The sequence below is a fragment of the Gossypium hirsutum genome, chromosome A13 (genome assembly GCF_007990345.1).
Source record: "Gossypium hirsutum isolate 1008001.06 chromosome A13, Gossypium_hirsutum_v2.1, whole genome shotgun sequence".
NCBI lineage: Eukaryota > Viridiplantae > Streptophyta > Magnoliopsida > Malvales > Malvaceae > Gossypium > Gossypium hirsutum.
In genome coordinates this window covers 99,154,644-99,226,732 of record NC_053436.1, presented here as the reverse complement: position 1 = coordinate 99,226,732, position 72,089 = coordinate 99,154,644, and the positions used below count along the sequence as shown (strand labels likewise).

The 72,089-nt window shown below is 32.9% G+C and overlaps 5 protein-coding genes across 17 annotated transcripts; 4 read left to right on the top strand and 1 right to left on the bottom strand.

The window, feature by feature from the left end:
- Positions 1-33,265: 33,265 nt before the first annotated feature.
- Positions 33,266-35,518, top strand: LOC107912944 (codeine O-demethylase). The gene is made up of 4 exons (XM_016841339.2): positions 33,266-33,595; positions 33,690-33,931; positions 34,014-34,338; positions 35,100-35,518. Exons 1-4 carry the CDS (start codon positions 33,323-33,325, stop codon positions 35,361-35,363), a joined length of 1,104 nt encoding a protein of 367 aa, XP_016696828.2. The 5' UTR covers positions 33,266-33,322; the 3' UTR covers positions 35,364-35,518.
- A 965-nt stretch (positions 35,519-36,483) lies between these two features.
- Positions 36,484-47,429, bottom strand: LOC107912943 (uncharacterized). Of its 8 annotated transcripts, XM_016841338.2 has the most exons (10): positions 46,843-47,429; positions 46,376-46,738; positions 45,286-45,415; positions 41,722-42,206; positions 41,240-41,320; positions 40,979-41,083; positions 40,331-40,447; positions 39,676-39,759; positions 38,625-38,696; positions 36,484-37,223 (listed from the first exon to the last, which is right to left on the bottom strand). In XM_016841338.2, the coding sequence occupies exons 2-10, from the start codon at positions 46,694-46,696 to the stop codon at positions 36,957-36,959; spliced, it is 1,662 nt and encodes a 553-aa protein (XP_016696827.2). In that variant the 5' UTR covers positions 46,697-46,738; positions 46,843-47,429; the 3' UTR covers positions 36,484-36,956. The 8 variants fall into 8 exon arrangements, 6 of the variants coding, with proteins under 6 accessions (XP_016696827.2, XP_040941330.1, XP_040941327.1 ...); XM_041085396.1 differs by having other exon boundaries at positions 38,625-38,716; positions 46,376-47,252; XM_041085393.1 differs by having other exon boundaries at positions 40,331-40,444; positions 46,376-47,249.
- Positions 47,430-59,567: 12,138 nt separating this feature from the next.
- On the top strand, positions 59,568-61,146 carry LOC107912942 (delta(3,5)-Delta(2,4)-dienoyl-CoA isomerase, peroxisomal). Of its 3 annotated transcripts, none has more exons than XM_016841337.2 (3): positions 59,652-59,779; positions 60,025-60,739; positions 60,821-61,146. In XM_016841337.2, the coding sequence occupies exons 2-3, from the start codon at positions 60,103-60,105 to the stop codon at positions 61,009-61,011; spliced, it is 828 nt and encodes a 275-aa protein (XP_016696826.2). In that variant the 5' UTR covers positions 59,652-59,779; positions 60,025-60,102; the 3' UTR covers positions 61,012-61,146. The 3 variants fall into 3 exon arrangements, with proteins under 3 accessions (XP_040941325.1, XP_016696826.2, XP_040941326.1); XM_041085392.1 differs by lacking the exon at positions 59,652-59,779 and adding an exon at positions 59,786-59,944; XM_041085391.1 differs by having other exon boundaries at positions 59,568-60,739.
- A 2,994-nt stretch (positions 61,147-64,140) lies between these two features.
- Positions 64,141-67,758, top strand: LOC107912941 (renalase). 4 transcript variants are annotated; one of them, XM_016841335.2, is made up of 10 exons: positions 64,141-64,356; positions 64,502-64,601; positions 64,786-64,969; positions 65,842-65,914; positions 66,008-66,187; positions 66,304-66,378; positions 66,668-66,762; positions 66,855-66,943; positions 67,059-67,232; positions 67,311-67,758. In XM_016841335.2, exons 1-10 carry the CDS (start codon positions 64,314-64,316, stop codon positions 67,480-67,482), a joined length of 1,185 nt encoding a protein of 394 aa, XP_016696824.2. In that variant the 5' UTR covers positions 64,141-64,313; the 3' UTR covers positions 67,483-67,758. The 4 variants fall into 4 exon arrangements, with proteins under 4 accessions (XP_016696824.2, XP_040941323.1, XP_016696825.2 ...); XM_041085389.1 differs by having other exon boundaries at positions 67,304-67,758; XM_041085390.1 differs by having other exon boundaries at positions 64,220-64,343.
- Positions 67,759-70,046: 2,288 nt separating this feature from the next.
- Positions 70,047-71,838, top strand: LOC107912940 (uncharacterized). The gene has a single exon (XM_016841333.2). It carries the CDS (start codon positions 70,446-70,448, stop codon positions 71,538-71,540), a length of 1,095 nt encoding a protein of 364 aa, XP_016696822.1. The 5' UTR covers positions 70,047-70,445; the 3' UTR covers positions 71,541-71,838.
- Positions 71,839-72,089: the final 251 nt, after the last annotated feature.

Sequence of the window (72,089 nt, the reverse complement as noted above, 5' to 3'; positions counted from 1 at the left end):
AGATCACTCTAGGTAGTCTTGTATCCTATAAGTACCACAACATAAGAACCATTTCACTTGCTTCTTCTTATTCTCTTTTCCTCGCTTGGCATCGACAGGACTCAAAATTGAACTAAACTTCATCAATGCTTTGTTTAGCTCATCGTCCCCTTTGATGGAAAAAAGCACGGATCATTTCGGATAGTTCTTTACCATATGTGGATTGTCACAAAGGAAGCATTTCATTAGCCTCTTTGGTTTGTAGTTAGGCTTCCACTTCTTGTTATCTGGTTTCTTATTACCACTATTATCGTTACGATTCTCAACTTGTCCTTCATCTCCCCTACCATTTCCCTTCTCTTTAGCCTTGGAAGACTCAAAGTTATCTTTCCTCGGAACAAGCTCGTTTACCACTACGGTCATAGCTTTATGACCTTTGGGAAGTTCTTTAACCCTTTAGTATTGCAAATTTTGCTTTTCCCACAACTTTAGCCTATCCATAAAGGAGAAAAATGCCTTCTTCTCACCCAAATCGAAATTTGGAGCATCAGCTTACTAAACTTCTTTACATATTCCCTATTGTATGTTGTTGCATAAGCCGACGCAACTTAACCCAAGCCTCATCCTCAACATATATACTCTAGGTAAAATTTCCCATTGAATTTACTCTGGAATTCCTCTCAAGTCCCAATGGTAGCTCCACCTCATTTCTCATCTCTAGACCTCCGATGCCATTATAACAAAGCGACATTAGTAGAATACATGGCAACAATATTTACCTTAGTAACATCATCCATGATGCCTTTGGTACGGAAGTATTTGTAACACCCCTCAATTGACCCAATCGTCGAATCCGAGTTACGAGATGTCACATCCGTTACCGAAGCAACTTCTGATAAAATACAGTAAATATAACAACCAAACAAATATTTATGACTTAACCACATTCATAATATGATTCCCAACTAAATCCGAGCCTTAATGGAGCTCATAAAAGCTCTTTTGTTGACCCGGGCAAGAATTAGTACCAAATTGTAATGTTTTAAAAATGATGCTGGCCTCCTCCATGTCGTGACATTGCCAAACAGTTTGTCATGTTGCGATGTTTGACCATTCGATGTTGAGAAGTCACAAACTGCCAGCCAGCGTTGCGACGAGGCAAGTTGATCATCTCGATGTGGACTCTGTTTTTTGTACATTTTAAGCCATTTGATACATATTTCATGCCAAGCCAAACCATTAACACAATTGATGCATAATGCACACTTATATCCTGCATAAACTATTTCAAAACATAACTAAACATTTCATTTTAACTAATTTACATCATTCAAATCAATTAGCCATAAATTTACACTAAGGCAAATCAAATTCATTTATACATTCCTTTAAGCCAATTAAAATATAATATATACGTATTCCATTGAACTTTAAAGCTATAAAATAAATGTTTTTAATTTTTTTAAAGCTGATCAATTATCTTATTTAAATATGTAATTTTATTAAATTATTTAAATATAAAATTAATTAAAATTTCTTCATTTAAGTATGTAACTTTATTAATTTAATTAAATTTAATAAATTACATATATAAAAAATATTCATTATTTTCAATTAAAATATAACTGGTTAACTAACAATTAAGTCACTACCATAGAAAAAAAAATTTGAAGTCACTAAATTTTCAGTTTTAGATTGATTTTTTAAATAAAAAATATTAAAAGATTTCTGGATCTTCAATAATTTGTATAAATGATAGTAACTAAATACATGATAAAATAATTATATATAATTTAGGTAAACTATATTAACAGTCCCTAAATTTTATATAAAATTACGTTTCAATCATTCAATTTTACATAATAATCGCTAATATTATTAATTTAAAATTGTTTATACTAAAAAAAACACTTTTCAAGAATAAAATGAGTTTTTTTATTCAAAAACTTTACTGACTAGTTTTTATCAAGGTATCACTGAAAATAAATTGATTTTAGAAGAAAAAGTAATTTTCCGATATAAAATTTAAATACACTCATTCAAAATGAAAGATAAGACATAATTAAATTAATACTGTTTTCATATGTTAGAGCTAAATTTTCACTTCATAGATAAAAAAGTTGTTTTCTTATAAATTTTAATTTAATTTTAAAAATTTTATTAAAAAAAATACAGTTTTAAGTAAGTATGATATAAGTGTTTCTCCTCGAAAATCGTTACCACAACTTTGATTTATTTACAACACTTACTTTCGAAGAATCCATTTGCTTAATGATTAAAACTATTTTATAAAATATTATCTCATATTGAACAGTCATAAGTTGAATGGGCATGTGACCAAAGAGACTACTCTAATCACAATCTTTAATATGATAAATGAATGGTCACAATTGAAAAACTAAAATAAAAAAAAAAGTTAATACTGTCAAATCAAATGTAACGACTTTTGAATAAGCACGTTTAAATTGAAGCATAAATAAATAATTAAATAAAATACATACCTTGAATAAGACGCAATGAAATGATATATTTTAGGTTTATGTTACTCTATGATTTTGATCAATCCAACCGCATGTGGCTATTGATTTTCTTGGCATAATAAACGATAATTAATCATAAAATTATAACATCATGTAGTCATATCATTACAAGTCAATTTTTTATTAATAGATTTAGTCTGGGAATTAATTCGATTAGTATTGTAACTTTTTCAATTCGGTTTAGATATTAAACCTAAATTTTAGAGATTACATCGGCCATTGAAATAGCCTGACAAAGTTATTGAAGTTTTAAAAACAATTAATTATAAACGTTTGATTATTTTAGAAGTTTTTGGTCTCTTTTCAGAAAAACCCAGGAGATTTAAAAAAATGATTAAGTTTAATATTTTTATTACAACGGTGTTAATGTTGAGTTGAAAATCCAAGGTACTTTCTTAACAAAACACATTTGCAATTTAGTAGGGGAAAAGTGATATTAACATAATTTTAATAAAAGTTATGTTTCATGTATAATTAGATAAAATTCATATTTTAAAAACTTAAATGATTTAAATGTCATGCATGCATAAGTAAAAATTGTAAACTAAGTCTCATGCCACAATAATATTAATATAGTTTCAAATAACCAGAATTATAAAATAATCAGTCTAAAATACTTTTATATAGAAATCAATATTCCGAGTTGAGCCCTCCGAATGCCGAGTCCGCGTTCTAACCTTATGGGTTATCTGAAAAGAAAGAAAATAAAAGGGTGAGCTATGAAAGCTCTATGTGAGTTTCATCACAAAACAACCAATTGGTAAGCATATTAATTCTAATTACATAGTTTAAATCACATTTGGCAAATTCATTATATTAGAATAATATAAGAGTTTTCCCAATGTATAAGCAAAAGCTCTTACTAAGTCATTTTTGGTTAATGTATGCAATATGCTTATGCCAGTGTCATGAGCCGCAGTTCAAAGCCCGTGACCATCGCACCATATGCATCATTTGGAGATCTATTGTGTAGATAGGGATCATTTGGCCCGTAAGAACTGACCCGATTCGGTAACCTGTTGGAAAAGCCTTTCAGATTGAAGCCTGGTTGGCCCGATAATGAAGATATGGTAATTTAGGCTATTTTGGTAACTAATCTTAGAAGATTTATAGAATCATATTTTGTAAAGATTAAATTAGATTTGATATGGCATATCTTGTAAATCCCATGATTTAAGGGATATAGTTAATCTCATTCGTCGATGTATTGTAATCTTGACGGTCGATTTTGGAAGATCTCACCTATAAATGGAGAGCATCCCCCTCATTTGTACTCACTCCATTCATTGTTTCATTATTCTTTGTAAATAAGAGAATATTGAGAGCATTTACTTAAACACCTTGTGTGCGCTCTTTCTGTTGTTTTTTGTAAGCTTCTTTTAACATAAATCGTTTCTGCTCTACAGATTGGTGCTTTGGAGGACTTCTAAAGGAATCCTCACTTGAGTAAAGACTGACTTAGGCAAGTTTGAATGAACGAATTGCCTAAGGCTGCACAGATCACGAGACGAAACATCTAGCCCCGTGACAAGTGGTATCCGAGCTATTAGTTCGAAAGCACTGTTGGGATATCAAAAGAAGAGTTCGAACAAAGGTGGGCCAGAAAGTCTTTGAGGAAGATGCTGTTTGTTGTTGAGAAACACGTGGGTAAACTTGAGGAGCCCATGGAGGACGCAAAAAAGTCAGACAATGCGCTTAGGGAAAACATTGATGACTTGAGAAAGCAGCCCAGGGACTTTGTGACCATGTGTCTCACTTCCAATAGGGATAGCATGCAAGAGTTGCAAGATTCCCAAAGGAAGAAGCTGACAGAGAGGAACAATACTCTCGAGGCCATGGTGACGGCTTTGAAGGAGGAAACAATGGCCACTACGATGGCTTTGAGCACAATACTGGAGAAGCTCGAGGGAGAGTTGGCCTTGTGCTGAGCAGCCATGGGGAAAGGAGTGTCAAGTGCAACACTCAGTTATGAGGATGTCCCAAAGCTGAAAGAGTTTATGGGGACAAGGTCTGCATGCGATGTGGACAATTTCTTGTGAAGGATGGAAAACTACTTATGTGCCAAAGGTATCGTGGATTATGTAGTTAAGGTAAACACTGCTTCAATGTTTCTTATTGATATTACGCTTTTATGGTGGCGAAGCAGGACCACAGATAAAAGACAAGATGAGATTGGGACATGGCAAGAGTTTCAATGTGAGTTGAAGGGACAATTTTACCCAGAATTTACCGAGAAAAAAGCTCGGGCAAAGTTGCAAGGGTTAAGATAATGGGGCACAAGTGAGGGAGTATGTTCGAGAGTTCAAAGAACCCATGCTCCAAGTTTCAGATGTGACCAAGAAAGAAGCATTGCTTGCTTTTCAGAATGGATTGAAGCTGTGGGCCAGACAGGAAGTGGAACAAAGAGGTGTCCAAAAGCTGTCGAAAGCTATGACGGTAGTAGAGTTTGTGGTCAAGCTTGGTCTAGGGAAAGACAAGCTTGGGTCTTCCAAGTTCAAGGAAAGGGGCGTATGTGAAAAAGATCACAAGGAAGATGTTGTTAATGGCAATGGCAACGGCGACAATAGTGGTAAAGGGAAACCACAAGTTGGGAAGAAGAAACCCAATAGGAAAAGAGACAAGTTAAAATGTTTTCTCTGCGACAGCCCACACATGTTAAAAAAAATGTTCGAAGAAATCTGCGCTTAAGGAGAAGCCGGTGGGTAAAGCCTTGGGACTTGGTTCGAGCGCAAGGGGTGTTGAAGCCAAGAAGGCCGAAAGCGAGAAGAAGCCAATAAAGTGCTTCTTATGTTATGGTCTGCATAGGTTGAGGAAGTGTCCAAAGAAATCTGTCATCGAAGGAGACGATGAAGCAGACAAGGAGCCCAAGAAGCTTGGTTCGAGCAAGGGAAAATTTGAAGCCAAGAGGGAAAAGGGGAGCAAAAAGAAACGAGTAAAGTGCTTCTTGTGTAGTGGTCCGCATGAGTTGCGAAACTGTCCAAAGCAAGCCATAGTCAAAGGAAAGGCAACGCCTGAGCTAGGTGAGTCATCGGAAGGGCTTTCACCCAAGGAAGAGGTAAGTTTGTCATCGAACTTAGAGGAAAAAGTTGTGATAAAAATAGTGAAGCTGGGGCCAGTGAGGCTCAATTCGAGAAAAGCATCAAAGTTGGTTAAGTCATCGACAAGTCTTCCTCCTATAAGAGAGGTGGGTAGTGCATCAGACTTCAAAGAAAAAAAAGTGATACAAGTTGGACAAATGACCAGAGTAAATGCAATGAGTAGGACAGCTTGAGTTAAGAAGTGACATAAGCCGAGGCAGAAATCCCGAAGGAAGGGAAAAGCTAATGCGTCGAGACGAGATCGAGATGAGTCAAATCAGTGCCATTCATAAGTTACAACAAGGGCGCTGCGAGAATGGGTGGGGAAGAATGTCACGGTCAGCAGTTTGAAGCCCATGACCATCGCACCAAATGTATCCGATGAAGGTCTATTATGTAGATGATGATTATTTGGCCCGTAAGAACTGGCCCGATTCAATAACCTGTTGGAGAGGCCTATCAGATTGAAGCCTGATTGGCTGGATAATAAAGATATGGCAACTTAGGCTATTTTGGTAGCTAATCTTAAAATATTGATAGAATCATATCTTGTAAATATTATAATAGATTTGATATAACATATCTTTAAATCTCATGATTTAAGGGATATAGTTAATCTCGTCCTTCGATGTATTGTAATATTGACCGTTAGTTTTGGGGGAGCTCAACTATAAATAGAGATCCTCCCCCTTATTTGTACTCACTCCATTCATTGTTTCATTATTTTTTATGAGTAAGAGAATATTGAGAGCATTTACTCAAACACCTTGTATGCGCTCTTTCTATTGTCCTTTGTAAGCTTCTTTTGACATAAATCACTTCTGCTCTACAAATTGGTACCTTGGAGGACTGCTAAAGGAATCCTCACTTGAGTAAAAGTTGAATTAGGCGAGTTTGGACGAACGGATCGCCTAAGGCCGCACGGATCGCGAGACAAAAGATCTAGCCCCGTGACACTAGCATGTCCTAATTTCTTATGCTACACAAAAGAATTATTTTCATTTTTAGCAATAAGGAATATGTTTAATTCATGCATTTCATCTAAATGCACCATGTATATATTTCCTATTTTATGTCATACAAGCACAATCTTATTAGATACAATGTCAATTACTTTACAACCATTATTTTCAAAAATGGCATTGCGAACTTTATCGCACAATGGACTAATACTTAATAGATTATCCTTAAGACAGTTAACATAAAAGACATTTTCAATAAATGTTGAAGAGTTTTTACCAATAAAGTCAATTCCTTAAATAATTCCTTTGGAGTTGTCACCAAATGTAACTTCTCCATTTTTTGGCTTCAATTTAATAAAATGACTCTGGCCACAGGTTGTGTCCTAGGCATTCACTATCAAGGTACCATGAGTTTATCTTGAATTTTCCACCTTAAAGCAATGATCCTTTCCTTACAAACATAGAATTAAACTTTAATTTTTAGTACCCAAATTCTTTTGAGTCGATAAGAATTAGTTCCTAAAATCTTACTCTCTTTAGGTATCCATTTTGAAAGAGTTTCCTTGTCTTGAGTAGCACTAATTTATGGACCCATACACTTTTAACAAGTTTTACCTTGTAGAATCTTAAGGGAACTCTATGTTTATAAAAATTAAAACTAGTTTAACAAACTTTTGTTTTAAAATTTATCCTTTCTCAAATCTTTTTGGTAAAACTTTTTTAGAGTGAGTTTTTTCAATCTTTAACAACTCAAGTTGCTTTTTGTGATCATCATGAACTTTGGAAAACAAATTATACAAGTCAATTCTTTTTCAAAAATCATTTATAATAGCTTGCAAGTCATTTGTTTTATTTTCAAGTTCATGATTAGCCTTGGAAAGTGAACTCTTTTCATCTTTTAATTTTGAAATGTTTTTCTTATATTTTGAAATTATAATTTTAAACTCCAAGCCTAGTTCATCATAGGCAGCTTGTAACTCATCAAATGAATAAAAAATTGAAACAGATGAGTTAGAATTTACCTTTGGTTCATTTATGACCATAAGGAAAAGTTTGGCTACTTCATACTCATCTTCATTGGAAGAATCTTCGTCACTCTAAGTTGCAATGTTAACCTTGAGCTTTGGTTTGCTTGATCCCTTCTACTTCCATTATGGACAATCAAATTTGGTGTGTCCTGGCTTTTTGCACTCATAGCCAATAATAGGATCTCTTTCTTTAGTGGACTCAAGTTTTAATCCCTCATTTTGGAATCTTCTTCATTTATTAGACTTCATGAACCTCTTGAATCTCCTAGCAAACATGACTATCTCTTTCTCCTTATCCATGTTGTCACTTGAATCACTCTCTTCGATTGTTGTAGATTTGAGGGCTATATCGACCTTCTTATTTTCAACCTTTTTTTTAACCCCTTCTTTGAGCCCCATCTCATAAATAAGCAAAGAACTGATAAGCTCATTTAGAATAAGTGTTTCTAAATTCTTTGCCTCTTCAATAGCAGTTATTTTAGTTTCCTAAGATTTAGGCAAGTTTCAATGCATTTTTCTTACTACCTCTTCATTAAGATAAGGCTTCCGATATGACTTTAATCCATTGATAATTATAGTAAATCGATTGGACATTACCTTGATGTCCTCCTCGGGCTTCATTTTGAAGGTTTTGTAGTTGAGAGTAAAAATTCCAACTTTGGACTTTTTCACTTGATTTGTACCTTCATGAGTGACTTCAAGATTGTTTCATATCTCTTTGGGTTGGCACATAATGACACCCTACTATACTCTTCGGGACCAATTATACAAACCAAAATGTGCATAACCTTGGCATTAAGTTGAATGCTCATTCTGTCTTTCTCATTTCATTCTTTCTTGCTCTTTGGAACTAGAAGCTCTCCTTCTTGTTTGAATGGAATAGGAGAACCATCCATGGTGATATCCTATGGCAAAAGGTATTGGCTTGAATGAATAGCATCATCCTCGTCTTTAAATAAGAATAATTTACACCATTGAAATAATGAGTCTTGGAGATATATTGAGATTCTCTATAGAAAACTGACCTAGAAGTAGACGTCATTCTTTGTGCATTAAGTTGATGATTCGAAGAATTTTCCCAAGGATCTTCTCTTAGTTATCATTCTATCTTTTAGATACTAGCTTTAATATCAATTGTTAGCTTTATAAATCAATCTGAAAATGCTAAAAGGAGGTGAATTGGATTTTAGAATTTTTTTGGAATCTTGAGAGAAAGGATAGAAAAATTGAACACAAAGATTTAGAATTGTTCGGCCCCAATCACCTATTCCACTACCTTAGCTTTCCACAACTAAGGATTTTCTAAAATTCACTAATATGATCAACCTTTGAGGATAAGGTTTAACCTTACAACTCTCTTTAAGATTTCTATACAAATCTTAATACTCAAACCCTCTTAAAGAGAAACAAACAAGCAAACTAATAAATAACTCTTATAAGATCAAAGTGTTTGTCAATTAAGCACAATTACAAAGAAAAACACTTGAGCTGATAGAAAAATAATGAAACTCACAAGTGTATGTAAGAAAAGTATGGAAATATTAAGCACAAAGGTTGTTTGATTGATATTTAGGCTTCAATAATCTCTTTTGTTGTTGTAAGACCTTTAGAAATTGATATTTATACCCTTTAATCGATTTCCAACCATTGTGGTTGTTGGGATATTGAATAAAGTTGTTGGGGATGAAAATACCAGTACATAAATGTCACCTACAACAACAGGTATCGATACTTTTTCTACGAGTATCGATACTAATAGCATTTAATGCCTAATTTAGAGATCGTTGGAACCAATACTATCGATACCTAGGAAATTCTATCGATACCAAATATGACGTATCGATACCGTATTGATACTGGAAAAAACATTTGGAAGTCAAAATGTCAATTTCGTATCGATAAAAGTTTATCATTATCGATACTTGAAGAAATTTATCGATACCCAACAAAAGGTATTGATATCGGACCAATACTTGGTAAACATTTTTGAAAACAAAATGTCATTTTTGTATCAGTACTGAAAACTGTATCGATAAATTTGTGAATTTATTGATACTCATTTAAATTTATCGATACTTGTTGATACTTTTTTGGTCAGGAGCAATTTTAATATGCCTGAAGAATGTTAAAGTTTGTTTGACTAACTTGGGTTCAAAAATATTTTGAAAGTATGAGTTCAACCATTTTTCTTTTAGAGATTATTTAAAATGAAAATGAGTTTAACCATTTTTCTTTTAGAGATTATTTAAAATGAAATTATTGGTAAGTTATGTTTAAAATGATTTTTATTCAAAATATAATATTTGTTATATCAAAATTAATTTTCCAAGTAAAACTCTACAAATGAACTAAAATATTTGTGAGGAGGATTTCTAATTTTATCCGTGCAAAAGTTATACCTTGTTGAGTCATAATACCTTGTTGAGTCATAATATTTGTGAGAAAACTTTGTTATTTTATCCGGACAAAAATTATAACTTGTAATGTAAAATTGATCTTTATCCCTTTTAGATCATGAATGTAAGTTAGTGCATTAAATATTTCTCTTTGGAGTATGGCTAATATTACATTGATCTCGTTTTGATTATATGTCCACCCACAAACTTTATTCATAAATTAGGCTATTTTACTCATCTAACCCAAAATTTTTAATATTTACAAAAATGACCTTAGTTCAAAAATATTCACCAAAATGATTTGAAATGAACAATAAATTTGGGTTATGGTAACCTAATTGTAACAGCCTAATTTTCAGTGGTGCCGGAAACAATGGTTCAAGACCACTAAATTCGACAAGTGAGTTTAAAAAATTTATTATTTAGTATTTATGAGTTAAATATGATTTTAGGAAGACCTTTGAAATAGTGATTTGTGTTTTAGAAGAAAATGTTAGGTTAAGCGGTTTCAAAAACAAGGTATCGAGACCTCGATTTCATAAACCGAGCCATAAATATTTTTATAAATATTTACAGGGTGCCATTGAGTTAGTATTAAATTTTCGTTAGAAAATATCAATATTTTGATAGTTAATTAAATAAAAAATACTAGATTAAAAAAGGTGCAAAACTTATTAATTAAAGAAAATAAATAAGTAAGTGATTTAAATAATAAATAATGGAGGGCTTAAAGGACAAATATGCCTAATTTGACATGGCTGGACGACATGTTAATGAAAAACATTAAAATAAAACAAATGAAGGGTAAAATTGTAAATTAAATAAAAATTAAATAAATAAATAGAAATTGAAAGAGATTTCTAGACAATCTCTCTGAAATTTTGGCAAAAACGGCACGGGAGAAAGCTTCTAAAGCTGGTTTTTCTTTTATTTTGCTACAAGTCAGTTCAATTTTACTTATTTCTTGTAATTTTATATTTTTAAGACTTTTACAATTAGGTCCAATTATCTACTTCGTTAGTTTTTTTATTTTATGAGTGATTTTGAAAGTTACCATTGATGAGTTTTGGTTGGCTTTAATTTTGTTATATGATGATTTTATAAAGTGAATTTGATAGATATTGATTTTAAGACTAAATTGTGAAGAATTTAAGAATTAGGGTTTGCTATTAAATTTTTATGTATCAAAGGCTGTAAGATAGCCTAGAATACTTACATAAATTGTCAATTGAGAAAAATTAGTTCATTTGGTAGACTAATTAGTAAGGGACTAAATTGCAAAAACTGTAAAAGTTAGGGTAATTGTATAATTTTAAATTTTGAAGGGTACTGATTGTAAAGTGAATTGAAACTGAAATATATGCTAATGCATGAATAATTTTATATCTTAGAGCAAGAGTCCTAGATCAATGAGAAAAAGAGAAATTAATAGAATAGCCTTGATCTACTACAAACTTACAATTTAACCTAGGTTAGTTCCTTTAATGTTATATACTAATTTGATGAATGGTAATAAATATTTATTTTTATCATTTGTGAAAATAAAGTTATTATTAAAATTATGGAATTAAAGTGAATGTTCGAAGTGAATGAAACGCAGGATTGAGTACTGTCGTTCAATGTAAATGAGGAATTGACGGCAAATTACCCAAGTAAACCGAGGTTCAGCATTTGTTGTGAACTTCCGTGTTTGCTTTTCATTTAGCTCTCATGAGCTTTAGTTAACTCATATGAGTTTTAGTTTAACCCTTTTGGGTTTCAGTTCAGCTCTTTTGAGCTTCAGTTTAACCTTTATGGATTTTTGTTTAGCTCTTATGAGCTTTCGTTTATCCCTTACGGGTTTCCATTTAGCACTTATGTGCTTCTGTGCAGCCTTCGGGCTTCCATATACGATGTACTCATGTCCGTAAGATGTTCTCCAATTTGACAAAGTTTGGTAAGCGACATATGGAATAATATTTAAAGACTTAATGATTTTATTGATTTTGAGATGAAATAAGTGAATTCATCAATTGAAGTTATGATTGGTAGGAAATGTATTTTGAACGATTTATTTAAATGAATTGTTTTAGTTTATTCAGTAAGATTTATGTTTAAAGCTAACGAATTTACTAAGGTTCATTGAGCTTACTTGTATTGTTTAATGTTCTTTGTAGATTTACGAGTAGTTGAGAGATCGGATCAACACATCGAATCACACTATCCAACTTACTGGTAGATTTTGCTAAACAAACTATGTTTTATATGGCATGTACATGGATTGGAATAGTTGTGTAAATATTAGAAATTACATTTTGGTTATGTTTCATATTAACTTATATATGTATGGTTTGTCATGTTTGGTATAAATGTTGGTATGGGTAATGAATGAATTGGTAAAGCATGTTAATATAGCAGTTGCATGTCTGAAATAATTTATGTTCTAATTTAGATTGTTAGAGTATATGTAATAATATGACCATAATAATAATAGAAATTGGTTGTTTTAGAGATCTTGTTATGGCCTGTATGTATGAAATTTGAGATGTGTAGGTTGAAGTCAAGAATAGGTGAGAAAAAATGCCATAAAATGGCCAATTTTTGTTTACACAGGCAGAGAAACGGGCGTGTGTCTTAGCCGTGTGTGACACGCGGCTTGACACATGGGCATGTGTTCTGGCCGTTTGTCTCCTGCACCTTAAAATTTTGAAATAGAATGCCCAGATTTTTGCACCCGGCCTAGCACACGGGCGTGTGACTTGGCCCTGTAACCCCTGTACCTTACACACGGCTTAGCACACGGATGTGTGGTTGGCCGTGTAATTCAAGTCAGTGAGTTACACGGGTATGGACACAGGCAGGAACACTGCAATGTGCCCCACATTGAATGCCCACACGACCTAAGACATGAGCGTGTTTCCCCTGCTCTTAGGAAAATTTTTAGAATTTCAAGAAAAATTCTCTGAGTTTTCAGTTTGGTCCAGATTTGTTTCTAACACTTATTTTGGGCCTCGAGGGTCTGTATAAGGGACAATATGAGTGTTTATGATTGGTTCTTAATATGTATGTTAAATGTTATGAAACGTTCGCATTTACTCCGTAAAGTTCGGTAATGCTTCGTAACCCTACTCTAGTTACGGATAAAGGTTACGGGTGTTAAACCAATAGCCGACACCATCTTGTGTTTTGGCCCATCATTACCTGATGATTTTGTCAAGCTTTAAAAAAATGAATTTTTTGAGTTTGGGACATGAATGGCCGGCACCAATGTATTTTTTTTAAATCGTGTCATACAAGTATATAAAAATACCAGTATTTGAAAAAAGAAAAAATTTTGGTTTTGGTTTAAAATAAATTATTTTGGGTGCTGACCAATAGATGGTCGGCACCAAGTACATTTTTCGGCTCCCATGGCACTTTCTTTTTTTACTTTGGGAAATTGATGGCCGGCATTAGTGTCATTTAAAAAAAAATTTGGATGCTGACCAATAGATGGTCTATACCAAGTACATGTTTCGGCTCCTAAGACACTTTGTTTTTATTTTGGGATACTGATGGCACAGACTAGTGTCATTTAATAAAATATTTTGGGTGCTAACCAGTAGATGGCCGGCACTAAGTACATTTTTCGACTCCTAATGCGCTTTTTTTTTATTTTGGGACACTGATGGTTGGCACCACCTTTTTCGAGTCCCGAAAATATTTTTTTTATTTTAGGACACCAATGGCCAGCACCAACTTTATCAGATTAAAAAAATTATTTTCTCTTATTTTGGAACACTGATGGCTGGCACCAAGTATTAAAAAAAATTTCATAATTTTGGGAATCAGATGGCTAAAACCTCCCCTCACTCTATATATAGGGGGTGGTTTGGGTTCTGATAGTGTAAATGGATGAGAAAAAAAATTTAGAAAGACATCAAAATGAGAGTATTTTGTAGTGTATCATCAAATGAGTTTTTTGTAGTAGATTGCAAATTGTAGTTTTTTGTAGTTTACAACCAAATTTCGGGGTTGAATTATATACTGCCATGTTTTAACAGAGTTGAATTATATATTACCATATCAACTTTAAAGGTTATGCCATTAAGGGTAGAATAATTTATTGCGCCATAAATGGCTAACCGAGATGTCTAACGCAGATGGACATTATCTATTGTGCAATAGCGTTTATTCCGTAACTTATAAGTGGGATACTGATGCAACGTAGACCTGATTAAGTAGAAAACAACTAATTGTAAGAAACTATTATTGAAAATAATTGTATTATTTCTTTAGAATGTTTGTATTGTTGTAAATTAAATGGATGTCATAACCCCCTTTAAGCATATTAAAGTAATGAGATAAAACTCTTTACTTAATTTATAATCAATAGATTATTAAATAGAGTAATTAAGAAACTTTAATTTATTCAATGTAATATCTTTATTAATTGAATGTAAAGGAGCTTATAAATAGCACCTTGTAAGTGAAAATAAAATAATGAAATTCTTTCGTATTTTCATCCTCTTTTATTTATTGTTTTATTAATTTTTCTATAACACGTTATCAGCATGAGCTTCTACGAATTCATAGTGAAGTTTACGTTATTTCGACTTTTTATAATTTGCCCGTATAACTCCCGTTAAACTATATACGGTATACGTATTTTCATAATTCTTTTATTTTATTTTCTAGATGAAATATTTGCTTTGGGTAACATTTGCACATTTATTTTTACAACTAAAATCTAATAATGATAATTATATATACATGTTTTTTTTATTAAAAGAAATTTCAATTAATTTAATTTGTGTTAAGTTATTATCATGACTATTCCTCTTTATGCCAATATTTGACATACATATTATTATTTAGCAAATTTGGTATATATAATTGAATTATTTTACGATTGAGAATACTTATTAATTTACTAATATTTTTTTTATTTTGATTCAAGTGATTATAATGTCAAATCTTGCCAAACTTGAATTTGCGGCCTTAGACATCTCAGGCAAGAACTATTTGTCATGGGTGTTAGATGCTGAAATTCACCTAGATGCTAAAGGTCTAGAAAATACTATATTGAGTTGTGGAATATCTAATCAAGACAAGGCAAAAGCAATGATTTTCATCCGTCATCATCTGCATGAAGGATTAAAAGTGGAATATCTCACTATGAAAGACCCTCTTGAGTTGTGGAAAAATTTGAAAGAACGATTTGACCATCAGAAAACTGTGATACTCCCTAAAGCTCGTTATGATTGGATACACTTACGGTTGCAAGATTTTAAGACTGTAAGTGAATACAATTCAGAACTTTTCAAAATTAGTTCTCAACTAAAATTATGTGGAGAAAACATAACTGATGAGGACTTGTTAGAGAAAACATTTTCAACCTTTCACGCTACTAATGTGCTCCTGCAGTAGCAATACCGTAAAAAAGGTTTTAAAAGGTATTCTGAATTGATTTCATGCCTTTTGATGGCTGAACAAAATAATGAGCTATTGATGAAAAATCAAGGAATTCGTCCCACTGGTTCTGCACCATTCCCTGAAGTGAATGTAGCAGTACACAATAATTATGAAAATAGAAAATATAGAAGTTGCGGCCGTGGTCGTAGACGTAGTGGGGGACGTGGTCGAGGACGTATTAGTAATCGTTATCATGGTGGTCATAACAATGATACTTCTAACCACCAGAAAAATAATAACAATGAAAGACAAGAAAGAAGTGGTAAAAATAATCCTTCAAAGATTGTTGAGAATATATGCTACCGATGTGGTATGAAGGGGCATTGGTCACGTACCTGTCGTACGTCTGAGCATTTAGTGAAACTTTATCAAGCATCCATTAAAAGGAAGAGAAAGCATATGGAGACAAATTTTATATCCCAAAATGATGAAATAGAGGCAAAAGATGAAGATATTCACTATAATAATAAAACTGACCATGCCTAAAGGATGATAAATTTAATGACCTTGATAATATAACTCATCTAGATGTGGCAGATTTCTTTGAGAATCATTAGAAAAATTGATGTTATTTTGACATTTTTTTAAGTATATTTTGTTTTCTTGCATAAAAAAATAATTTATATATTTAATAAATATTTGTAATGTTTCTCATATTATATTTTGTTTGTTTTTATGAAGAATATGAATATTCAACAAAATTTCGATAGACACAAAATCAATGAAGACATGTGTCTTGCAGATAGTGCTACAACACATACGATACTCAAAGATAAAAAATATTTTTCTCATTTGACAATGAGTAATGCCCATGTTAATACAATATCGGGTAGTTCAAAACTTATTGAAGGCTCTGGAAAAGCTATTATATTATTACCTAAAGGTACAAAATTTATCATTGATGATGCTTTATATTCCACCAAATCTCAAAGAAATTTATTGAGTTTTAAAGATATTCGTCTTAATGGATATCATATTGAGACTATGAATGAGAAAAATGTTGAATATCTATATATTACAAATGTTGAATGTGGAAAGAAATATATTTTGGAAAGGCTACCTGCTTTTTCATCAGGTTTATATTATGCACATATTAGTGTAATTGAATCATATGTTACTACAAACCAGAAGTTTGTAGAAGCTCATACTTTTACTATTTGGCATGACCGATTAGGCCATCCCGGATCTATTATGATGCGAAAAATCATCGAGAATTCAATTGGACACTTATTAAAGAACCAAAAGATTCTTGAATTCAAGGATTTATCTTGTGTCACTTGTTCTCAAGGAAAATTGATTATTAGACCTGTAACACCTCTCGCCTGCATCCGACGCTGGGACAGGGTTCGAGGTGCTACCTAACTTTTACTAACACTTCTATACTAAACAGGACCATGAAATCTCAAATAATTAAAATGAATTTATAATCCCATAATCAAAATAGGCCAACACATATGGTCAAAGCCATATCATATACTCTAATATTTAAACTCCTATACATGCCATAGACTCAAAGTACTTGAAATCACTACACCAATAGCGTTAGCTTGCAAGTGTGATAATATCTCCGACGAACTCCAACCCGAACAAACCTGGAAACCCTAGAGAACATAGAAAATAAGGGGGTAAGCTTTCGCTTAGTAAGTTCATATGAAAACAATAAGCAACTCATTAACTTGTTTTATCAATGTTTACAACATATTCTCAAGTTTACGACAAGCTGTCTTCCTGCACAACAGTCACTAAATTATTTATATCTGGAGCTACAAAACTCCGAATTAAGTTCCATAAATTTTCTCTAAAATTAGACTCATTTATATTTCTTCCATAAAATTTTCAAAATTTTTGGTCAAGCCATTTAGTACAGTTTATTAGTTAAAGTATTCCATGTTTCAGGGTATGACTACTCTGACCCCTGTACACTACGAACCGAATTTCTCCCTATACAGAATTCCAATGACCATGCCGTTTGTTTCCTGTAAAAGTAGACTCAATAAGGAATCGTTGAATATAAGGTATGACTCTTAATAATTTTTTTACAATTTATGGTGAATTTATAAAATCAGAATAGGGGATCTCGAATTCATTCAGACCCTGTTTTACAAGAATTCAAATATCACACAATATAGAATTCTTTTTCTTCCCCTATTTCTTTCATGTGAAAATAGACTCATTAATATTTAATTCCATATTTTATTCTGCCTCTAACTCATTTTCCACTATTTTTAGTGTATTTTCAAAGTTACACTACTGCAGTAACTCAAATCTGTCAAGGCTAAGTTACTCATTCATGATCATTGTTCACAAAATTAATACAACATCATTCCATCCATCATGGTAAGAACACATATTATGCATCATAGATCATCACATATCAAGGCATTCTCATAGGCTTAGTATACATACTTGCACAACTCGTAACATAACTCAAGTGCATACTCACCAATGACTTACCTCATTGGGACCATCATCAACTCTTTCCTTTGATTACCCGTTGAACACTTGGAATACTAATTGGATACTCGGAAAAGCCTTTGCACATAAGTGCCTCAATTGTAGCTAAAGCTACCTCATATCTCATGACATTTCAATGCTCACTCTCGAGCTAGTCATCTAGACTCATAATTCCTAGTGACATGTCACTCGTATCCTATTCTATTCCAAATGTTCAAACGGGATTTTTCCTCGTCTATTAAGGCTTTGTCTTATCATATTTCTATTAATCACATACACGTTAATATTTGTACAATTCATGTAATGATAACATTTAAATACATGTATAACATGGTATTGTTTACATACGAACTTACCTCAATACCACAAAGGTAAAAAAAGACGTAATTATCCCTTAATCGATTTCTTTCCGTTTTAGGTCCAAATCTCGATTTTCATCATCTAAAACATCACATTCAACTTATTAAAACAATGTACAGATCAAATTAGTCCATTGACACACTTGGGCTATTTTTACAATTTTGCCCCTATATTTTACCAAAATTACCAAATTACCCCTAGGCTCGTAAAATAATTTTTATCACATTTATGTACTCCTTGAGTCTAGATGAACCATTTTCATAACTATAGCAACTCATAATTTCAACTATTTCACACATTTACAACTCATTTTACAACTTAGCAATCTAGCCCTTTTTAAGGTGTTTTCATGCAATTTCTTTCACAAAAGTTGTTTTTTAGACAACTAGAACTCATAATCTTCCATAAAAACACAACAAACAACACATTTACTCTCATGGCAAAACCCTAGACTCTTCATCATTTTGCACAATAGTCCCCTCTTATGAAAGCTCATGCTTTAGGGGTTACAAAAATGTAAAAATCTTCAAGAAAGACATTAAAATCACTTACTTGCTAAGCCTCAAAGTTGCTGAAAATATGAAGCTTTCAAAACCCATTTCTTTGCTGGAAAAATCGGTGGAGAGAAGATGAAAAAGGGATGATATCATCCTATTTTTATTTTATTACCTATTTGGTCAAAAGTCACATAATATCCCATAAATTTTGGCTTTTTTAAAAATTTTGTCTCCCCTTGGCCGACCACACACTTAAAATGGGTCCAATTGCCCTTTAAAGGCCTCCAATTTTAGTTCTCTAGTCTATTAACACCTTTAGGCACTAAAATACAACTTTTACCTTTTACGCGATTTAGTCTTTTTTCGAAATTGGACTAGAAATCGCTAAAATTAACTTACCAAAATTTACATGCACTTATAAAATTATATTATAACACATAAAATAATACTAAAATAATTTTCTCTGGCCTCAGAATAGTGGTCCTGAAACCACTGTTCCGACTAGGCCCAAAATCGTGCTGTTACAAGACCATCACCAGCTAAAGTTGGGATTGAATCTCCAACATTTCTGAAACGTATTCAAGGTGATATATGTGGGCCCATTCATCCACCATGTGGACCATTCAGATATTTTATGGTATTAATAGATGCATCTAGTAGGTGGTCACATGTATGTTTATTATCGACTCGCAACCTGGCGTTTGCGAGACTACTTGCTCAAATAATTCGATTAAGAGCACAATTTCCAGATTATGCAATCAAAACTATTCGTCTTGATAATGCTGGTGAGTTTACATCCCAAGCTTTTAATGATTATTGTATGTCAATTGGGATAAAAGTTGAACATCCTGTAGCTCATGTTCATACACAAAATGGTTTAGCTGAATCATTTATCAAACGCCTCCAACTAATAGCTCGGCCATTGCTTATGAGAACAAAAGTCCCTGTTACAGCTTGGGGATATGCTATTTTGCATGCAGCAGCACTTGTGCTCTTAAGGCCAACAAGTTATAATAAGTACTCCCCATTACAATTGACTTTTGGTCAGGAGCCAAATATTTCCCATCTTAGAATTTTTGGATGTGCAGTATATGTTCCAATTGCTCCACCACAACGCATAAAGATGGGTCCTCAAAGGAGGTTGGGAATATATGTTGGTTATGAATCTCCTTCTATAATTAAATATGTTGAACCATTAACTGGAGATTTATTTACTGCACGATTTATTGATTGTCATTTTGATGAGACAACATTCCCAACATTAGGGGAGAGAAAATACAACTGGTTAAAGAAATTACATGGAATGGATCATCATTATCTCAATTAGATCCTCGTACAAGTCAATGTGAACAAGAAGTTCAAAGGATTATACATTTGCAAAACATTGCCAATCAACTGCCAGATTCATTTACTGACCTAAAGAGAATTACAAAATCTCACATACCAGCTGAAAATGCTCCAATACGAATTGATATCCCAATAAGGCAAATTGTTAGTGCAAAAGAAAGTAATCCACGCCTGAAGCGTGGAAGGCCAATCAGTTCCAAAGATAAAAATCCTCGTAAAAGGAAAGGATCAATTATTCAAGATGGTAATATTGTGGAGGCAAGTGCCCCAGTAGAGTCCAAAGATATAACTAATCAAAAAACCTCAGAAAAGGTTCAGGTACCTAAAAATGGTGATAACGAAGAAATCTCAATAAGTTATGTTACTTCAGGAAAAAGATGGAACCGAAAAAATATAGTTGCCGACAACAATTTTGCTTATAATGTTGCTATTGAAATAGCAAAAGAAAATGAGGATCCTGAGCCTAAATCTATTGAGGAATGTAGAAATAGAAAAGATTGGCCAAAATGGAAAGACGCAATTCAAGCAGAATTAAATTCACTTTCTAAACGTGAGGTTTTTGGACCTATAGTCCAAACACCTAAATATGTAAAGCCAGTATGATATAAATGGATATTTGTGCGAAAACAAAATGAGAAAAATGAAGCCGTAACATATAAGTCACGACTTGTAGCACAAGGATTTTCGCAAAGGCTCGGCATTGATTATGAAGAGACATATTCTCCTATGGTGGATGCAATCATGTTTAGATACCTTATTAGTTTAGCAGTACGTGAAAAACTTGACATGCGTCTAATGGATGTTGTTACAGCCTATTTGTATGGTACACTTGATACTGAAATTTATATGAAAATCCCAGAAGGATTTAAAATCACTGAAGGAAATAGAGTTTCCCGGGAAAATTGCTCAATCAGATTAAAGAAAAGTTTATATGGATTAAAACAATTTGGGCGTATGTGGTACAATCGTCTTAGTGAATATTTGTTAAAAGAAGGTTATAAAAATGATCCAATCTGCCCATGTGTATCAAACTTTGTGATAATTGCTATTTATGTTGATGATCTAAATATTATTGGAACTCCTGAAGAGCTTCAAAATGCAGTAAATTATTTAAAGAAAGAATTTGAGATGAAAGATCTCGGAAAAACAAAATTTTGTCTTGGCCTGCAGATCGAGCATTTAAAAGATGGAATTCATGTCTATCAGTCAACTTATACGAAAAAGATTTTAAATAAATTTTATATGGATAAAGCACATCCATTGAGTACCCTGATGGTTGTACGATCTTTAGATGTTAATAAAGATCAATTTCGTCCTTGTGAGAATGATGAAGAGTTTCTTGGTCCTGAAGTACCATATCTAAGTGCCATAGGAGCATTGATGTATCTTGCAAATAACACAAGACCTGATATAGCTTTTGCTATAAACTTGTTAGCAAGATTTAGTTCTTCTCCAACACGTAGACATTGGAATGGAATTAAACATGTATTTAGATATCTTAGAGGGACCATTGATATGGGGTTATTTTATTCAAATGATTCAAAATCCCTATTAGTTGGTTATGCTGATGCTGGATATTTATCGGATCCACATAAAGTTCGATCTCAAACGGGATATTTATTTACATGTGGAGGTACTGCCATATCATGGCGTTCGACAAAGCAAACATTAGCTGCTGCCTCTTCAAATCATGCTGAAATAATTGCAATGCATGAGGCAAGCCGAGAGTGTGTTTGGCTAAGGTTATTAACCCAACATATCCAGAAGATATGTAATTTTCCTTTACAGGAAAATATGCCAACTATCTTATACGAAGATAATGCAGCATGTATAGTTTAATTAAAAGGTGGTTAAATCAAAGGTGACAGAACGAAACATATTTCACCAAAATTATTCTTCACTCATGATCTTGAGAAGAAAGGTGACATAGAAGTTCAACAAATTTGTTCTAGTGATAATTTAGCAGATCTTTTTACCAAGGCATTGCCAACTTCAACATTTGAAAGACTACGAAACAAGATTGGAATGCGTCGACTCAAAGATATAATGTGATATCGCCATTAGGGGGAGTCTAAAACATGTTGTACTCTTTTCCTTTAACCAAGGTTTTGTCCCACTGGGTTTTCCTGTTAAAGGTTTTTAACGAGGCAACTTGTAATAGGAGATTGTGTACACTTTTTCCTTCATTAGGTTTTTATCCCACAGGGTTTTTCCTAATAAAGGTTTTAATGAGGCACATTCTTATTTAAAAGACATCCAAGGGGGAGTGTTGTAAATTAAATGGATGTCATAACCCCCTTTAAGCATATTAAAGTAATGAGATAAAACTCTTTACTTAATTTATAATCAAGAGATTATTAAATAGAGTAATTAAGAAACTTTAATTCATTCAATGTAATACCTTTATTAATTGAATGTAAAGGAGCTTATAAATAGCACCTTGTAAGTGAAAATAAAATAATGAAATTCTCTCGTATTTTCATCCTCTTTTATTTATTCTTTTATTAATTTTTCTATAACATGTATTTTATTATATCTGTAAATTTAATGTAGTTGTTTAGGATTTAAGGTTTCATTTTTATATTTTCATGTATCAATTTCTTAGGATTTAAGGATTTAATGTAATCTGAATATTTAAATTTTTTGTATATTAATTTTTCCTATCTGTTTGTAGTTTGTTGGGTGTTTAAATTTAATTTAGTGCGTATTATTTTTGTTTGAATTTTATATTTTGTGTATTAATATTCTAGAATGTTTGTATTTTATTGTATCTGTAAATTTAATTTGTTGTGTATTTTTATTTATTCGAATTATATATTTTTTTATTAAATATTTCGAAGTCATTTATTCAAACAAATAATTATTTTAGAGAAATTAAATTAATATTAAAAACAGAATAATTACAAAATAAAGTAAATATTTACAGATAAAAATCAAATTTGTCGTGATCTCGATGACGTCCCTGGCGCTGGCATGTAACGGTCCGACTGCCTCCGTCAGCGATGCCGTGCACCTTGCTGAGGCGTTTGATAGTTGCTTCGTCAGACCTCTGGTGTCCCGTCCTGTGTACTTAGAAAGGTAGTATAATCTTATATACCATAACCGGGAGTTAAAGGGTATTGGGTGACCAGAGGTACCAATGGAAGAATATACTTAGTAGTAGATGTACATGCTTCCCGATCAAGCTCCGGGTGGTATGAGGACAATCTGGACCGTGTCGAATGTTGAGGCTTGGGGTTTTCACTAAAAAATTCTGGAACGATGAAGGAAATTGGGTCTCGAGCTTGGGATCAAGGTGGTATGACGACAAGCCGGATGCTTTATATTAGGGCTCAGAATCGGGGTTCGAGGCAAAATCGATTTCGGTGTTCTCGAATGGCAAAACTCGATTATGGTGCGGTCGTGCGTTCCTCTCTTTCCATCGAGAAGATTTCGGTTGTGCATCTTCCGAGATCAGCATATAACGTCCTTGGAATATAAAGGGCTTCAAGTGTGCCATATACCATTCTGCGCACTAGCGCATAGGATAGAACCCTCCCTCTAAGACATACAAGGGAGGGCACATCGAATGTCGATCATTCCACAAAAAATATACAATTCATGTTTTTCCACCCAATTTAAAGCATCCCCACCCAAACCATTTTTGTCCATTCCATGGGCTTCTTTGATGTCGACGAGAGAGTTCAAGATAGGTTATGCGCAACCGAACTGCTTCAATACCCTACCTCCATCATGCCACTACATCATATGGAAATGAATCAACAAAACATTTAACACGAATAGCTGTTGCTGCTCGGTAACCCATGATGGTATAAGCGTCGCGATCCGTTCCTCGACATATGGCATCCATAGAAACTGCATAATATAGACAACACGTTATTAGTTTTTTTGTGCAATTATTGTATTTAAAAAAGAAATATTCAGTAGTGTATTTTATGCGATACCCGAAATGAGTCTCAATCATCATACGGTACATAGGTACGGTGAACAATCGCCCGATTCCCAATACAGTTGTCCATCTAAAAAAAAGAATAAATTATCAGATATTTTTTCTATGCAAAAATAAGTTTACTATACTATACAATTAAAAAACAGATGGCAAAATTGAACTATATATTTACCAGTTCACGAGTGGCCACACATACTGTTGGTGGCTCACTGATGCCAGAAATGGCATTCTGTATAATGCTCAAGACTGCAATAGAACGCAGCAAGCACCCATTTTTTTAAGGTGGCATTGTTGTTTGACAAAGCTCGCGGTATAAGCATGCCAATACTACAGAGCCCCAACTAAATCTTCCGACAAGCTCGAGATCCTCTAATAAGGGGAGATACATGATGTTGACTTTATTTTGATTGACATCCAGCAACAATATCCCACATATAAGTTACAGAATGGGCGCTTTTGCAGCGTAGATAATGTCCATCTACATTGGACTGCTCAGAAGATGCTAGAAGTTTCTCTTAACCAGGTAAATTTAATACTAATTAATCGTTCTTCCTCATCGTTAGGGGGCACTCTTCCAAGTAACCGCTTGCAAATACCACACAGATCAAGCACTTTTCTGAACCCAATCACTGCATCACCGTTTATAGACAGCTCCAATTGGACTACTACGTCTTCCAGTGTAATAGTTACCTCCCCACACTAGAGGTGGAACGTATGTGTCTCCAGGTGTCATCTTTCAACTAATGCCGATATTAAATCTGCTTGCAGCTCAGATATCTGAATGCACGCTGTACAAGCCCAATTATGCCCGGCCCAAACTAAAAGACCAAACCCAATTAAATACAAACCCTAAAGCCCAAATCCTAGCCCCCTGCAGAGAAGAGAAAACAACAGCAGCCCTCAAGCCTCAGCGGCACACTCAGCCAACCAATGGCTGCCTCACGCACCACCACCGACATATGCTCCCTCCATGCGTCTGACACACCCATACCCTGCAAACACAAACAACAAAAACAGCAGCCAAAACAGAGAAATGAGAGCATTTTTTATTGTTATTGTAATCGGTTATAAAACCGAAGGGAGAAATTTCAAAAGAAAGGACTTGGCAAACAAGATTAATCAAAAAAAAGAATAAAATTTTCGAAAGGTGAATATTTTGTTGGTGTTTCAGTTTCTGATTTTCTTTGCATTCTATTTTGTTTTCTTATTTTTTATTTACGAAAAAATAATAGGGGAAAGGAGGGTAAAAATGCACCTTCGATTCGCCATTTGGGTGCGCTCCGGTGTCCTTTCGCCGATCTGATGGCCGTCGCACCCCTGGGGTTCGACCAACGGCCGTGGCAGAGGGCGAGGAGCAGATGGGTCCTCCCTTTTCCTCTGCGTTGCTGTGGTCGTGAGTGTTCCTAATTCAAACCCGTTCAAAAAGAGGGTCGAAGGGACCCTTTCCATGTAGCGCTGGTCGCTGTTCGCGGCGTGGGACATGGGGGATCTCCCAATGAATCCATGGTCAGCCATGGAGGAGGGACGGAGAGCAAGAGATGCTCTGCTGTTTTTGTGAAAATGGAGGGGGTTTAGAACCTAACAGAGAAGAGAGAATGCTTTTGGAATTTTCTGTAAAAATGGACTGCAAAAATGGAATTTTTAAAAAAAATTTGGGGTTAAATCTGCTGCGTGAAACGGCAGCGTTTTGAAGGGTGACCTAAGTGTCCAAACGGCACCGTTTTAGGGGTGCCCGTTTTGCAACCCGACCCGTACCCGGGGGATCCGCGTTTTTCCTTTAAATGGGAAATTGCTCGCCTTGGTCCCTCCCCCTTTTTCTGATATTTGATTTAGTCCCGATTGGCTTTTTGTTTTTCTTTTTTAAATTTAGCTCGATTATTTTATTCCATCTCTGATTTGATCCCTGGACTGAACATTGAAACGCAGCGCATTAAGGGTTGGGGTAATTGCCCAGTTGACCCCTGTTTCTTCGCGCGTATCTCAATTTAACCCCCTGGCAGTTTTCTATTTTATAATTTATACCCCTTTTTTCATTTTTATTTTAATTTAGCCCTCACCCTTTATCTCAAATTGTTTTATCATGTTTTTATACATTTTATTTACTGCCCATTCAGATGTTATATTTATTTAGTTTAAAATTTCACGTGTTACTTATAAGATTTGTCACATTGTTCATTTATTTGAATGTATATACATATACATTATTTATTTTATGTTCCCTTTTGTAAATTGTTCGCCTTTTTAGTTTGCATGTTTGTTTTAAATATTTCACATGATGTGTTAAATTGTTTTGTTTTTATTATCTTATGCCGAAAACATTATTCATAGCAATTTATAAACCACCGTATTTATACTTCAGGAGTACCATTTTTTTTTAAAAAATCATCTTTTGCATTATTTATTTAAAATTTATTTCATTAGTTTAAATTGTTTTCATGTACCCTTCAAATTTCCATTCGTTTATTCTAAAACATTCTATTTATTATTTATTATAGGATTTCTTATATTACCCGTAGTATGTTTTTATGTACACATATTATTGGTTCTAAAAATTATATGTATTGTCTTTTCTTAAATCGCTTTATATACATTCTTGATTTTAAAAATAATTTCATCTTTTATTTTATTTATTTTCAAACTCGTTTATTAGTTTTCTTTATGGTTTTATAATTTATTCGATTTGACTTGCTTTGTACTATTTATATTTTTTAGATTGCCAAATATGTTTTTGTTCATTAATTGTTAATGTTAGTATGTGAATGATGTATGTGAGCCATTATTGTCATCGCATGTATCATAAATTGTTCACTTACATTTTCACCTTGTTGTTGTATGTTTACGTGACGTGACGTCATCCATGTATTATTGTTTATACTCATTCTCTCGTATCTCATATCTTTGCCTCACGAATTAAACTCCAATGTATTTATCCAATAAATCACCTTATTTTAACCCAAATAAATAACACATGTTGCTTGAAGATTGTATTCGTTACTATTCAAAAACAAAATTTTCCAAATAAGGTAATGTTATGCATTTTGAAATATCAAGGAATTGTGCCCTAACTTACGGGGTTTCGATTTCCTCGTTGATTATAAATGGCTAAATATCCTTTTCGAGTTTTAAAACACGAAACTCTCACTTAAATTAAAAGACGACCTTGTGCTCGGGAATTCATGGTATTGTGTCCTAACTTACGGGATGTGATACTCCGATATCTCGAGATAAGGAAATCTTTAAACAAATTGTTTTGTGCTAATTCAAAAATTTTAGAATCGATATTTATAGAAAAGATCGTATTTTAAAATCATTCCCGATTTTCGATTTTTGACATTAAGACACTAACTAATCAATTCGGTACCAATTATTGGGCGTGTCGGGGGCGCTAATCCTTCCCCGCACGTAACTGACTCCCGAACTTGTTCTCTTAAAATTCGTAGACCAAAACACTGTTTTAGTAAACTAAAATGTTTTATTAAAACAAAGGTGATCCGATCAGGATCGGTGGCGACTCCCGTTTTAATTTTCATTTTCAAAACCAAGTCGATCCCCGCGTTTTTTTTCAAAAAAATGGTTTCGACACACGCGGCTACCCCAAAACCCGTGACATTCAAATACGGCAAAACTCTTCGATTGGGAAAATAACCAGGATCATGCAACTGGGCCTCACAATTCGGTATTGATTCTGCATTTATAGTAAATATAGAATGTTATATTTCTTGTTTAAAAAACAATTTAAATAAATATTTAAAATAAAACGGGACATTTTTATTCTCGTTTACCTTATTCACATTTTTAGCAATGTGGTTGTTGTTATTTAAAAGAATATTAGGATTAGGATTAGGATACACCAAGTGATTGGAGATGAACGATGGTTGTTGGAAGTGTTTGGATATGATCGGCGGTTGGCAGTCGGTAGAGGACGGTGATGGTCTGCAGTTAACGGTGACGGTCGACAGTGAGCGGCAGTTATCGGCAGTGGTGATCGGGTTTTGGGTTGAAGTACCTCATTTATAGTTGGGGACCATAGTGGCTAAGCAGCGGTAAAATTAGAAGAAAAAAACAATTGTTTCATTTTTTGACCCGTTGGGTCACATTGCACTAGGCCTGCTAGTGCCAGCCAATGGAATGCCAAATGGGCTTGGTGCCAGCCAATTCCTAGCCGTTGTTGACTGGCCTGACGCTGACGCAGGCCTAACATAGGCCCTAACCCGTCCTTTCAACTTTTTTTTTCGTTTTCATTTCCATTTCATTTAAATTATCTTTTTTTCCATTTAAATTTAATTTTTTTTCTCATTTCAATTTTTTTTATATTAATAACAAGTGGCTTAGATATTAATTTTTTTTTCATTTCAATTTTTGTTTTCATTTAAATTTATAATTTATTTTCATTTAAACTTTCATTTCATTTCATAATCATTACAAATTCATTACAAATTACATTTCATTTCATATTCATTTAACATTTCATTTTATTTCATCAATTTTTTTCCATTTAAATTTATTTTTTTCCTAATATACAATTTTCTTTTCATATTAATCATAAGTAGTCTCATTTTAATTTATATTTTTTCAATTCATTTCATATTAATTAGAAATAATCTCAATTACATTTTATTTAAATTTTTTCTCAATTTAAATATCATCCCATTTCAAAATTTTAAATTTAAATGAAATTTTCTCTTCTTTTTTTTGGGGGGAGGGGGGGAAGGGGTTTAGGCCTGACCTATTGGGTCACATCATAGCAAGCTTAGTGCCTGCAGGTCATCTGTTGGTGCCAGCCACTGAAAGCCCATTTGCTAGGCCTGCCGCAAGCTTGACAGACCTATCCTTTCAACTTTTTTTTTTATTTCATTTCATTTAAACTATCTTTTTTTCCATTTTAATTTATATATTTAATCTTTTTGGCAATTCACCTCAAATAAATCTCTTTTTCCTTCTTTAATTTCTATTAAATTTGAATTTCATATCATTTCATCCCCCTATTTTAATTTTATTTTCATTTCACTTTTTACTTTATTTGATTTTAAGTTGAATTAATATAATTTAATATGTTTTAAAATAAATATGTATGTATATTGTATTATAATTTAATGTGTTTTAAAATAAATATGTATGTAAATTGTATTATAATAAAATAAATATGTATGTAAATTGTATTATAATTTAATGTGTTTTAAATTAAATACATATGTATATTGTATTATAATTTAATGTGTTTTAAATTAGGAATAAGAAAAAATATGTATTAATAATTATATTTAATCAATTGTATAATTTGAATAAAGTATATCATTTGTATAATTTTTCATGTTTTTACAATGTTTTTACAAGAACATGCGCTCAATAATATACCATTCGTCATCTTCAAGTCCGGCATTACGAGACGATTGACCGAAAACATGGACACGATGTAGGCAAGTTGACCAATTGTGTCCGGATATTCAACACACGGTGCACAGTTTGGGTTCGCCTATCTCCCTGACGTCCATGTCATTTCGAATTCTCATCGATTGTGGTCGACCTTTAGAATGTTTACGGAGACTACGGTCAGGCACCGTCTTAAAAGTAGGCGATGGAACTTCCCAGTTTAAGACATCGGGGATTATAGGAAATTCGTTCCCCCATATACACAATGTGCGTTGCAACATGTAGATCTCGCCTATGAATTGTTCAACATTTAAGTTTGCTCTCGCACACAGTGCATGAACATGCGCACACGAATATCGAAAAGTCTAAAATATCTCACACTCATAACATCTGTTTCGCAGATCAACTGCGTATGACCTAGGTGGAAGACCCGAACGACGACCGATGTACTCTTGAACTTGAAAAGTCTCCAAGTCACACGAATACAATTCTGCGTTCATTGTTTGGCCCTTAGACTGTTTACCACCATGGCCTTTCGAACTACCTCAACGTACACGTTCTTGGCCTCGATCTACTTAACTTTTCTCAACCCCATCCTAGGCATCAATATGGCCAACCTATAAAATGTTGTCAAGAAAATAGAAAAAATCGGAAGATGATGTGTGAGCCTCAATACATAATTGACTGCCTCTACTAAGTTGGTCATCATCTGCCCATACTGAAACTCATCGTCGTAACTTTGAGTCCATTGCCAGTTCTCTATGCTACCCAACCATGTCCGGAGATTTGTTGGTAAAGATAACATCTGAGATTCAAGCCTCGTGAACCTCTGCCTGAATCTTCGCGGTTCTAACTTATGAGCTGGATATGCAATTCGGAATCAGTATTTTAAAAACTTACAAGCTGAAAAAATTTGAAAAGGAATTTTTGAAATAAATACAAACAATATTTTTTACCTATGTTCACGAGTTCTTTTTTCCAATCTTTATTCTCATAATCTCTGTAAAAGTTTGTCACAATGTGCCAATGCAATAAACAGACCTCTACGGAACCCCCGATCACCTTACCGCAGCAAGGAATCCTTTCTATCTATCTGATATAAGGCAAATGTTGTCTTCTCTGACAAAGTGCCTCCGTAGATTTTTGAGGAAAAATTCCCAAGACTCAAAACACTCACACTCCACGATAGCGAAAGTGATCAGAAGTACATTTTGGTTGTCGTCTTGTGCAATAGCAATCAATAGTATTTGCGTGTATTTTCTGTACACCCAGGTCCCGTCCACCTACACCATCGGCTTGCAGTGAGGGAAGGCCCTAACACACGGTTCGAACATATAAAATAATCAGTGAAAAACTCGTTTCCCTAATTGTATTTCCCTGTCTCAGCCTTTATACGGTAGTGTTTGCAAATCAATTACTGTCCCGGGCACGTACTCTCGCATCCTTGCTATCCACCCTTGAAGGTTGTTGTATGATGCATCCCAGTCAAAATACAACTCTCGCATTGTCATTTGCTTTGCCCACCATGCCTTTCGATACGACACTTTATACTTGAATCGAGCTTGCATGTCTGCAATAAGGACCGACACCTGAATGGTGGATGACTCTTTCACTAAAGAGATGATGCAATTGCATATAGTTTTTACATCTAACTTTCGATAGTCTTGCGACATACGAGCAGACATGTATGTGTGTGGACATTCTAGTTTCCTTATCATCCACCTCTGTGTCTGTTGCATTAACGTGGCTCGAACACACCAGTTACACCTACTTGAGGCTTTCCAACATTCTTATACGTACAAAGACTGCGTCGACTTTGTTACTTTATAATCCACATCTAACTTCAAGCTAAGTTGTTTTATAACATGTAAACAGTCTTTCTTGTTATCAAATTGTTGTCTTATGAACAACTCTTCATCATCGAATTCATCATCAAGTAGGTGAGTCGGCCAATGTTTGTATATTCTGAGAACTCGCTGCAAGAGCCGCATCAAGATCTACGTCAGTCATGAAATACCCTGGATTATTTCTTATAACTATACCAGGGCCCGTGTTCCCGGCCAAATTGGGGTTTGCGTTTTCACCCTCCATCGGGCCTTCCTCCCCTATGTCTTCAGTGATGTCATCCAAATCGGGGTCACTGAAATCATCGTTGGGATCACGTAGGACTGATCGTCATTATTGGACCCTTCATCACCATCTTCTATGGTGGCCAACACCTCTAGATGGATCTCTAGACGAGTACACGAGTTTGAGATGTTATACGAGCATGCACCAGTGTTTGGATTTTCGAAAGTTGGCATTGGCCGTCCACAACTCGACTGATCTTCCCAGGAGAGATTAAGATCAAAATCAATTCCAGAACGCTGGCTTGCTAGAATTACAACTTGAATGCCCGGTTCAGTTATCTCCGCGAACAACTCAACCAGGCTAAGGTTTTCCATCTCATGGGGGCAATAAATTGCCATCATTGTCCCTAGATCATCATCTTCTTCAAACTCCATTTATGAGAACTTGAGCGGATTTGTTAAAACCGAAAATTTGTAAAACAGTCTCAACATTTGTTTTCCGCAACGGGTTGCTATCTTTGTACTGATTTTTTATTTTAAATCCGCTAGCGAAACACACTTGTTAAATCTCATTCCTTTTTTTTTCGACTTTGAAATACACAGCCTTCTTCAGTTGTATTTATCATTTCTCCATCGAAATGAACATAAACAAACAAAATCTGGGAACTCATCTTAAAAAATTTTTGCTTCCTTCTCAACAAAGAAAAAACTGATATTTTTAATATTGATTTTCAACTAATAAATCAAACAAAAACTCAAATGGAAGATAAAACACCTATATATATATCTGATAAATTTGGTGTCGGTCATCTGATTCCCAAATTTATGCAAACTAATTTTTTAATACTTGGTGCCAGCTATTAGTGTTCCAAAATAAGAAAAAACAATTTTTTTTATCTGATAAAGTTGCTACCGGCCATCGGTGTCCCAAAACAAAAAATATTTTCAAAACCCAAAAAATGTGGTGTCGGCCATCAGTTTCCCAAAGTAAAAAAAAAGTGCCTTGGGAGTTGAAAAATGTACTTGGTGTCGGCCATCTACTAGCCAGCACAAAAAAAATTTTAAATGGCACTGGTGTTGGCTATCAATGTCCAAAAGCATATAAAAAAAGTGCATTGGGAGCCAAAAAATGTACTTGGTGCTGGTCATCTACTGGTCAACACCCAAAAAAAATTTTAAAATGACATTAGTGTCGGCCATCAATGTCTCAAAGTAAAAAAAAATGTCTTGAGGCTTGCACCAAAAAAAAAATTTAAATCATCTAGTGCCGGCCATTAAATGGCCAGAACTAAAAAAAAATTTCAAATATTGGTATTTTTGTATACCGATATGATACGATTTAAAAAAAATACCTTAGTGCCAACCATTCATGACCCAAACTCAAAAAAAATCATTTTTTTAAAGCTTAACACAATCAAGTAATAGTAGGGCCAAAACACAATGTGATGCAGGCCTTTAGGTTTCCAAAACCTAAATTTATTGTTCATTTCAGGTCATTTTGGTAAATATTTTTTAACCAAATTTATTTTTATAAATATTAAATTTTTTTGGGTTAGATGGATAAAATAGCTCATAAATTAAATTTGTTTATTTGATAAATAAAACTAAGCATCTAATGAAAAAAAAGTATCAATAATTTTTTATGAAATATTTATAAGAAAAATCTATTATCATATTCTGTCGTACCCTATTGCCATTTTTTTATTAAAATTATCATGTTGCCATGTCAATATCTTCTTTTGTACCTATCTGTATTCTTACCTCATACAAAAACAGCTGTAACCTTTGTTTTCCCCTTTAAATATCTCCAACAATAGGTTGTACGTTGTAGATTGAGGAGGCTGACTCCTTCCTTAACAATATGGGATCATCATCGTCATACACTGAAGATGATTTCAGCACCTCTGCCTTCGATCCTTCAACATTTAGCGTCCAGGAACTTGTTAAATTAGCAGCACCGGATTTCTCAATCCCACAACCATTTGTTCGTATAAACCAACAACCTCCTTCCTTGTCTGTCTCCACTCCTTTGCCACCAACCATGGACATGTCTCGTTTGCTTTTGGAAGATGACCACCAGAAACTTGAGCTCCACAAGTTGCACTCTACTTGCCAAGACTGGGGCATCTTTCAGGTTTGTCTGTTTCATTCTCCAGAACTAAATTATATATATGTATGCATGTATGATTGAGTGTAGTTAATGAATGGATATGGTGGTACTGGGGCAGTTGGTGAACCATGGGGTTAGCTCATCACTGCTGGAGAAACTGAAGCACGAGGTGGAGGAATTTTATAGGCTGCCATTGGAAGAGAAACTGAAATACAAAATAGGGGAAAGAGGGTGGGAAGGGTATGGAAGGAGGATGAGAGCAGATGGCAAATATGATTGGGTTGACACTTTGAATATTATCACTAACCCACTCCATATGCGCAGCCCTCATGTCTTCCCACAACTCCCTCCTCCTTTAAGGTTCTTTCCCTCTTTGCTTTAAGCTTCTCAGAAAGTGATGTTTACTTAATATTTAACGGATGTCATCATCATCATGATGCAGAAGTACGATGGAGTGTTACTTATCGGAGCTCCAAAAGCTTGCCACAAAACTTATTGGTTTCATGGGAAAAGCATTGAAAATTAAAGAAAAGGAGATGATGGAGTTGTTTGATGATGGGTTGCAAGCGGTGAAGATGGCATATTATCCTCCATGCCCACATCCAGAGTCGGTGATGGGTCTTATTCCACACTCTGATATGACTCTCCTCACTATCCTACACCAACTAAATGGTGTGGATGGCCTTGAGATTAAAAAAAATGGCCTTTGGTTCCCTTTCAACGTCAACCCAGATGCTTTTGTGGTCAATGTTGGAGACATTTTCGAGGTACAAACTTTTTTTTGGTAAATTATATCATTCCTCGTTAAATTATAAATTTTTATTTTGTTAACTAAATTATTCAAAAAAATTTATTTAAATAACTAAACTATTTAAAAGTTTTTATTTAAGTTACTAGGTTAAATTTTTTTTAAAAAATTCCTCTAATAAACTTAAGTAATTATTCGACGATTGGTATGATAAATCAATTCTCATCGATGATATACCTTAGATTAAAGTCGATCTGACAATCAATGTTAAAGATCGGGAAAAAACTCTATTTCAATTTTGGTTCGTAAATTCATAACATCTAAAGCTATTTAATGAAGAAAATACATGAATTGTAAAAAAGAAAAGAAAAAAAAACTTTCGATTGATGTAGGTAATACAAATAGAGAAAGTCATAACATCGATTTTAATAAGCTGGTGACTTCAATGAAAAATTTTGAACAATTTAGTAAAGAAATTGTAATCTTTTTTAGTTAAGTAGCCAAAACAAAAATTTATCCAAAAATTTTGTGAATAATGGTGTACTCCACAAGCAGGTTGCGACTGTGATTATAAATGGTAATTATTTTATATATTATTAGTAGAGATTTTTAAATTCAACAAGCAAGTTGCGAGTGTGACTAATGACACATTTAATTTTTTTTATTACATTCCATAATACAATTGTCAAACCCTCAACTAGGCATTATATAATTTTTCCATATTACAAAATACATTCCTAGGTATGCATGTATATAAGAAATGTGTAAATGTTAATGCAGATATTTAGCAACGGGGTTTATCACAGCGTTGAACACAAGGTTACTTGCAATAAAGAGAGAGAAAGAATAACAGTTACCTTCAACTTAAGTCCTAACTTTGAGACGGAGGTAGGGCCTTCATTGAGTCTTATAAATGCAGAAAACCCTCCATTGTTCAGAAGGGTGGGAATGGAGGACTACTGCAAACAGTTCTCCACCCTCAAGGTCTATGGAAAAAAATATTTGGATTATATGAGGATTCAACCTTCTGAGAATGGCGACTGAGTTTTTGCTTTTTATTGATAGAAAGAAAAAAGATAATTAGGGAAAATCATGGTTTATGGTGAAGCTTTTTAAGAGTTTTTGGCTTTACTTGTAAGCTTTTTTATACATGGAGTTCCTAAATAAATAAATAGCAAAAAGAAAAAGTAAATTGACAACCGTACCTTCTGAGCCATCATAATCTCAAGATTATCATCCCAATTGTGAACGCAAGAATGATGAGCACTTTGAAGCCTTCAAAGATCACGACCGGTAAAAGCACTAGCCTCTTATGGTGATCCACGTAAGCATTTGGACAAATCAAAACCCATTGTTAATCGAATAAATCTATTTAAACCCAATAAACATTTTGCTCACCAAGATTACTATCCTCCTTTAAACGGTATCGCCAGTCGACACCATAACCGTTACTAAATTGGTGCTTAAAGAAGATGGTGAAAAGCAGAAACAGTATGCATGATCATTCTCATTATCATCACCACCGCTGCATAATAACACAGCTTTAAATCCCAGCTCAGCCATAACCATTCTTTAATGTTCGGCTGCTCAAACTATAACTTGATTCACGAGTTGTGATCCCACCCGGCAAATCCGCAAAAGAATTTTAGTACTCATTGATCGGTTCATTTTGTGACATGATTCTCTAAATATATGAAAATATTGTAAAACAAATTGAATAAAACCACATCATGTCCAACACTTCCAAATTCAAACAACTTTGCTGCTAGAATAGTTGAAAATCCAAATAACCACGCTGCTAGAATCCGTTGAGAGAAATCTTCAAAGTATAGACCACGACCACAGCCCCAACAATGGTAGGTATTGCACCTATGTCAAGGTTTGGTCTCCCTCCTCTGCCACGAACTTCACAGAAGGATAACACCTCAATTGGTGGACACACGACCTGCATGGCTCACAAGAGAACCCTTCAAGACTTTCAACAGAAGAGGGGGACAACCCCAACATGATAACAGTACCTACAATTATTGGGGGTTCAGCCAACAAATGATTTTTATAAGACTTCTCCTGAAGGGGTCATCCCCTCAACAAATATATATATCAGAAGAAAACCAGATGTAGAATGAGAGAAAATGAACGGAGCAAAACTAATAAAGACTGAGGGAGCCCGAAAGAAGTGGCAGCTAATTTCATTACAACTACAGAGCAGCAGTTGTAGTAGTATAAATATACAAAAAGATCAATTTTGATCCTTGACATTGAAATGAGAATTGCCAAGCAAAGGAGCTTTAAGAAAACAGATTTGTACCAGGAAATGCCTTTGATCTTATATTTGCCATAAAAAGGCAAAGTCACACCTGTATGCATGTATGTATGGATGTATGCAACTCCACACTTTCTTTTCGTTGCCTAAATCCTGAAATTCGATGAGATGGTAGTAGGCAATGTATGGCATCTCTCTTATAACTCAAAACCCATCTTTTCTTTGCTTTTCTTTTCATCCTTTTTTAAGATTTCCCCCCTCTTTTTCTTATTCCCTTTTCGTTCGCTTCCCACTTCATAAACTGTCTTGTCCTTAGTTGTATGTCTCTTTGGCTGGAAAGTGAAATTCTTTGCAAAATGCCTCGAATAAAGTATTCAGGTTGAAGATCTTCGCCACTGCCTTTTACTTTTCTTCTGAGGTAATTTAAACGGACTCCAACTCTTTCTACGTTTAGAGGTTTCGCAAAAGAGGCCAGAGGCTAAGGCCTGCTGAAGCCATAACTCGAATTCTTCATCTTCATCAATCATTTCAGCATCCAAATCCCAAGGATATCTGCTTGTGTTGGACCTTTGTGTCTTCTCCAATCCAACCATGTTTACATGGAAGCTAGGTCGATGGGTGTTTGGTCTACATGCCATTCCCTGCAAAAACCATTTTCAGGCAAATTAACAATCACTTTAACCAGGCAATCTTTTTCCCTCACATTAACACCCTGGACAGTTTCTTGACCAAAAGACATATTTTACATTTTAGAATTTCAAATCCCTGCACCAACCAAACTCTTCATCCTTCTATGGTCTTTTGTTTTGATTATATCCAACATCTTTTCATTCTTAAAAGAAATTTAGCACATATGGTTGAATTTCATACTTCATCATACAATAAAATAAATATACTCATTACTTGCAGCTTTGCAAAATACTATCCAACCACTGCTTTTTATCTACATTTCAAAGGATTTCATGTAGAAACATTTTAACCCCATACATTAATATTAGTATACTTATAGAATTTGAGTGGAGACACTTGCCCCCACCCTAGATCCATCCATCCTTAGACATACTGAATTAGTAGGAAAAATAGCATGCATAAGGGACTTAGTTACAGGACACATGAGATGTCTATAAAGAATCAATAATCAAATTGGGCTGTATGTTTTTTTTTTTTTTTTGGGGGGGGGGGGGGAGAGGACAGGGGGACTAGGGTGCATGCAGATGCGCAGAAGTTTCATTTGAGAAAAGACGCAATTTATCAGTTAGGACAACAACAAATAATTGCATTGCCCATTCCATTGCAGAGGAGAGTATGACTCAATTCAGTTTGATTAAAAGGAATTTTGATATCAAGTTCAAGTCTGTATTTAGATTAATTTAGCTTGGTTTATAATTCAATTTGAACATCTATTTCATAACCATAACACAATTTAACCCAGTATTTGCATCCAAATCCAAAAGTCAGATTTCAAATTTAAGCCAACTATAAGAGGAAACCTAGATAATAGAAAACGACACATGAATTTTACACACAGAACAAGATTTGTACATACCATACGCAAATACACACCATATCTTTGGCTTACGACTACGGTTTTGATTTGGACTTTAGATAAAAATAAATTGACAATGATAACAAGAAAGAAAGCCATTTCCATCTCTAAATGGTCAGCTATGTGAATCATATTTTTCTCATTCCACTTGAAGTTAATTTTTCTAGGTAAGATTCATGAAAGACAACCACTTTTTGAAATTTTGCCAAATCATTATGAACAAAAGAAAACCAACAAACAATAATTATGTAATCTGGATACTGAACTGAGTTGAAAACTATTTACCGAAACCAAATTTTATCCACTTTGTTTTACAGTGTGAACCAAGCAGTATATATATAACCAATTGTTTGATCATTTAAGTATTTAATATTATGCTATAACTTCTGACTTTCTTTCCCCTTTCATAACTTCTAAATAAGATCAAATTAACCAATAAAGTTAAAATACACATCCACCAGATAGATGTACATGTATCTACAAAACAAGAACTAACCTGACAAATAGCCCATTCTGAAACATCAAAGATCTTGCTCTCGGCACAAACAAAAGCACGTGGTATTTCCACCTAAAAGAAAGATGAGCAAACTGTAAAGTGTAATGAATACTATTGTCTGTTAAGCAGTAAAGTGCACATAAGGAGATTGCATCAAATGCTTACATCCTTAAAAAGGTATTTTAGTCACATACACATCATTATGTTCTCCATTACCGTGGATAAAGTAATCATGCAGAATGCCCTGGAGCCATATCCTCGTTATCAATCTTCAAATATTATCTCTGTTATGTTTCCCCACATTTTGTTATTAAGCAATTGTGATTCATTTTGGTTAGCACTTGTCCAGTCATAAAACACAGGGATGACAAATGGGAATCCCTGAAATTGGCCATCTGGAATTTTAAACATCCAAGTGCACATAATGCTCAGGGTCAGGAGCTGCTTAAGAACCAGCAAGTGAAGTTGCTTCTGTAAAAGAACCAACATGTCCTTCTCAAGACACTACCATTAAAGTAAGTATTATGCAAGTTTTGGTGTACTCAAATGCTAGAATTAAATAGCTTTTATCCCTGAAATTGGCCATCTGGAGTTTTAAACACCCAAGTGCACTTAATGCTCAGGGTCAGGAACTGCTTAAGAAACAGTAAGTGAAGTTGCTTCTGTAAAAGAACCAACATGCCCTTCTCAAGAAACAAACATTTAAGTAATCATTTAACTAGTATGCAAGTTTTGGTGTACTCAAATGCTAGAATTAAATAGCTTTTATAATCTAAATAATTCTTTAGCCTCATTGTAAACACCTTCCTTATTCCAAAATAAAAAATTAGTAATGCAAAACTCAGATCTGTTACCTCATTCCAGCTCCAATCTTAAATTTAGTATCAGATAAGCTATTTTCTGCTTTTAACTTAAAACACCACATCAAGAATGATTGGTAAAGCTAAGCAAATTGCCAATTTGATAATAAACACTGTAGACAGAAAACACTCACAATTTCAAGTCATACCAAATTCAGTTGAAATGATCAATTTTGTAAGAAGGAACCCACCTTTTGAGGCCTATCAAACACCAAGGAACCTTTGTACTCAACCCACCCATCTCCATCCTTGGCTTGATGATATTGACAGCAATCCTGAATGCAGAATTAATCTCAAAATTTTATGAAATAAGTTGAGGAGAATATAGATACTGTATTGAGTGTGTGATGTGTATACATGCATGTTTTTGTGCGTGTACTTACACAGACATACATGTGCTTGTAAATTTTGGGCCCACATGAAAAACAAGTGTGTCGTATGCATGAGAACATACTTGATTAGTGCTTCATTCCTAAAGAGATGCTATCTAAATACAAGGTGCTATAAAATCACCTAGAGCACAACTTCGAAGAATTTCTCTTTTGTTTGTCTCCTACATTTTTAATGTTCTTAAGTGGTTTGCATCAATTATTACTTTTTGTTTGAAGAGTACCTTTTGCTTTCTTAAAATCTGCAAGCATTGGATTGAGGTACATTTTTGTTTGAACTTTTATTTTATTATTGTTTTCAAACTTTTTAATGTTTAAATTTATAAAGATATTTATTATAACTTTAGTTTCAAAAGGCTTATGCCTCAAAGTTTCATTCATGATTAAGCCATATTTCATAAGTAGTCAAATGCAGAACTTTTTGAAACAGAGGATTTGAAAAAGACAAAAGTCCGACCTGGCACCATCTAGCCTTGGCCTTGTTCCTATTTGTGCATACCCATATATGTGAATTACCACACTTAGTGCACTGTATACGCCTTGATTCTTCAGAGCAATAGTCTGGACTGGGCTGCTGAAATAAATAATGGTTGAAAGGTATTAATTTTACATTATCATACAACATGTATGACTAACTCAGAATCACATGAATCAGCAATGCAAAACAAGCTTTCGCATGCTGGCATGCAGCCAGCAGGCACTAACCATAACAACATAAAATACTCGATAGTGACTGCCAGAGGTAAACACTGCTGTAATGTTGAACAACCCTTAATGAGTCAATTGTCAAACCAGGTAACCTCTGTCACCGTGACTCATAAATTGGTTTTTGCTCAAGAGGACAAAGTTACTATAGACTGAATTTTTTTCCATTTTCCAAAAAATCTATAGAATATATCAATATAAAGAAACTCCTGGACAGGGCAAAACCAAGTGAAAAGAACCCCGAAGCTAGATTTTTGAATTCTAAGAAGATATTATCTCCCTTGTGTCAAGAATTTTTGCATTTTCATTCCTCTTGGCTATAAATTCCATTGAAAAAAGAACCGCAAGAGAATAAATAGAAGCAACAAAAATGAAAAGGTACAATAGAAATCAAAACTACCTGCCGTGAAGAGCCATGGGACTCTTGACAGACACCCCGAGTCCTGGATTCCTCTTTTCTTAATTCCTCATCATAGTCCCTCTTTTTCGTGGAATCAGAAAGAACCTACAAAATACACGCCAAATCTGCTTAAGGCCAGAGCCGACACTTCCAGAGCTGATGACATTCTTCAGCTTTCATTTTATATGTACATAAAACAGGAAGTCAAAATAAGAAATTAAATTAAGACTAAAATATAACAAGAAGAACATAGTTGCTAACCTCATAAGCACATTGAAGTTTCTTAAATGATTCACTAGCTAAAGGACTCCCCATATTTTTATCAGGATGTACAAGCATTGCCTGTTGCAAGTAGAATGGAGAGAAAATAAATCAATAAAACAAGTAGGTATACCCAAAAATCAATCGAAAACATAAGAAGGCTTTAAAGAAACCTAATGAGAAGCAAAACAAAGAAGGATATCGTCCGTCTCATCCACAAGCATTCCCTCCTAACCATGTTTCTCCTAGATTCCAACCCATCAAGTTCCTTTATGCAAATCCTAAAATCCTTTCCGTTTTCTTAACAACAAATTAGGAAATAACCCATAAGAAACAAAGGCTAAACATGGCCGAATATCACTAGCATAGAAAAGGAGAAACCTATCTCAAGTCCAACTTTTTGTTGAATTAAGTACTGGGTGCATAGACTAGATATTTAGATAATTGAAATATGTATGCCCTTTTGCCAGGACAGAATCTACCTTCTTTTTATATTCCTTCTTCAGGACTGCAGTGTCAATTTTTGTATGACGAGGAATCCCCAGTGCTTGATAATGATCAGTGCAATTCAATATTCTTGTCATTTCATCAGCTGAACTAGTTTCTTCCTTGACCACTCTTTTTGCAGAAACCTCTTTTTGGTTAATAACAGATGTAGTAGCAGATTTGCTAGATGACTTGCATGGCTGCACCTTCTCAGAGTCAATACTAGGATTAGAGTATTCACATTCCCCAGACAAATCTTCTTCCATAACTGGTTTGGATTCCTTTGGCTCTTCATAATGTGCGGTTTCACTCACATTATCAAAACGTTGGACCAAATAATTCAATACATCGTTCGAGAGAAATGCAAGGTTTATTGATAGGAAAACACCAAGCCAACCAACTCGAACTTTGACAAAGTAAATAGAGTATGTAGTTGCTATCAAGACTATCAACCGTGCATGGCTTAAGGAGAACATATAACCTGTGCAGAGAGAAGAACTTCAGATATCTGAAATCAATAGAAGCAGTAAAAGAGATTTAATGCAAATATTAAGTCCATGAAAGTTGCAGATTAAAGAATTTCTCATCCAGAATTAGAGATGAATTGCTTCTCACAAGAATAATTCAATAATGCAACACCGGCAACATAGAAGAAATATGCACAAGTTTTTAGAGTAAATATACATGCTAGCCATGTTTTAAATGATATATAGGACTTCTGTGAAGTAAGACTCTTTTACACACAGCAAAGGCTGGATAAGGGCTTCAAAGGATAGTCAAGGATATTCCTAAAAATCATCTATCATTTAACTTCATTCCAGAAGGTTAATTATTGCCAGTAGTAGTGGCAGAAATGATAACCAAAGTCATGAGAAAGAACTGATAAAGTCAAAGAGCAATTCAATAAATCACCAATAGTCAGCATACAGACTGCATGCACTCAGTTCAGACAAAAGATTTGATGGGACAGCGGGCATGCATACACAAACACTGGTATCGAGGAAAATGGCAATTGATGATTGAACTCAACCTAAATGACGATAGATGAAATTGAAGTAAATAACATTAAAATATAGTCAAAGAACCCTGCAATTTACTTTCGGAATTAGTGATTCAATTAATCACCAAGGATTAACAACTGCAGGCACTTGGTTTGAATGGTTTGAACCAATGCTGTTGGAACTGGACAGGACCGGCCGATCCAACCGTTGAACCAGGAACCAGTGGGTGCACCAGTCTAGACAAGGACATTGAACCAGGTTTTGAGCAAATTGCTCGGAATTGCCATTGAACCAGTTAAAAAAAACCCATTACCAGATTCTTATATTTATTAGTCCAAACCGGTAAACCAAAAAAAAAAATCTGGCCCAAAATCCAAATAAAAATAAATAAATTTTAAAAAAAACACTAAATAAATCTATTGGAGAAAAATTATTTTCTCAGTCAAATTTGATTTAAAAATTTATCGAAGCAAGTTGAATTAAAAGAACCGAGTTATAAATCTTTTCAACTTAAAATAAATACCAAGTATAATAAAACAAGATCTATAAGATGTTAGGAGACTTAAGAGTTCATCTAAAAACTTCACAAAAATTAGGACTTTAAATGAGCCATTGTTCGAAAAGTTGCAAACTTTTAATATGGGCATCGGCGTATGTATGAGCCTTCAGATCAAATGCTTTTGCTTGCTGCCATTTAATATTAAATTGTGTCAAATTGTCAAGGTCTTTTTATTTCATGGGTTATATGTCTATACATACAATAACAGCATGGGAACCGATGTTTAATTAGTTGTGGGCTATATTAATGTGTTTATTGCTTGAAATAATCTTAATTAGTTGGATGATATTGGACTCGGTATGTATCTTAACTCAAGCCTAGAGATTAGTTATGTTGTTTACCTGAAATTATATTGTTGATGTTTGTTTTGGTAGTTCAGTTTCAAGTTTTCAATACTTCAATTATGATTTAGGAATGATAATGTTGACGTTTTAATTGAATTTGGAATGTTTAAAAGATGTTTATGTCATTATTATTTATTAATGTTTATAAGTTTTTTAGAATTCTTTTTTTCTGATTTTTCCAATTTTTCTAAATTTTTTCTCCCTTTTTTTATTTTTTGGCGGACTGGCTGGACTGGGAACCAATCATCTGACCAATTCAACCACCAGTATGGTTCTGAAAACATTGGTTTGAACAAAGCATTTGATAGTAAAATGGGCATGCTTAGACAAGCACTGGTATTGAGGGAAATTATAACAGATAGATCTCAACTTAACCTAAAGACATCATATAATAGATTAACGAAAAATAGCAAACTTGTCAATTTGAAATAGGAAATAACATTAAAACAAGTACCAGCAAAGGATACTATAATCACTTCTGGACCTGATAACATCAAAGTGTGAACTGGAGGCACTTGATTTGGATAAAGCATTTGATAGAGCAGTGAGCAAAGCATAGTACGACAAGAGCTGGTATTGAGGAAAATTACTATAGATAGATCGAAGTCAACCTAAAGATATGCTAATAACTTAACCAAAGATAGAAAACTTTTGAATTTGAGATAGCTTATAATATTGAAACAACTGCCAAGTATCACATAATTTTTTACTTTTTGGATTTGATAACATCCAGGAGCAATTCATTTAATCAACAAGGTGTTAAAACAAAGATTGGAGGCACTCGACTTGGACAAAGCATTTGATAGGACAGTCAGCAGCTTAGACAAAGCACTGGTACAAGGAAATTACCATAGATGGACAAAACTCAACCTAAATAAATGCATGATTTAACCAAAACTGGCTCACTTTCAATTTGAGATAGTAAATAACATAATTACCGTCAAATGATCCCACAGATTTTACTTTTAGAATTTAGGCTCTTATGTTCCTAATAATAAATCTTATAAGGTCTGATGAAACTAATCCCACAACCACCTACACTTACTAGACATGCAAATTCTCTAAAGTTTAAGAAGGAAGTAAAGAGAGCCTAAGATGGTAAATGCTTAGCTTATAACAAAAATTTACTGACTCACACAGAAATTAACAGGCAAAGCTCCTTTCATTATTTCCTGATCTTGTTCCTACCTTTCGATTATTTCAAGGCCATATCCTACTGATACTTGTCACAAACCAATACTTTCTCCTTCAGTTTCCATTGGCAGAGTACCACCCTTCCAAGAAAACCAGATCAATTTGTAAAAGAACTTATAAAGATATGGGTGCTTCATTCTCCCTATATATTCCTATAAGTTTTCGACTTTAATTAGCTTTCCATGCACAAGCACATGCATGTTGGAACTTGTATATACAGACTAGAAAAATGAGGCATAAGTCTTTTGGACACAGAATAAGGTAGATAACATCTGCTTGAGAAAACAGATAATCTCATACTTGATGCCTGTAACTATTCCTCAAACAGAGGATGTATCACAGTCATCAACAACATTGATAAACCCATCTCCTGTATCGTGATAGAAGTACGCATGAAATAAGTAAAACCATCATCTTAAGACAAGAAAAATTCATAGTCAGGGAGTAAGAAACAAACCATACCTCCAACTATAAACAGTGTTCCCGTCATCCAAAAGTTAGCATACATCCATAGTATCAAAATGCTGAACAATCCTACAATAAAGAGTCCTGGAGTGTAACCTAAGTTCTGAATGGCAGCTCCAGCAGCTCCCTGAAACATATGAGACAAGACTCTTAATATCATTCTCAAGCTTCTAATGGCTATTTAAATAAGATTGGTGCCACTCAGTAAAACTGACCCTTATATTTGTTTAATAAAGTGAAATCCATCAGAACTCCCAATAAACCATAACATCGGCAAGTTTTGTTTAACTTAATAAAAAAATCCACCATTAGCATCTATTAGTAACTTTTGCTCTTTCAATTTCATGTCCAAAGGAACCAGTAGAAACAAAATGCTATCAGACAGAATAACACATTTGTAGGTTAGGGGATATTTTGAACCTTCAAAGTCACAATTTTGAGAGAACGAGTAATTTGGCTCATTCGAGATTTAAGTGTTGAAATAAACTTCACTGGCACTTGTACACATCACTACGCAGATGGTTTTACTCACAATAGTGTGGGGCAAAAAACAAGGGCCAGCACTTCAAAACAGCCAAAGGATGATGCTCGATGAACTTTCCATCAAAAACCAGAAACAAAAGCATGTTGAAACCTCTCAGAAGGACTTCAGGAAATAATTTGCAATCAACAGTTCAGCAATCAGCACAGCCAGATGATTTTGGGGAAAACAACCTATAAGCTAAATCAAAGTATTCTTTCCAAGAGACTCTAGCCTCTAACATATTGATTGGTAAACAAAATGTTTTTAACTTCATTTTTGTTTTTAACTACTCAACATCAAGCAATCAGGCCGAGAAATTTTACCATAGAAAACCCAGTCTTTTTTTCTTCTCTAACAAATTTCAAAATTACAACAACGTTAACAAAAATAAAAATCGAAGTAATCAATAATCCCAACTTGGTTTTAGCTCCTTCCAGTCAAATTAACAAGCCTATCTAACTAATCAAATCAATATAAAATCTGCAATCAGCTTGAAAAGTGTTCAATAACGCAGATAACCCAAAAAGATACCATATTTTAACAAAAACATAAAACGAGACATACCATACTTAGAAGTAGATAGAGCAAGCAAGACATGGAAGTCAAGCTGAGGAAACAACTCCACATTATAACAAGCAAGGAAGCTGAACCCAATCTGCTACATGACTGAAACCCTCTCACCAAACAATCTTTCCAATAAACCAAAAGCAACCTTGAGAACTTCCAGAGATTAAGAAATGCACTACAAACCATAGGCCAATGCTTCTCTATTAACAACCCCATTTTATCTCTAAAACAACCAACAGCTGTTTTCGCCTTGGAATAAACATGCTTCTGAGATTTTAACCATTTCCAACCTTGCTCATACAGCCCTATATCCTCCATCACCGCTTTTAGCCTTGGATTCACCTCACAAGATGGATGAAACTTTTGCCAAGGAAAAAAACGTTTCAGGAATTGAAGCTCAAAGGAAATAAAATACAACTATTACCCATTTATCAGAAAGAAAGAAAAATCTTTAAACACTATACCCATTTGAAAAATTGCAGTTGAGAGAGTAAATTCGATCACACTGGTTCATTCAAAGCTGAAATTTGCTTCACATGTAAGCTTCCAAAAAAGTATATTTTAAAAAATGAAAATAAATAAATAAATAAAAAGCCGAAAGATGGAAGCAAATTATGGCCCTTTTTGACTCTGAAAATCTAAAACTAAATCCAAAGACAGAGACAAGTGAAGTAAAGCAGATGATAAAGTGAGTTGAGCTAAGTGAGTAAAAGCAAAATTATATCAGAAAAGGATTAAATGTTTATTTTGATTCTGTTTTTCTGGTATGGTTACAAAACCCTAATAGGCTAATACTACAATTATTTGGGGCTTTCTTTCTTGAGAGATGGTTTTTTTTTTTTAAGCAATTAAAGTTAAAAAGAAATTCAATTGATTCCGCTGTTAGAAGTAAGATATAAAGTTTGATTATCCATAACAATTAATTATTTTAGGAATGTTGACCGTCGTCTTTAAAGTTCCATCTTAAATTTGTCTCAATTTATCTTTATTACTTTATCCAATTTGGTTGTTGCACTAAATGTATTTTAATAATTTGGTTTTAATGCTATTTCCCTTTTCTTTTTCATGTTTAAACCCTTATCTATTAATAATTTAATTTGGATGTACATATGGATAAGGATGGTGTGTTGGATACCTATTGTAATTGCTGAAGACTACCCAGAGAATTTGAGTAATTACACCTAATTTTAATTTGGTTAAATTTTGCTATTAGACCCTGTATTATGTGTAAATTATAGATTTAATATATATGCTTTAATTTGGTCATTTTCAATCCATATACTTTTTAGATTTTGAAAATTTTAATACTAATCATTAATTCATTAAGTTAAATTTTATTTTATTTTTAATTCTAATTTTCTTTTATATTTTTTCCGAACCTAAGTTTTAATTTATAAAATGTGAATTGGTATGATTAAGACATAATAAATTACCATAAAAATACACATTTGACAATTAAGTATGATATTATACATCTATCCTACTCACTTAAGAAGGAACGTACCCAAACTCCTTTATATTTTAAAAACAATATCATAGGTTTTAATGATAAAATTTATATAAAAATATTTAACACCAATTAGAAATTGAGAGATCCTCAAATCAATAAACAATTTTTAGAAATATAAAATCAATGGAATTAGCTTTTAAAATTAAAATATGATCCAAATGTAGAGATATAGTCCTTTACCTTGGGGTATGATTGTCGTCTAGCTTGGAACAAGCAAATTATAAATTTTGTGGGATGGAAACACTAGAAAAGAGAATGATAAAAATTGTGGCCAACAATGATTTTTAAAAGGATGAAAATGTTGGCGTTCTAAAACTATAGGTTATATTCATAATAAATACAAAATAGGTATAATTGAATTAAATATAATTGCTTATAAGATTGTTTGTTATATTCGTAATAAAGGCTTGATACTTTTTTAATATAATGGTCATTTTTTAGGTTATAAATAAGAAATAATACAATTTAACATCCGTTTTTATTTAAAAAATAACATTTATTAAAGGATTTTACCGAGACAATTGTCTATTAAAGTCCAAATTTACTTTATGTCTATCTTTTGACATGGTTTTCGTCTGTCTTTTGACACGATTTTAGAGAGGAGTGCTAGGGATTTTTTTTCTTTAGAGTTTTGTGTATACGTGTTTATGGAGGAAGAATTGGCTAATTTGAATCTCAAATAAGGAGGAAGAGGCACCGGTGGAGGAGAATGAATATAAACTTTGTATGGTGCGGCGCTGCTTGGCTGACAGTGTGGTCCACTTCCTTTCTCTACGAAATACAATGGCTGACTTCTGGCATCCCATTGGGGGATATTCATATCGGATGTTTGTGAGAAAATGTATCTTCCAATTTTTTTCATGCAGTAGATATGAATAGGGTAATGGCTGGCACCCAGGGGCGAAGCTAGAAAATTTTTTTAGGGGCGGTCGGATGAAATTTTAATTTTTTATAGTTTATATCTTTATAATTTGTAAATGATTAAATCAAATTTTTATAATTTTAGGGGGGCCAAAGTGTAATTTTACCTTTACTAATTTAAATTTTTTTAAAAAATTTAAAGGCCTAAAAAATAATTTTACATTTTAGAGGGCCGAGGCCTATGCCATCCCCCCTGGCTTTGCCTCTGCTGGCACCCCATGGTTTTTTAACAACCATTTACTCCTACTACGTAAGATTTAACTGGGGGAAGATCCGATGTTAGCTCTGTTACTATCGGCAGAATTTTGGGTCCAGGTCCGTTACTATCGGTCAAATTTTGGGTCTAAGTCCAGGTACATAACTTGCCTCCATGGTTAATGTCAAAGGTAATGGCTCAATACTTTGGTAATTTCTTAGGGATTTTTATCGAATATGATACATCAATTCCAATGTTGGGCCTTCAAAGGTACGTGCGAATCAAAGTGAAGTTGGATGTGAGTCTGCCTCTAAAGCGTAAAAAGGAGGTTTTGGTGGGAAATGATCGATTTTTCTATGCATGATTTCAATATGAAAAGTTGAGCTTGTTTTGTTTCATATGTGGTAAGCTTGGTCATGGGGAGAGTTTTTGTTCCATTAGGGTCAGAATAGATACGTCAAAAGTAATCTTCGGATGGGATATTTTGTAATACCCCCTACCCGTATTCATTGCCAGAATAGGGTACGAGGTATTACCAGAATTTACGATCTTTTTTTATATTCAATATAGCCCATTTATAAATATCTAACCTTCCCTACAATATTAAATCGAGACCAATCCATTTCAACCAAACCAATTCAACATATTTTCAAGATAAATTCATGCATATTTATAAGATAACGTCATCACATACACAAAACCAGGTTTGTTAACCATACTAACGGCTAACTTTACATTCATTTCACGTTAACATTTACTTTATTAGCTTATACATGCCATTGATTTCCAAAATAAAGTTTCTTTATATACCGAAATCCTGAGGTTGATAGTGTGGTGTGTCTCCGACTAAATCCGACCTCCGAGCTCTTAACACTACAAAACAGGGGGAAAGGAAACAGGGTAAGCACTTTGTGCTTAGTAAACTCATGTAACAAGAATTATACTTACCTAATATTTTCAATACAATACAATAAACATTCATATATCCATTCAATGCATTATTACCTTAACATGCACAAACTCAACATTCAAGTTAGTAAAATAATTTCCATGTACCCATAATATATACTATGATTGATGAGCTCATCAATACCACGATTTCCATTTCCTTGTTATTTTTCCATATTTATCCCGTTGAATTTCTCGGAATTTTGATGGATTTTCAGAGGTACACTTTTAGTGTACATTTTCGGGTCCGTCAAATCATATTCATGTGCGCACATTTTCATTTCAAAGAGCACACTCCCGCGAACCTCATCCTTACAGCGGGATTACCAATCCAGGCTAAATCCCCTGCAATGACAATTACTCTAATGAGCTTGGATCTAAATTACCAGTCCAGGCTAAATTCAGACCCTAATTCGGATTACTCGTCCGGGTTAAATCCATTTTCCACATATTCTTCGGGAGGGCTATATCAGGATAGGATCACCCGTCCGGGCTAGATCCTTTTTACCGTCAATTCCTTCTCAGAGATCCATTGAATTTTCCTTTCATTCAACCGGGATTTCTTCCCCTTTTTATCAAATATATCAATGTTTCATAAATTTTTTATATAATGAACATTCAAATCATATTCACATCAATAACATACATTTCAAGTATTTAAGAATATAATTAAAGTTACACGAACTTACCTTGATACTTGTTCCTGTACAAAAATCTACTAATCCTGAACTTTTTCCTTTCCTCGATCTAGCTTCGTATTTGAATCTTCTGGATTTGGTGCAAAAATTATGGAATACCAGCTTAGATAACCCTCCTATGGCATTTTTAGCTGCTGGAATTAAAGAGAAATGAAGAGAAATCTAGATATTTCCTATTTAGTCCTAGTTTAATTTAGTTAATTTTGCAATATTCCAATTTTGCCCTTAATTTATCAATTTTCCTGCTGATTTCATGCCCTTGTCGTCCAGCCCAAATAAATTTTGGGTCTAATTGCCTTTTAAATCCTCTCTCGTTAGACACTTAAGCTATTTAATCATCCCATCCACTTTTACACCTTTTACAATTTAGTCCTTTTTATTTAATTAAATATCCAAACATTAAAATTTCCTAATGAAATTTTAATACCACATTACTAACATTTCATAAATATTTATAAAATTATTTTCGACTCGATTTTAAGAGATAGAGGTCCCGATACCTTATTTTACCCAATTTCTTCAATAATTTCTTTTTCTAACTAACCAATAAATCGGTAAAATTTTTCTATCAATATTTTCATACGATTTTCCTATCATATCAATTTTTATGCAAAAATATTGAAATAAATTTCTCTTTAAATCAAATTTGTAGTTACGAAACCACTATTTCGATAACCTTGAATTTAGGCCATTACATATTTCACTTCGTGCTGCAACAAGGAGGAGAACTACACCGATGAGTCATTGGTTGGGTGAGGCGAATGGACTGGTTTTCCAAAACTTGGATAAGAAAAGTAGGGATAATTGGCATAATGGTAGGGATGATAGGGATATGCGGTGGATTTGGAGAGATTATGTCCCAACCCAAACTATATCCCATTAGGGCATAGAATTGAAGTGTTAAATCAGGAACCTGTTAATCAATAGAACATGGGTTGTGGGGTCGATAGTAGGGCCTCGAATGTGCCTGAGCCTATGGATTTGATATTGGAAGGGGAGAATGATCTTCTTCACACAATGGATGGTAAGAAACAACAGCGTTTGGTGGGGGACTCGTCAAGATTATTAAAACAGGATGTTGGAAAAGATCCAAGTGAGAGATCGGCTAACTTTGCTTTGCAGAGCAGTCAAGAGCAATGAAAATTCTAAGTTGGAACATCCGTGGATTCTGGAAGCCAAAGATCGTTAATCGCCTCAGTAACAAACTGAGGGTTATTTCTCCTCAAATTTTGTTTCTTATGAAAACAAAGTTTAGTATGAAACAGATGGAAGTTTTACGAAAGAAATGTGGTTTCAGGAACAAAATTGATGTAAGGGCTATAGGATCCAAATGAGGCTTATCTTTGGGATAGAAGGGTAATTCTCTGGTCACTTTAAAGAGTTTTTCCCAGTAGCACATTGATGTTAATATTCAAGATGACGACAATAGATATATATGGAAGTTAACAAGATTTTACGAAAATCTTGAGGAACAGTAAAGAAGATTGTCATGGAATCTTCTTAAGCAGTTGGGTCAAGATCATTCGATCCCCTAGTTGGTTGTAAGGGAATTTAATGAGATCATATTTTCATTTGAAAAGAAAGGTGGGCGCATTTGGTCGAAAAAACAAATGATTGAGTTTCGTTTGACACTAGAAGATTGTGAGTTAAGTGACTTGGGCTTCATTGGTAGATGGTATATATAGGAAAGAGGGATGTTGTCTTCAAATAATATAAGGGAGAGACTTGATCGGAGTGGGCGACTTTAGACTGGTGGAGTCTTTTCTCATCTTATTCGATTAAGCATTTGAGTTATACCAACTCAAATCATTACCCGATACTAATGGATACAATAGGAAGAGCTCAGAAAGAATTGAGGAGAGAGAATCATAAATTTTGTTTTGATGCCAGTTGGTGCTTAGAAAAATCGTATGAAGAGGAAATTAGGTATGGATGGGCATTTTATTTTGAAAAGATCTCGGTGAAGTTAGAAAAGTTGGGTGGACAACTATAGAGATGGAGTCGTCATATCAAAATGGAAAGAGTAGCGAGTCGAAGGAAACTGGAGAAAAGACAATTGAAACTTTATGATCTCGATCTAGAATATGATGTGTTGGCAGAAATCATTGGCATTCACTTGGGTATTAACATTGAAGTGAACAAAAAGGAATTGTTTTAGGAGCAACTTGCCCGTGTTAACTGGTTGAAGAATGGCGATCGTAACACCAAATTTTTTCACAAAGTTGCGGTAGGGCGACAACATAGAAATAGAATTCATAGGTTAGAGAATGAGGCTGGTAGTTGGGTCACCAATGGTGATGATATGTTGTAAATTGCCTTGGAGCATTTTAGGAAGTTATTCACTGCAACTGAGATAAATGATGATGAGAGAATCTTGGGACTTGTTCAACAGAGGATTATAGCGAGCATGAATAAAGAATTACTAAAGTATTTCACTAAGGAGGACATATAGATTGCAGTCAAGTCGATGTCTCCTCTTAAAGCCCTGAGGATTGATGAGTTCCCAGCGTTGTTTTACTAAAGGTATTGGCACATTGTTGGCTCTCATATTTCTCAATATTGCTTATTGATTTTAAGATAAGAGATTGAAATGAGTGAACTTAATAAAACCTGTATAGTCTTGATACTGAAAGTTGATAAGCCATCAAATATGACACAATTTAAACCCATAAGTTTATGCAATGTTATTTATAAAATTATTGCAAAAGTTTTAGTTGGGCACATGAGTGGAATTCTAGATTGTTGTATTGATGAGGCCTAATGGGCGTTTATACCAGGCAGACAGATTTCAGACAATGTGTTAATTGCCCATGAGGTTTTACATTCATTGAAGATGAAGAAAATGGGCTCTAAAAGAAGCTTTGCACTTAAACTCGATATGAGTAAAGTGTATGATGGGGTGGAGTGGGACTTCCGAGCTAGTATGATGGTTAAATTGGGATTTCATGCTAATTGGGTAACACTAATTATGATGATTGTTTGCTTAGTATCTTATACAGTGGGTGTTAACGAAGATCCCAATAAGCTATTTTGGCCATCGAGAGAGTTGAGGCAAGGGGATCCGTTGAGCCTGTACCCCTTCTTAATTTGTGCTGAAGGTTTCTCAACATTATTGAATGAGGCAAGGGGATCCACTTGCAGTTAAAACTACACTTTTAAATTTTTTTATAAAATTGTTTGTTTTCTGCTCATGCGCATACGCGATCAACCATTCATAACCCTATTAACACGACTCTGAATTGGACAGATACATAGATCATCCATCCAACACACCAAACTAGCAAAAAGTTGCTTCATTAGATAAACCGAAGAAAAGGGTAAATTGACAAATAAATTGCATATTGGCGCACATAATGCATACTGACAGACAAAGTGCTACTAGCGCACAGAGCACATCCTGGCGCATAATCCTATACACAATCAAATCCTATGGTATGCCAACTATATCTGACTCAGCTTGACTAGTTAATAGGGTACTAATGTTCAATAGTATTATACAACATGATACATATACCAATTCACATTCATATGCATATCGATAAGTTAATTTCATCATCAAACATATATATTTCATATTTTATAACATACCTAATTTCAATTCTCATTTCACATATCACAATTCAAGTATCTCATGTCATTTTTCATTTTAGTCCTCTAATGTGATAATTTATATCACAACCAATTAAAACCATTCACAACCTCCTCATGTACTTAACATGTATTCATCTAATTAACACATTTAATCAAGAAATCAATCTATTATGAATCATAAAAGTACAAACTGAGATTTCGTGCATCACTTGTCCACGATTTTTGCTTTTCCTTTCCCTTTCGATGGTTCAGTGTTGTTGTTAACTAAAAATGATCACAAAACATATCATATTATCAATTTCCAGCCAAATCAAAATCAAATATCAAATTTCACCTATTTTGCAAATTATTCAATTAGTCCTTAAAATTGAGACAAACATAACTTTCGATTTAAGGCTTTGGATTAAAATCCGATTTCACCAAAACTCTTTGGGGACTCTCGATTTGCTATTCCTACCAACATTTCACAATAGTTTTGCATGTAACTCGACTTGGTCCCTAATGTACGAAACCAACAATTAAACTTTACAAATTAGTCCTTTTCATAAACTAAACTTAATTTCTAACAATTTCACACCAATTTCATCTAATTCTCAACAATGGCAACTTTAAAAAACTTTAACAGTTTTACAAATTGATACATGAGCTAACTAAATCAAACTTTCATAGTTCAATGTCTATAGAAATAAAAGAAAAATGACTAGGGACTTACTTAAAATTAAGGGTCAAATATGAAACAAGATAAAGAAAATAGTAGAGTTACCATTATTTTTTTTTTGGGTAGGTAAGTAAAGGTCGTTGAGACATTTAAAGAATTTTTACCAATATTTTGTTGGTAGATGAGACATTAATGTCTCAATAAATATTTTATATAATTTAAAATAAATATTATAAAGGTTTATCTATACTTATTTATTGGATTTCAACTCAGTTAGAAAATTATTAAAATATTCTTCTATACGCAAAGTTATATTATTATAAGAGTATTTTTATCTTTATTCATTTTTATATAAAAAATTAATAAAAATTCAATCATGATCCAATGAATTTTAAATATTTAACTTCATCATTTAAACCAAGGGAATATTTGATACACGGATAGTTTTTAGACTGCACATTCTATAAGTAATGTCAAAGCGTTGACAAGTGCCTTATATAAAATATTAAAAAAATAAATATTTTTTAAAAAAAGACACGTGTTAAAATTTTAAGTCTATTTGTGGAATAAAAAAATACGCTGTAGTATACCACATACTCATCCTTAAATAAAAACCTCAATTATTTTTTAAAATTATTTTTTATAAATATATTTGGCTAAATTGATCATATATGTCAAAAATAAAAGTTTATTGTCTAAATAGGCAGATTGTTTTTGAAAAATTAGGAAAATAGGTCTTTTTATAAGAGAAAGTAGGAAAGCACGTCCAATTGGGTACACTTTTCCTGCCAACTAGGTACGAAAGCGCGCTCAGCTGGATGTATTTTCTCTTTAAGTTGTATTTTTTGACTTTGTTAAAATAATTAAATTGTTTGGTCAAATGGTTAAATGTCATTGGTTTTATCCTCAAGTTTTAGGTTCAATTCTTCTTCCACTCACATTTATATTTTTTATTTCATTTTGTTTTAAGCTTTTTATATTTTTAATTAATGTTTTTAACATATCAGTTCAAATGGTTAAATAATAATAATTTTAGCACATTTGTAATTTTTATTTCATGTTGTTTCAAGTTTTTTATTTTTAATTAATAATTATATTATTTTTGAAAAATATATTTTAATTCATCTTTTTAATTAACAACTCTTTTATTCACAAAATCAAATAATTATTAAAAATGTGATTATTTTTAGTAAATATCATTTTTATATTTGTAATATTTATTTTTCAATCCATATTATGAGTGTAGTAAATTTTAGCATTATATATTTTTGTATGTGTATTTAAGATATTTCACATATAAAAATATTTGAAATATCATAACCACAATTTAGATGAAAAAACAATGGCATTTGAAATATTTTACACGTAAAAATAATAATTATATTTGAAATAATTATTTCATTTTATAATATTAGAAATCACCATACGCATAATTTATGTGAAGAAAATAAATATTTTACATATAAATATTATATATAAAGAAAAATATATAAAAAAATTAGTTGATGTTTATATTATACATAAAGGAGTTATTAATTTCAAATATTTTTAACATAATGATATATGTAAAATATATATTACTATATAATTACATATTTATTATTTGATTTTATCAATAAAAGAATTATTAATTAAAAAGATGAGTTAAAAATAAAAAAATTGAAAAAAAATATTATTAATTAAAAAAAAAGATTCAAAACAACACAAAATAAAAATTACAAATGTGTTTTGAAAAAGAGAATTAAACCTGAGTCTTAAGGATAAAATCATTATTATTTAACCATTTAATCAAATGAACTAATATATTAAAAACATTAATTAAAAATATAAAAAGTTTAAAGAAAATGAAATAAAAATTATAAATATGAGTGGAATCGAACCTGAGGCTTACAAAAAAAAATACTAACATTTAACCATATGACTAAACAAACTAATTAAATTATAAAAAAATAAAAAAATATAACTTAAAAGTGAAACAGCTTACTTTTTTAAAATTTCAGAAAATCAATCTATTTAGCCAATAAAATTTTATTTTTGATATATATAACTAATTTAACCGTATTTTTCATACAATATACCGATCCGCTTGTATCTAGAGCGTAATACCCAAACCTGGAGTAAGTTAAATTTGAGCACAAGTAAGACCAATTTTCATAATGAAGGCTGCAGTTTGATTCCCATCCTCTTGAATCCAAGCCCTAAAACATCTTTTTAGTGGTCAATTATGTTTAGTTCTTTCCTCACAAATATTTACTATAGAAAATTATTTTTTCATTTTTATTAACAATGATGAATTTCTCGATCACTTAATTAAATGATGAAGTAAATAATTAACATATCATACATTATGATTAAATTAGATAATGTAATTTTAGGACAAATAATTTATTTCTTACTTTGTTCTTTTTTTTCGTTCTCCCCTGCTATGTTTGAAAATAAACCATAAACTTATATTTTTTTTTTGGAGTAGATTACACTGATTAAACTATTAATAAGTTTATGTTTTTGTTATTTAATTTAAAAAAAATTACAAAATAGTATTAGACTATTCGAAAGTTTTGATTTAAGTCATTAAACTATTCAGATGTTTTTATTTAAGTCACTAGGTTGTTAAAGTTTTTTTCTCATTAATTTAGTTAGCAAGCTCTAAGTAATAATTTGATAATTGGTATGGTAGAGTAATACTCATTGATTAGTAAAATATACATTAGATCCAAGTTAATCTGACAGTCAATGTCGAAAATCGAAGAAGCAACCGATTTAGATTTTGGTTCACAAATTCGTAATGTTTAAAGTTGTTTCACGAAAAAATAATTTGTAGAAGAGAAAGGAAATAAAACTTTCAATTGGTGCAGATGATACATACAAAAAAGACTATATATTGGTACTTTTAACAATTTAATAATTTAAATGGAAATTTTTAAATAATTAAATAATTATTTTATATATTTAAAAAAAAAACTGAATGATCCAAATATAATCTTACTCGAGTAATTTATTTATTTTTTACTTTTTTTTTTTTTAGGTTTTGGTGTTGGTTTCTTCTTTTCGGGGATAAAGGTGAAGCCTTCAGTTCCATTTAAAATTGTAACTCAGAAACCCAGAAATATCTATTCAGAATTCATTGAAAACTAAAATCAGATACTAACCAAAATTATATAAAATATCGTGAGGTTAAAAGGGAAGTATGACTATTCGTTTTCGTGTCTTATCTACATACGACACCCTTTTTCAATTTTGGTCCAATTGTCATCTAACCCCTTTTACTCATATATTTTTAATTTAATTTTTTTACTTTAAATCTCACAAGTTCATTTCCATCCCTCTTTTGATTTAATAATTAAAACTGAATTGAAATAACTATCAGAAGACTTCCACAAAATTGAATTACATAGCATTTGTAAAATATAAGAATTAATCACATGAAAAATATTACACATGCAATAAGTTAAAATAAAGAAATAAAAATATTAAATCTAGAATTATAATATTGAATATAGGGTTACAACGTCCTATTTCAAATAAAGAAGAGTATAAGTTGATATATATCTTGCTTATATGATTTTCATGCAGTTTTTTTTAACTGTGACAAGTACAATATAATAATAAATATATGTTGAAGTAATTATAAATATTAAATTATTATAAATAGATTGTCCGAGTAATCATTAAATAGAATCAAACTATTATCGCATAAATGGATTTAGAACTAATACAATCTAGATTAAGTGTGCGTTTGGATGGACAATGCGATGTGGTACGTTTAGCTTACTTTTTGTCTCGCGCTACAGTATCTAATAAGCACTACCCATCCAAACTCACCCTAAAACCAACAATTTGAGATTAAGAGCATGTTTAGTAGTGCTTAAAAAAAGCATTTCTGATTCTAAAAGTACTTTTGAATGAAATAAACAAACTGTTTTTTATTTTTCAAAAGCACTTTCGAAAAACACTTATGAGGAGGAGAAACTAAAATTTTTATCTTTTTCTCTCCCAAAAACACTTTTGGTGCTTAATTACTTTTTTATCCCTCTAATAATGTTTTTTAAAATACTAATTACAAATATTTAATGTTTATATTTAAATATTCAAAATATAGTTTATATATTCTAATTAAATTTTATAAATAATTAATATTTATTGCTTAAAAAATTTAAATTTTATATTTTATATATTAAAATATTAACAATAAGATATAATAATTTTTTTATATTCTTACTAAAATATAATTATATTAATTAATTTAAATATTATTTAAATATATATTTATTACTTAATAATATGTCTAAAATGAATATTTTATTTTTTAGAAGTACTTTTTAATAATAATGCTAAAGACTCAAATTTTAAACTAAACTTTTTAAAAGTACTTTTCAAAAATATTTTTCCACAATACTTCTCAAAAGCATTGTTAAACTAGCCCTAATTGAATTAAGATCCAAGTTAGCATTACTTCTAAAAAGCACTGTGTTCTTTGGAAATAAAATTATTATTAAATAATATACTTTTGAGCTTTTCAAAAATGTTTTTGAAAAAAAAAATGTTACAAAAACACTTTTTTAACCAAAAGTAGAAGCAAAAAGAATTTAACTTGAATCAAAAGTAGAAGTAATGCTAAATTAAATTCGCAGATCTAATAAGATATGATAAGATTGAGAGATGTTCACATATAATTGTATACTGCAAATCTTGAATCAATTTTTAAAAATTAATCATGCGAGTAATTTTTTTTATTTATTTTAGAAATGTCATATAATATAATTTAATATAATATTTCTTATGATTTTATTATTTCAAAATTAGTTATTAAATCATATAAACCATGAAAATTCTAATACAACCAAACCAGTTATATTCTTTCCGTTTTCATCTGTCAAAGGTTTGGCTTCTCTCCTTCAAGTCCCAGCAAATACAATCCCCACGCCTCTTTGTTTTCTGATTCTTTTTCTTTTATTTTTCTGGGTTACTTATTAAATCAAATCAAATTCTTGTTGTTGGTAGTTTTTGAAAGATTTAGATTGTATTTCGTTGGGTTTTAAATCTGGTATTTTGCTATATTATCTGTTGCCGTTTCTGTATCTTTGGCTTCCGTTTTTATAGAGAAATTGTTCTCGATTTTGGCAGCTGTAGAATACTGTGGGAATTGAAGCATAATTTGTATCAATTTATTTGGCCAGTTATCACATTTTTTCAGAGAATAAAATGGAAGAGAAGTATGAAACTCTGAAGATTCAGCAAGAATCGCCAAATTCTGGAGTTTTTAACCTAATCATAAACCGCCCATCTGTCAGTAATGCACTTGGACTCAATTTCTTTAGTGAATTCCCCAAAGTTCTTAATGCGCTCGACCAAAACCCTACCGTCGCTGTCATCGTTCTATCCGGGTCCGGCAACCACTTCTGCGGAGGTATCGACCTTAAAAGCCTCGCAGCTATGGCCGATGATAACTCGGGAGATCAAGGCCGCACCAGCGAACGGTTACGGAGAAAAATCAAGTTCCTGCAAGATGCGATCACCGCCATGGAGCGGTGCCGGAAGCCTGTAATCGCGGCGATACACGGCGCGTGTCTTGGCTTGGGGATCAATATCGTGACTGCCTGTGACATAAGGTATTGTACTAAGGATGCAATTTTTTCTGTCAAGGAAGTGGATTTGGCTATTACCGCCGATCTCGGTACGCTCCAGAGACTACCCGGGATAGTAGGGTTTGGGAAGGCCATGGAGTTGTCGTTGACGGGAAGGAGGTTCTCGGGTGATGAGGCCAAGGAATTGGGCCTGGTTTCTCGGGTTTTCGGTTCGAGGGAGGAACTGAAAGAAGGCGTTCGCACCATTGCAGAGGGTAAGTTGGTGGTTGGTTTCCTCATTTAATTTCAATACTTTTGCAGACATAAATGATGAAAAGGAGTTGTTTGGATGGCAGGAATCGGAGGGAAGCCGCCGCTAGCGGTGGTGGGAACAAAAGCGGTGTTGATACGAAGCAGGGATGTGAATGTGGAACAAGGGTTGGATTATGTTGCAACTTGGAACTCTTCCATGCTTTTGTCAGAAGATCTGACAGAGGCAAGCTCTGCTCAAAAACAAAAAAGGAAACCTACTTTTGCTAAGCTTTAAATTTGATGTTTTTCTTTTATTTGAAATTTGGTATGTTTAATAGGAATGGGTAGCTGGTTAGAATCAAGCCAACTTCAAGTTTATGTAGTAATTATGGTTAATTCGATGTGATATGGGTCCACTTTTCTAATTTAATCTGTCTTTGTTACTAAAAAAAATTTCAGTGATTAAAGAAAAATAATAAAACATGAATTTAAATAGCCGTTGTGTTTAGTTACTAAAAAAAGTGATGGCAGTGATATTAAATACTATAATAATATTATAGTTTGAGATAAAAAAATAAACTAAACGTATTTTAGTGCACTCAATCACCTATATAAATCCATCCTTAGACTCCCCTAAGGATGACAATGTCACTTAACATCTTTAAATTGATGAATTCTAATTTTCTATAAATGTCTTTCAAATTTTGCAATTGGTAATATATGGATAAACAGATCTACTAAATTATCACTAGCCATTTTGTTGAACTTTTATCTCACATTTATTTTAAAGATGATGAGTAAAAATTAATTTTGGTGAAAATATGATTCGTTATATTTCCTTTGATGTATATCCTACTAATTGAGCTATACAAGTTTGTATTATTTTTATATAAAATAGTTAGTACCTTACATAGCTTTATGATATGTTGGGTCATTAGTCTTAACCAAACACTTCAAACTAGCCTCATGTAGTGCAAATAGTTTTGCATGATTTGAGGAAGCAACCACTAATGTTTGTTGTTGAACACCGTTGTATTTTTGTACATTCATATGTAAATATATAGGCTTAAGGATGCAAAAAGCTCTCAATTTTTTTTTAAAAAAAAAACAATTAAGCCTATGTTTTTTTTTTGCACTCATTTAAGTAATTGAACTTTCAAAATGCATCAAAAAGGCCCTCAAACCTTTTCAAAAAAGCAATTAAGCCCTTTTTTTTGTACTCAATTAAATACTTGAATTTTTAAAATGCATAAAAAAGACACTCAAATTTTTTTCAAAAAAAGCAATTAAGCCCGTGCTTTTATTAAAAATTATTAAAATATATAAAAACTTAAAATCAATAAAAGATATAAATATTATTAAATTTTAATTAAAATATTATTAAAAATTAAAAAATTGTAAAATTAAAAAATTAAAAAATTGTAAAATTTTATAAAAATCATAAAAAATTATAAAATATATAGAAATTTTTAAAAAAATTATAAAATTTTATAAAGTCATAAGAAAATTATACAAAATGTAAAGATATATAAATTTCTTAAATTTTTTTATAAAAATTAAGTACCAAAAGAAGAATTTTATAATTTTTCTATGACTTTTTTTAAAATTTTATTTTATTTTGTCATTTTCCGCCACACTAATTTTTTTTACGATTTTTATAAAAAAATATAATTTTTAATTTTTTTCTTTTTATTAAAATTTAATAATTTTTCTAAAATTTATTATTTTTATAATTTTTTCTAATTTTAATAAGAGCAGGGCTTAATTACTTTTTTTAAAAAATTTGAGGGTCTTTTTGATGTATTTTGAAAGTTTAAGTATCCAATTGAGTAAAAAAAATAGGGGCTTAATTGCTTTTTTTGAAGAAGTTTGAGGGCATTTTTTATGCATTTTGAAAGTTCATGTGCTCAATTGAGTACAAAAAAAAGAGAGGAGGAACTTAAATTTTTTTTTTAATTTGAGGGGCTTTTTACATTCATAAGCCAAATATATATAATTTTTAAGATAATCTTTTATGCGGATCTGATAAGAACCTAGCTCAAAATAGCCAACTAATTGAGACCAAAAATCATTTGAGGAAAATATCCCCATTATAATCGTCCTCTTGATATATTTAAACATATAATTAATTTTATAATATCTATTTATTGGAAAATAGTTAAATCTTGCTAATAAATTTACAACAAATATTATATTAAGATGTCTATTTAATATCCCTGTAGTGGTGAATCTAGGGGTTGGCAGGGCCCGACCCCCATTAAAATAAAAAATTTTCAAAATTTTAAATTTATAATGGTAAAATTACACTTTGATCTACTCGAAAATGATAAAATTTTGATTTAATCATTTAAAAATTATAAAGGTATAGGATATTAAAATAATAAAATTATATTTTTATTATCATAAAAATATACAATTTAATTTCAACCCTTCTCAAATTTTTATAGCTTCCCCAGCCCTTATGGCATTAAGATATAGTACATTAGTGCCCTTGTAAGAATATTTAAGTCCAACAATCTTACAACCATTAGAGTGGCTTAGCCTCGCTTCTTTTACCAAAAAAAAAAAAATTTATAAATCTTAAAAATGATAAGTAATTAAAATCTATATTTCATAAATTCATAGAAGTACATTGTAATTAAAATGCTAACAAATATGTTGATAAATATGTCTTTCAACTACCTTTAAATCAAATAATTATGACTAAATTTTCAAATATTAAATTGAAGTAATGCTTTTATGTGTTCAGTAATTCAGTTATCTATTATTATTTTCAATTCAAATTTTTATTATGTATAAATCTACTATATATTAAAAAATTAAGAATTTTATCAAAAATTTCAAAATTAAAGAAATAAATCTGTGCAATGTAAATTTTTGTTTATTTTTAATTTGATGAATTCATATTACACATTTTTTTATTATCGTGTTTTTTATTCTCTTAATTATATTATCTTAATTAATACATATAATCAACATGTATATCACATGAGAAAAAAAAACTAGTTAAAAATATATATTAAAATTTAAAATATACCAATCAATTTCATTTGAAATTTCAAAATTATTTTTATACTTATGTGAAAAATAATAATATCATATTTAAAAAAATTATATCTAAATAACGAATGAATATTAATTATTTTAAAATTACTTATATTAAAATTTTATACTACAATATCAAATTTGATACTAAAATAAATCTTACTGAAATGAGTATAATTATTTTTTAGAAAAGTTAGCCTAAAAAATAAATTTTAAATTTTTAGATTTGATACTATATATTTTTTAAATTACTTATTATATAACTAAATTTAATTATTAAAAAAATCATTAACCAAAATGAAAATTTATTAAAATTTAGCATTGATTATTAATGAATGGTGCTTAAAATGAAAACTTACAAAAGTCGGGTGACTAACTTAGGAGTTTACCCAGAAATCGGTAAGAGGCAGTGCAGCTTCACATGGCAACGCCGAGTAAAAAAGCCCCAGCCCCGCTTTCCGATCATTACTCAAAGAAAAAAGAAGGCTCAATTCACACTCACACGAGCCCCAATTGATTAGCATCACCGTTTACGACACCTACCGGGATAGAATGCAAAACACTGTCGCCAAGGTTGCCGTGGTGGGAAGCGGAAGTAGCCATACTTACTATCTACTATAACATCCCACTTTCTCTTTCTCCATCCACTAATAAACAAAAATTAGAACCCCACTCCTCTGATCTTTTTTTAATTTATTATTATCATTATTTTGTTAACTTTAAAAACTTGAAATTCACAGTTTCAGGGTCTGTTTGTGCCGCTACTTTGGCAAGGAATGGAATTTCAGTGATCCTTTTTGACTCTGCCAGGGGTCCTGGGGGCCGCATGTCTCAAAGAAGGTTCCTTTTTTGTTTCTCTCCATCTATTTTTTTAATTAAAAATTCATTTTCTTTGACGAATTTTGGCTACCCTTTTTTATATTCTAGTATTTGCTGGTGTTTTGGGAAGCAGAAATAAAATTTTAAAGTGCATAGTTTAATGAATTATTGTTGTTTTTGGTAATATGTAACTTTGGGAATTTAGAGAGATAAGTGAAGATGGGAGAGAGCTGTTATTCGATCATGGTGCTCCTTATTTCACAGTGACAAATCCCGATGTGTTGAGTGTTGTTACTGAGTGGGAATCAAGAGGCCTTGTTGCTGAATGGAAATCGAATTTTGGGTCTTTTGATTGTTTCACCAACAAATTTGTCAACACTGAACACCAGGTTCTTGTAACTATTATTATACTATTTGTTCTTCACTTCTTTTGCTCCACCTAATGGTACTATTATTTGTTTATTTGCATGGTTTTATCTTAACTATATCTTAACTTGCTTATGAGGAGAGGGAAAGATGTTTTTGAATTGCTTATGTGCTTGAATTGATGCTTTTTTGTTGATTTCTTAGAAGCTTGGAACTTCTCTTCCTTTTTTTTTTTTAAAAAAAAAGTTAATAGGATACTGTTAAACGTTAATGATCCTTGCTATAGCTGCTTCGTAAGTGCTTGCTTGCTATATTGTTCTTTTTTATGTTCATGCACTCTTCAGCTTGATTCACTTGTAGGGGTTCTTTCATTTAACCCTTCATCAGCTGGCTGTTTATGATTGTAGGGGTTCTCTTTTTTATGTTGCATAGTTGGTCAACATCCAGCTCTAGTATTGATTCTGATGTTTATATTTTATATATATATATTCTCACAGATGCCCATTTTTTAGACAAATAAAAACTGGTGATATGTAATAAACTCTACTGTTTGGTATTATTGCTTTAGTTCTCTGTTTGATACACTGGAATTTCCTCTCTTTGCGGAAGTAAGGAAAAGGAGGGGGAACTATTCCATTCTGTCTTGTGGACTTTGGCATATATGTCTATAATTTCATGCCAAATAATAATTGTTTGAAAGGAAAAAAAAAAAAGTAAAATTATTTTTGTAAGCCTTGTTTGCAATCAGCATAGTTCATTAACATTAATTTCAATAGCTTGAAAAACTAAATTTGTGAGTCTTATTACATCTGTCATGTTCATCCTTAAATGGAAATGGTAAACACCATTAAGCTTTCTTCTCAAATAATTTTTTCCTGAACTAATTCCCTTTTAGGAAAGAGAAAGCAAGAAGTATGTTGGTGTGCCTGGAATGAATTCCATTTGCAAAGCGTTGTGCCACGAGCCTGGTGTGTAGCAAGATGACTGCTTTGTTTTTCAACTACTTATTGAGGTTGGACTTACACCTAAACTTCCATGCTTCCACTTTATCTGTTCTTCAGGAGTAGACAGTAAGTTTAATATGGGCATCGGGAAGTTTGAATGGTTAGAACACGAGAATCTATGGTCATTGATAGGTTTGGACGGACAGCATCTTGGACATTTTAAGGGAGTGGTGGCATCAGACAAAAACATTGCTTCACCAAGGTTTACAGCGATAACAGGACAACCGCCCCCTCTTGGTATGAAAGTTTATGTTTAGGTTTTAGTAACCCATTGTTGCAAATCCAGCTGTGCATGTTATTTAATCCTTTATGGTCCATGTACCATGTGTAATATTTTATGCAACCATGACTAGATATTATCACGAAGGTAATACAAGAACTCAGCAATAACTGTGGTTATCACAAAAGTCAACTCTACCTAGCTGGAGGTAAAAGAATATTTAAGCATAATCTTTGGAGGTAATTCAGGGTGAAATGATTGCATCTATTGGACAGGGAAGTTTTCTCCTTCACATTAAGTAGCTTCCAAAATTTTATTTAATTGTACTCCCAACAAAACATTATATATATATTATGAGATTAAACAAATATATAGTTTGGGAATCTTTCTGTTTTTATATTTATTTATCATTTTAAAGGTAAAAGAGACACAAAGAAGAATGGAATATGCTATTGACAAGTTATTATCCTCACCTTCGTCTGCTGTGTTCCATACAGATTTGAGTTTGGCTCCGGAGTTAGTGAAACTGCACGATATTCCCATTGATCCTTGTTTTGCTCTAATGCTAGGATTCAATGAACCTTTGTCTTTGGTGAGATATTGGCCAACTGGAAGAAAAGAGATTTTATTCTGCAAAACTAACCAATATGGTCTTTGACATGTAGTTTTTGTTTGACAATTCAGGTACCTGCAAATGGGTTGTCGTTCACCAATTCTAAGGTTTTAAGCCGGGCACACTGTGAAAGCAGCAAGCCAGGGCGCTCTTCCACAAGGCACGGTTTTTATATATTGCATAATGACCCCATTTCTGGGCCAAGCAATTGAAGTTTGTATTATTAATGTTAGTTTTCGGCACATTCTTACGTGGCTTGTTTCTGGAATGCACAGTGAACGATGGGTATTGCATTCAACAACGGAGTATGCCAAGGATGTGATTGCTCAATCAGGCCTTGAGAAACCTTCGAAAGAAACGTTGTCGAAAGTGGGGAATGAGATGCTTCAAGAGTTCCTCGGCACAGGTCTCACTATTCCGCAGCCATTTTTCATGAAAGCTCATAGATGGTAAGGCGTAAAATCAACACAAAAAGCAAGCACTTTGTTCTCATTGCATAGGTATTGAAAAATTGGCATATTTTACAGGGGAAGTGCCTTCCCAGCAACAAGCATAGCCAAGGAAGAGAAATGTGTCTGGAGTGAGAAGAAGAAACTGGCAATCTGTGGGGATTTCTGTTTGAGTCCAAATGTTGAAGGTGCAATTCTCAGTGGCTTGGCTGCTGCTTCTAAGCTTAAAGGCTTAATCGGCACCCTATAATATAACCTTTGATTTGCTTTCCCTTGATGTTGGCTGCATGACATGTTTGAACATGATGTAGGAAGAGCAAGATTTTAATATTACCAGCAAGGGCGTTGGGATTTATTCCAAGGGTTTCACCATTTTGTTAATTTACTTACTTTCAATGCATATTATTTTCATTCATCTCATCAACCCTGAAATACGATCTCTTCAATGAACCCATTATTTTAATGATGTCAAAACACTTGTTTACCCTTTATTAAACATATGATCATCAATATTTATTTACATTCACATATTAGCTTACAATTTATTAAAGCTCTATATGTTTATTTAGGTTAGTTTAATAAAAGTTGAATATTTTATTGGTTTTTGTACTTTGATAAAATGATTTAATTTTTGTACTTAACAAATTAAAAATTAGTTTTTCTGTATTGATTAGTTTTTTTAATTTAATCATTTTTCATCAAAATTTGTAAATTATTATAAAAAATACCAACAGAAGCAAGGGGCAGCCTCCTTAATTAAATGATGCAATTGCACTTTGATTTTTGAGAATTAGTGGTTCAAACGAAAAAATTGCAATTTTGCTCCTCCAAAAAAGTTAATTATTTAACTCAAATTATTTTAGAGCAATTGTTGGAGCTAGAGGGGGCCTTACCTTTCCCTTGAAGGTTTGAAATTTTTTATGGGTAAATTATATTAATAGTTACTTAATTTTGATATAATTGATAAAATAATTATTCTGATTTCAATTCGGTCATTCAACTTTTAAAAAATATCAAATGAATTTTCCGTACTATTTTTTATTACAGACATGACGGAAATTTAACTTGTCATAACTGGCCATGTTGGCATCTAGCTGTTGTTTAAATGACTAGTTGGGTAGTAGAAGAAGGAGAAGAGAAAAAAATATACAATCTAAATAATGTTTTTTATCCATGTTTTTCTTCCTTTCTTGTTTCAGAAACTGGAAAAATATGGTAATTATAATTGCTACAAAAAATGGTCCAGCTCCAACAATTGTTGGGGAAAATCCTTGCTGTCCGCCATTTTTGGTTTCTCTCATAGCTTCGTTCCTTGCTCTATCATTGATTCGAGAAACCCATAAAACCACGACAAAACGCTTGGTGGTTTTAAATTGAATGGCCTGAGCATAGAAAATGTCAGAAAGGTCGAGTTCTCCCATTAATCCCACAAATTCCTCTAATCGATCCTTAATTTCAAGCCCAAGCTTTGCTTATTCTCCGTTCAGCGAACCACCCCATAGCATGCTGATTGTAACGCTCAGCGTTGTTAAGAATATTTGCTAGTTGAGGTTAATGGGTGCCTCGGTTTTCCTATGGTTTTTCTTCACCATTTGTCGGATCTTTCATCGGCGAAATTCGTAGTAGGCATTGAGGCCTTTGTCGCTCATGATTTCAAGCACGACGAGCTTACGTAGCTTGTGCAATTTTGGGCCGTTGGATCTCCACACAATGTCAAGTTCGCCGAAGGCTTCGTTTATGGCCGCCACCGGAATGTTGCGGTTGGCGAAGATAGTGTTGAGGTATTTGAGGATTTGTTTGGCAATTGATGGTGAGCGTATGATGATGTAAACTTTTCTTCCCAGCTGAAGCTTGATGATGGGGCTTGACGGCGATGGCTTGGTCTTGATGACGAGTTGTGGGGGAAGCGAGATTGTTGGGATGGAGAACAAGAAGCATAAACATTTTAGGCTATTTATGCAAAAATAAAAATATTGGGCCGTTTATTAAAAAAAATGGGAAAGGAATGACGAATAAAATATTCACTCAACTTTGCCTCGTCCAATGTAACAAGTTAACTGGCCACGTCAACTGTCTTGTTAAGCCTGTGATGGAAAATATTAATGGGTGATTAATTTATCTCTTTTTTTATAACATTAGTGACTAATTGTTATTTTTTAAAAATTGAGTAACTGAATTGAAATTAGAGTAATTGTTCTGTGAGTTGTATCAAACTTGAGTGATTGTTAGTGTAATTTTTTATTTTTTTTTTTATTATGCGTGTGAAATTTTTAAAAATTCTTGTTAATCCTCTAAAATAATTAAATCACATAACTAATTAAATCACATAACAAATTTAAAATTTTTAATAATAATATGTGATGTGGTTATTATTCACCTTAATTTTTTAACTATGAGATGAGAGTTTAAAAATTGGAAATGAAACATATTTCATAATTAATCGTTTATATCATAGAAAAAATATTGATAGTTAGAGTACAGTAAATATAACAAAATAATTTTTTGAAAATTTTAAATAAATATTTAAAAGCTGTATAACACAATCGACCACCGTAAAGTTTGCCCCAGAATCTTTTAATTTAATTTTGAAGTCACAAGAGTTTGTTTGTTGTATGTTAACAACAAATGAATTATAATTTTAAAGTTAATAAAGTAAAAAAAAAAGGTTTAAGATATAAATACAAGGATTTCATTAAATAAAGTGATTGGCAGCATCTTTTGACAAGCAAGAAGATTTCCCTTTTTCCCCTCAATCATGAAAATACATTGAAAATGGGATAAGAAAGCATAATCATAATTTGTAAGTGTAAACTTCCCGACATAACAAGAACTAAAAACCAATAGATGAAACATCATGTCACCAAAAACAAAACCAACCCTAAACATTTCCCATAATCACATTCAAAAAGACACACACCCAAACAAGCAAAAGGTCAAAAATTTATAATAAACAATTTTGGAGCCCACCCAAACCCCCTAAAAGCTTCAACTTTTTACTCCCTATATATTACATTTCCCCCCTTTCCCCCTTCTTCACTCTTTTTTAACAGGTTCTTATCACCCTCCAAACTCTAACAAAGCCTAACCAAAACCAAGCCCAAAAACAGAGCTAATACCCCTCCCTCCATTTGAGATCTAAACCCCAGCGGTGAATTTAATGTAAATTTTCCTTTTTCAACTGGGTTTTTTTATTATTTTTTATTTTTTGGTTTGATGGCTTCAGCTTGTGTTAACAACATGGGTATCTCGCCGGAAAGTTTCCAACCATATGGTTGGCTGAGTCGTAGGATGTCGTTGAGCCGAGAAAAGGAGCTACCTAAGTCGGTTCCGACAGATCCTGTTGAACCAGAGCTCCAAGAGACACCACCGGCTGGTGACTTTGAGTTCAGGCTTCAAGATCCAGTCACTAATATGCTTCCAGCTGATGAGCTTTTCTCTAATGGTAAGCTCCTGCCTTTACATTTCTCATCACTTAAACAACAACATCATCCTTCGTCTGAGATCAAGTCGCCGGAAACTTCCAAGCCTCGCCGTGGAATGGACATGGATCCTTACTTGTTTTCTCCCAGAGCTCCAAGGTGTTCCAGCAGGTGGAGGGAACTTCTGGGTCTTAAAAAATTGTCCCAAAACACTAACCAGCCCCATAAACCAGAGCCACAATGCTCCAAATCTCTCAAACATTTCCTCCATAGAAGCTCAAAGTCTTCATCTTCATTAAACCTTCCACTGTTAAAAGACTCAGACAGCGAGTCCTTTTCCATATCTTCATCAAGGTTATCCCTTTCTTCTTCAACATCAAGCCACGAACATGAACACGAACACGAAGATCTCCCAAGGCTGTCCCTTGATTCCGATAAGCCCAGCCCCAACCCTTTCGCTCCTTCCAGACCCAGGATGAGGATGGTTAAACCGAGAGGGAGTGAAACTACCGGTGGGGATCGAACAGGACGGAGGAGGAGCCGGAGGGATGCAACGACAAGCCGGGGAGTATCAGTAGATAGTCCAAGAATGAACTCGTCAGGGAAAATAGTGTTTCAAAGCCTGGAGAGAAGTTCAAGCAGTCCAAGTAGTTTCAATGGTGGTCCCAGGTTTAAACAAAGAGGGATGGAAAGGTCATATTCAGCTAACGTAAGGATCACACCAGTACTTAACGTCCCCGTGTGTTCATTACGAGGATCTTCAAAATCAGGCTACGTTTTTGGATTCGGAAACTTGTTCTCATCTTCCCCACAAAAGACTGCAAATGGAGCAAACAACAACAGCAAAGCGCGTCAATGTAATAACAGCGGCATCAGAAACAAAACGTAGCCTTTTTTTTTTTTGAGATTTTAATTTAATCCCACATTTTGTTTTTTGTAACTTAGACGTAAATAGTACCCATTTTTCTTTCATACGCATGGATTTTGGATTTGATGATCCGAAAGATATGGAATCTCTGTTTTTCCCTGTTGATGAGTTTTGAGACTGTGACTACACACTCACTCTGGCTATGGGCAATGAGTTTTGGACTTCACGCGCTGGATTTGAAATCGTGATTTCATTTTCCAGTCTTTGGTGATACTCATGTTACACCTCTTATCTAATATATGATCTAATTTGTCTCTTAGTGACTATCTGTCTCTTCAATATTTAAATATACATATATTTGAGCTTTGTTGTTTAGTGTGGAGCTTGGGAAATGATGCCAGCTTTCCTACTCATTTTTTAACTTCTTTATATTCTTTTCGCCAAAATACATCCATTCCTTTTTATTTTTATATAAATTATTAGGTCCTTAAAATTATTTTTATAAGACATCGCTAAAATATCATGAATATGTGAATTAAAATTTAAATTATTTAAAATTATTTAATTTTT

Excerpts from the sequence above, each read along its gene's own strand:
- LOC107912944 (XM_016841339.2), top strand. The coding sequence starts at position 33,323 with ATGGGATCATCATCGTCATACACTGAAGATGATTTCAGCACCTCTGCC. Across the intron at positions 33,596-33,689 it reads AAGACTGGGGCATCTTTCAG|TTGGTGAACCATGGGGTTAG; the intron begins GTTTGTCTGTTT and ends GTACTGGGGCAG. Across the intron at positions 33,932-34,013 it reads CAACTCCCTCCTCCTTTAAG|AAGTACGATGGAGTGTTACT; the intron begins GTTCTTTCCCTC and ends ATCATGATGCAG.
- LOC107912943 (XM_016841338.2), bottom strand. The coding sequence starts at position 46,696 with ATGGAGGATATAGGGCTGTATGAGCAAGGTTGGAAATGGTTAAAATCT. Across the intron at positions 39,760-40,330 it reads CCAAGGCTAGATGGTGCCAG|GATTGCTGTCAATATCATCA; the intron begins GTCGGACTTTTG and ends TTCTGCATTCAG. Across the intron at positions 37,224-38,624 it reads CAGAATGGGCTATTTGTCAG|GGAATGGCATGTAGACCAAA; the intron begins GTTAGTTCTTGT and ends TGGTTTTTGCAG.
- LOC107912942 (XM_041085391.1), top strand. The coding sequence starts at position 60,103 with ATGGAAGAGAAGTATGAAACTCTGAAGATTCAGCAAGAATCGCCAAAT. Across the intron at positions 60,740-60,820 it reads CGTTCGCACCATTGCAGAGG|GAATCGGAGGGAAGCCGCCG; the intron begins GTAAGTTGGTGG and ends TTTGGATGGCAG.
- LOC107912941 (XM_016841335.2), top strand. The coding sequence starts at position 64,314 with ATGCAAAACACTGTCGCCAAGGTTGCCGTGGTGGGAAGCGGAA. Across the intron at positions 64,970-65,841 it reads TTGTCAACACTGAACACCAG|GAAAGAGAAAGCAAGAAGTA; the intron begins GTTCTTGTAACT and ends ATTCCCTTTTAG. Across the intron at positions 67,233-67,310 it reads TTCATGAAAGCTCATAGATG|GGGAAGTGCCTTCCCAGCAA; the intron begins GTAAGGCGTAAA and ends CATATTTTACAG.
- LOC107912940 (XM_016841333.2), top strand. The coding sequence starts at position 70,446 with ATGGCTTCAGCTTGTGTTAACAACATGGGTATCTCGCCGGAAAGTTTC.